Genomic DNA, 72,089 nt, shown 5'->3' on the forward strand with positions numbered 1-72,089 from the left:
TAGTCAGATCAATGGTCCCATTGAACTTTGCATTAGTCTGTAATCATTTGATATATTTGATCAATTTGGGGTGTAACATTTTAAAAAGGAGTTGTCGATGATGTTTAATTTATCAGTTTGTGTATCCGCAGTACTTCTTATATGTGCATGATATATGAGTTGTTTAATACCCGAATTAAAATCAGGTGATGACTATATAAATGCTGTAAAAGATGTAGAGGCTTGGAGGTTTAAAGAAATATATTAGTTTTTTCTTTATTGTTGTGTAACCGATTACTAAAAACTTAGAGGTGGGCCAGGATTCCAGGCAGGGCTTAATTTTGTTCTCTGCTCAGGGTCTTACCAGGCTGAAATCAAGTTATTGGCTGGGGCATATAACTACGGGAGTTAACATCTCATCAGAGTTTGCTATGTAATACGACCTAAGCAAGCGTTTGACTGCCTACATATGCACATGTTAAGTCCACGTTCAAAGATATATAGTTGTAAGTCCTATAAACAGGGAGTGAAAATCCTGAGAAACTTGGAGGCCGTCTTGGAATTCTGTCTACTGTAAGGACATTCACACACAAGCGCGTGTGTACACACACACACACACACACACACACGCACGACGGCAGCATCAAGGGAGAACCTTATTGAATTTTTTTTTTTCTGTTTTTTTTCACTGTTATCTCCTATGAGGAATTAAGGATAAAGAAGAGGATTAAACATTCTCGGCCAGTTGCAGTTCAGTTACCTGAAAATTGACTTGTTTGATGAAATAACAGCTAACATGTAGTGGATGCTTATTATGTGTCAGAAGCTCTTAAATTTTAGCTACATTAGCTCATTTAATACTACAAAAACTGTGTAGAAAAGGTAACATTTTTGTAACTTTTCATAGTTGAAAAAAGTGAGGCACAAAAATATTAAATTTTTTATCAGGTTCAGAATGCTGGTGAGTGGCAATGATAGGATAATAAGCCAAGTATTTATTATATGCTCAATCAATGTAGTTAGTAATTCAATTGATTATCATTTAGGATCATTAGAAAAGGAAATAGTATATGATAACCGAAAGGCCACATACATTTTGCTGCCTAGCACCGCTGGTCTTTTATATTAGAACTAGGTGGGGATTGTGGTCATCCTCATCCCAGAGAAGTACAAAACCAAATTTGAAAGAACTTCTAATTCAAAATCACATCTGTTTAGCAGTGTCCATGACCTCTGTTTAGAAATTGCAGCACTACCCACCCACCTTCTCAGTGTATTGAGTAAGGAAATGCAGGAAAAAAAGACAAAAACTTATAATGATCATAAAAATTAAAACAGAATGGCCAACCACAACCAGGTAGAATCTTCATTACATTTAAGGAAAAAGATAGATGATGAAAAGCATTTAGATCAGCTTTGATTTGGTGGCATAACCTGACTTCGACCTCATGGAATAAAGCTAACAAAAATAATGCGAGATGTGTTGTTTCTCTCAAAGCTTGATTTGGCTTTTCCAAAATAAACAGCCAAAGGACTATTTTTTTTTTTTTTCTTGACTTCAACCGTCTGTCCTCTGCCCTCAAATACTGATTGTATCAACATATGTTCATCTAAGCAGAGACAAGAAACAGGGTTTGGAATCGTAATCAGGGTTGCTCTAGGAGGTGAAGGTGGCTGTGGAAGGAGAAAAGAAGCTGCAGCAGGCAGAGGTGTAAGAAATTGAATGCCCAAGACCCAGTGCTTCAGGAGGAAGCCTGAGAGCAGAATAGCAGTTACAGTGTGGTTTTTCATACATTGCAGCAATTCAGATCAACAGAGAAGCATGCTCCTGTCCCCGAATTATTATTTTGTAGGACTCTTCATAAAATTTTAAGACACTCTTTTACATGCTCAATATGGCTTCAGAAAATCTGACTTTCTTTGTCAAGAAATGTAGCGAATTGCTACTTATTTTGATTTCAGGAGAGTAGGTTAGGTATCAGCTGAGACTGTAATTCTATGACACTTTGACTAAAATAATTTTATTTTAAGATAAAGAGGCCATGGATCAGCAGATGTCTGCCACGCTATTGTGAATAAGAATGAAATTTCAATCTTGTTCAAATAGATAAGCATGGGACATAGTCAGTAGAGAAATGTGTACTGGTTGCCAGAGTTAAAAAAATATTAGTTCTGCCACCATTGATGAGATGCAAAAAGATCGTGTAATTATAAAGTCAACTTGGAATTACGGGTTTAGTAGAACTGTTGCAACTGTGTTTGCAGTTGAAAAGTTGCACTGATAAATTTTCTGAAACCAATGAACATGTTAATTGTGTTGAGGTAATACAAAGGATTGTTTATTCTTAGTTTGCTGTTATTCCACAGAACTATGTCTTCACGTCTCTCAGGATGAGAGCATATTAGTTGACATCATCAAAGAAAAAGCTTGTTGTAATCATTGAGTCATTCCTTATAATAATTGCTTTTATAGCCCTGAGGTTGGCTTTAAAAGCTTGAATTATGAATCTTTCTTATTACATTATTTTCATATTCCATGTGCATAGCTCATGCAAATTAACTTTCTTATAGCTTCACACTGACCTTTACTTCATTGAAGGAAATTAAATTGTAAAATGAATCTGCTTAGGAAAATCTTTTTCAGGAAATATCCCTTCCTCTATTTTGTTAAGTTTTAAGAGAATCCTTTAGCATTCCAAGTTATTGATCTTATTGCATAATATAATGAAATAAAAATCTAGATAATTAATAAAAATTAATTTGAAATACTGATGTTAAAAATGTTAGAATTCAGCAGAAATGAAGTGTAGCTATTACAATTAGCTCTTAATGTTTTTAGGCTATGAGGGTAACTTTCACATCATATGCTGGCTTATTTGGCATTTTCCAGGCTGTTTGAAATATATAAAATATATATTTAGATATAGATATTCAATAAATATCTAAAAATCTTTTGTTTCTATGTTTGATAGTATATTTATGATGAAAAAATTAAAATATATCTTAAACACCTAGAAACAAAGCAGATACATTTTTTTACATGTGGTTATACACAATAACTATTTTTGTTTTGTCTGAGCATGGTTTTGAAGAACTTTTTACATCTCTGATGATTTCTGAGAGAAGAGTGAACATTGTGTATTTTCTGTTCGTAAAATCTCAACCACCTACTAAAATTCGCAAATGAAAACTTACAATGGCTGATGACACTGATGTCTTGTACACAAAAGAAGGAAAAAAATCTCTGGGCTTCCTGTGCATCATTTGTTTTAAATTCACATTGCATTTTATTTTCAAAACTCTAAAGTCATATTACATGGACATTACCTCCTTTATCTAAACATTATGATTCAATTTTCATATTAAAGTGTTTTTCAGTGTAACATCATGCATGGAATCAGCAATAGAGCTTTGGTGTTTATTCTTACACCAACGAATGGTTTTGTTTATAAGCCAGTTTTAAAGAGAATATATTTATAAAGAGGGATTTTATGGATTTTAGAATAATCTCAATAAACAATTACTTTAGGAAGATGAAGTCTGAGAGATAAAATAATCAAATCCGTAAAATCACGAGTATGAACACAGACTCATTCACTGAATCCAAAGTAAAACGAAGACTAACTAGTTCTTTCAGAAATTTTAGTTTTGAAAGAAGCAAAAGAAAGAATAATAACATCTGCGATAGTAAAACCATTAAGCCTGTTAACTTGAGGAGCTGTCAAACAAAAAGTATAAACGTATCTAATAATAGTTTAACACAGTCTATGATGTCATTTACGTAAAATGTATTGACACATACAAAATTCTTATTTGAACACGTTTCGTAGGGATTATGACTCACATTCAAATAGTATGCTGATTCTCTGGTTCTCCCAAAACCTCCCATCCCTACCCCGCCCCCACTTCAGTGTTCCTGACAAAGCTTAAATTTCCTTCTCTGTAGTTGTTATGCTATATTTTTATAATTCTTTATTTTATTTAGCACAATTTGAAGTTTAAAAAAGAATGCTTATAAAAACCTGTAAATGTGTGATCATGATTTTAAATTTGACCCTTTTCTGTTGTTGATGATGTCAAGTCTGTTCTAAATCATTACTTACCGTTTGAGGAAACTTGACCAAACAAACCACTCTATATCTTTGCCAAAGAGTCAGCCATATAATATGGAAGGAAAAAACCCCTGTCCTCAAAGTTACTGATATAATTTAAATGTTCGCCTTTTATACTGTTGATATTTTAACCAGTATTATCAATTCTAGTATTTATACTACAGATGAAGTAGAATCTTGGAAGCAAGGAAATACTAGGTACTTATTTCATGTAACACATTAAAGAGAAGCAATGGGGCATTTCACAAAACAAAAGAATAGATTAGCAGTGGATATTGTCATAAAATTATTTAACCTAATATTTACAAATAAAGGTAGCTTGTAGTTATAAATGAATGTAACATCCGTATGAATCTATGTCTTTGGCTTTTAAAGCCAAAGACAGAAATAACTTGGTATTTTGTAATTGTGTATTTATTCAATTAAATGTGTAATTTTAACATAAAACATATTATTAAGTACCTATCTGAAATTATATGCACAGGATTTATGTATATATATATATGACTAAAATTTTAATACTTTTATGTGTCATACATTATGTCTTACATTCAAATACTATGCTAATAAATATAATTAATTTACTTCATTTCTTTCATGAAATAAAATTCTCCCAATGGTCACTCTCCCAACAATTAACATTCACCTAAATAGTAGTGCCTTTAGCATTTTATAAATAAAGTTTAAAACTATTGATTTTTTTTTTTTTTTTTTTTTTTTTGAGACGGAGTTTCGCTCTCATTACCCAGGCTGGAGTGCAATGGCGCGATCTCGGCTCACCGCAACCTCCGCCTCCTGGGTTCAGGCAATTCTCCTGCCTCAGCCTCCTGAGTAGCTGGGATTACAGGCACGTGCCACCATGCCCAGTTAATTTTTTGTATTTTTAGTAGAGACGGGGTTTCACCTTGTTGACCAGGTATTGATTTTAATATAGCTTGCATTTCTTTCAACAATTGTGTATATGTATATTTACGAACACATCTAAGCATAACATTAGCAAAAATAAATTTCAAGGAAAAATGTAGTTTCATATTGACATTTGATTAATGTTTAATTTCCATTTAAGTAAATGAGATAACTCTTGTGGCTGGATTGTGAAAATACCTAGCATTATAAGAGAATCTCGCTATTTTGTAGGTACTAGTGAATTCGTGATTAACGAGAGGAGCACATAAATGATAACTGGTTGATAGCTGAGTGACATTTTAACTCAAATTCTTTATTAATATTTTAAAATTAGTCTGAAATGACTTCCTTCTTCTGCTCTACAAAATGTGAAGGTTTGTTGGGACATGCGCTCTAATTTCCTTCCAGCACTACTGTTTAATGATGAAATAAAAGTTTTTAAATCTGCGTAGTGCATAGCGTCTAATTCAGGCTCCCAGTAATGAAGTAGATTTCCCTTATCAGAACAGTGTCATGCTTTTAATAGACAATTTCAAATATTGCAAATCTTTTATTATTCAAAAACATACCACAATGTGCATTATTTGTAGTAAAACACTGCATTTTGGAGCTAAATAGTTCTATTACATATTATATGCATTGTTCTGTTCATATAAATATATACAGTATTTAGATAGTATATCAATATTGTCTGTCTGTTTTTGAACTCAATTTTTTCTCATTATTTATCTACACATGTTTTATAATCCAATTTTTTAATACACTCTAGGATTTACCTCAAACATATCATCACTTGTCAATTTTGAGATTTTGCTTTATTTTATTCTTAACTTCATTCTAGTTCTAGTTCATATTGATATCATACAATACATTTTTATAATTAAGCTATCTTTTCAAACATTAATATTGTCTTTAAAACTTGATTTTTATAATTGTGATTCTATGAAAATTGATATTCATATTCATAATCCATTATTTCAATGACAAAAATTTGTAGTAGATTTTTAAAAGATTAGAAGAGAATATAAATGTTAAAATGTTTAAATCTGGAATGAAAGATTGGAGGTCTTTTTTATTCAAATTAATCTCCTCACATATTGTTTTTATTAATCTTTAAGTGATATGTAGAATTAATCATGTTAACTCTTCAATAGGTACCCCTTTATAAAAACCATAGTGTGATATTAAAGTAATATTCTTTTTTCCAGAATATATACTTTGTTTTTATTGCCAATATATATGCCCTTGAACTGAAAGGACTTCCCCCATGTAACCTTTTTTGGTATGTTAAAGATAATTTAGACATATGTCAATCATTTGTTGAAAAATTAGCTTTAGTATATTATAATATGCTATGACAATTAACGATCTCTAGAAATGTGTTTGCTGACTCAGCCATTCAAGGAAATGGGACTTTGTATCTAAAATACTTTTAAGTTTCTAAAGGCATCAGAAATTCTGTATGAAAAAATGAGAAAAATAGTCATGAAATGCTCTCTCATTTTCCTCAGAAAGATAATGGTAGTTGCTGTAGTGAACTCCATCAATAATTCGCAATATTCAGTGATCAAAATAATGCTTATTTTTATGTGGCTTTTAAAAGCACTACAACTACTATTTTATTAACTTCTCTCCAATTACTATTATCAGTTATTTATAATCTCAGTTTTCTAGTAAGTCTTCTGAGTGATATAAATGCCATCTTCTTACATCACTCCAAACACTTCCCTAAAGACTTTCTTCAATGAGGAAGAAATATTGATATTTCACAGCAGAGAAAATACACTCTCCTCAATAGACTAAAAAGTGCTTATAATAATCATATATTCCCTTTTAAAAATCAAACTCTCTCTGTGTATGTGTGTGCTCCTGCTATTTGTCAAAATAGCTACCTGGAGAAAAGATAAAACAGATAAAAAACAACAGAAGAAAATACATGATGAGTTGGTTACTAAAGAAAAAATATTTAATGGGACCAAACTGCAAGATTAGTGTTCCCTTCATGATCATGTGAACTTTTTAGACAATGTGTTTATTATATTTTCCAATAGAAGTGTTTAAGAATAGCACAAATAAAAGAACTTCACGAGTTGGATCACGATTTTCCAATGAACTTATTTAGTTGTCTCAGTTATCATACATCTAAGATCTTTTGGTTGATATTCGTTTATCAGTATCTCTCAACGTTCTTCCACAATTCCACCAAAAATTTACTCCCAAAGCCTCTATGTTAAATAATTTTCTGTTAATATAACTTGAATATATTTCTGGGAGCTCACATTCTAAAGTAAGTGATAGCCGTTTATGAGATCAGTTCAGATTTCTAGAGATTGAGATTTTAAATCAGATTTCAGTGTGAATGAAACAATTGAATACCTAATCCCATACTATAAAATATAGTCACAGGTGTTGTGAAAACACCGTGACATGACTGCTGTTTACCTACATTGTATGAAATTGACTTGCTGTTTTTTTAGACATAAGGAAGTCAAGATATATTTTATGTGAATGTTTCACATGTCATAGTGAAATGACTGATTTATGTGTTTGCCTACATAGGAACACCATTCATTGTAATATTACAGTGATAGACTTTACATTATTTTGTCTTTGTATCTCTACTCTTCCGTATGGTGACTGGGGCACAGGTGAAGTAGGGCAAACATTTGTTGAACTATAGGACTCTATGATTAAATAAGAATAAATGAAGTATAAGATATTTCAAACTATGGGTTATTAAATAAATGTATTCCTGCTATCATTGATACTGGTTTGATCTCACTTGGGTTCATGTTTCAATATTTCTGTTTGTTTACACGTAACAACAGTTCAAAGTTGGAAAAATGATAGTTGGGTTTTACATGTTGATGGCAATCTTTCCAATTGTTTCTTATTCACTTTCTTGTTCTAGTAAATAGCATAGAATAAAAAGAATTTTGATATTTTTTAGTGGACCAAAATTCAACAACGATCTAGTCTTCATTTTTCCCACAATTATTCCCTGTTTGTTACAGATAACAAAATACAAAATAATAAGACTGTAGACAAACGATCTAAAATTTAATACTGTTATTTTTAGCAAATAGCTGATGTTTAAAATAGTTGCTTAGCTTATTACTTCTGAAAGGTTCATTTCTACTCTATAAAATTTAATTAGTAGGTAATAATCCAGGTAAATGTATATATTTACTATTAAATAATTATGTCCTTAAAAACTTAGCTCAATATGATTTTTAAAAAATTTTCCAGATGTAATATTTTACTACCTGTGCTGCTAAATTTGTATTGTTTTCTCAAGTGATTGAAGTTTTTAAATGTTTCTCCAAGTGTTGTGTGTTCATCTTCAAAGGGCCCTTCTATAATTGGTTGGTTTATAGGGCAAAACCAATATAATGGCCAAAAAACTCAAACCCATAATAAAATGTACTTACATGTGCGTCGGCTTTCAGTTCTGCTTTTTTTTTTTTTTTAAAGATGCACAAAGATATGCAAATTGGTGAATCTTTTATATTGTCCTTAAATACAGGAGGAAATTAGCTATTTAATGCCCAGCTTCAAAAGATAAGTGATCATCTCCACCATTGGCTGTAGAAAGATTTGCTATTTGGGATACATACGAAGAAAAGTTTGAAGCATGGCTTTTAGCGGCATATTGTAGAATGCAAACTTTATCTGAGAATGTACCATGAAGAGGGTTTTTCCTTCTCTCTGCTTCCCTGTCACTCCTACTATTAAATTCACTTTTGAATGCCCAGAAGCTAGCAGTAGCCATCAAATAAAAGTGTTCAATAAATACTTATTCATTCACTCAAGTTATAGAATATGGGTTTTGATATGTTGTGTGAACTTTTCATTGTTGAAAAGACTTCAGATGACAGCTGAACCAACATGGTTAAATTTGTGTTGGTATTTTTTTTTCTTTTTTAGACAAATGATAAAGAGCAAGGAAATTATATATAAGACTAGTCTGTATGGCACGGTGAAAATAAATTAATGTTTTAAAATTTAGTTAATGCCATAGCCAAGGCTTAGCATCTGACAGGGTGGGGTGGGGAGGGTATACATCTTCATGCTTTGTCTTTTTTGTTTCATCTTAAAGATTTGCACTGCGCATAACTAAAATGTTGGGGGTTTTTTTTAGATTTTTTTTTTAGAAAAAGTAATTAAGCTTAAAATGTTCCCATATTTTAATTTAGCTAAAATATTAATTTTTATGAGGTGGAAATTATAAAAGTTTTGATGAGAGCAATAGCCATCCCCATACTGTAGTCAAGAAAATCTCATTATTCTCAAAGATATTTTTTGATTTGTAAGCAAGACATTAGAAAAATTTATATTATAATTAAAATGTGATACTTAAATACAGGGAATAATTTCTAAAATCCATCCACACACTAAAGCCAATTAATACTATACTTGGCACTTTTCAAATATTTCAAAATTTAATCACCATAAGAACACTGAAAATTTTATGTCAATATTACAAATAACAATTGAAGTTCAATATAGTACGCTTGGTAGGTAGCAGAGATAAAATTTAAATAAAAATGTACCACATGTTAGAGGCTTTACTCCTTGCTGAAATATTACACTGCCTTCTTTATAATGCTTCCTTTTTATTTCACTTGACTTTGCAATCATTTACTGAGTTGTTATGTACATAACTTGACAGCCTAGGTATTTACTCTTGCTTATGGGCTTCAAAAATGCCCCAAATTATCTAATTTAACCCAACTTTATTTATCATCCAATACTTTAAAGATATTGTTATCATACATTTGACTGGTCAAAAAAAATTCATGCTCTATATCCTGTGGCTTCATTATTTTCATATATTTCTAGGTTTTCTATAATCTTGTGCGCAATTTTTAGACACACATCCCATGTTAATTTTTAGTCTTAAGTTTTTCATGATTATTTATACTTATTTGCCTCTTTTCCTTACTTGGATACAAGTCAGGTGTTGCTTTGGAGAATATCAAGTGAACAAATTAGAATTAGTGAGTGTGGAGACCATCAGGAACACTAGAAAGTAGAAATCCTGAGTCTTTTTATATTACAAAGAATGTGGATTAAATAAGAATAAAGAAAGAGTCCTTAGAAGCTATAGAAACTTCTGAGGACCCCACATTCAGTCAGGGAGCTTACACACTGAGGATTTCAAATCTAGCCTCAATTGGTGCATTTTCCCGTTTTTCAGCCGACACTCAGCGCTTTCTGTGCATTTATGCTTCTGTGCTTTTGGCTTCTTTCATTTCTCCAATTATTTATTTTGTTTTTGTATTTGTCCAAGTTGTCTTCTCCAGAGAGTGCAAACTTTTTGAAGTCAGGCATTAATTTTATGAAAGAGTCCTGGTATGTTTCTGAAGCCTCTTATTAAATATTTCATAATTTAACCAAGAGATTAGATGATTTTGAAGAGTATTCTATATGGAAAGGCTACATGATACATATTTGTGGTACCAGAACAAGGCTATTAAAATCAGCCCATGATTTTTCTGATGACATCACAAGTTTGTATCAAGTCTTAACTCTGTATATGAAACAATTAAATTCTATGAAAACAGATTGCCACAGAAAAAGAAAATATAAATTAACCAAGGAAAATGTAAAAATCACCTTTTTAGTTCATTTTTGAAATGCAAGACACTTTGTTTTTATATTCACAACAGTTTAAAGAACTGATATAGCATTAAGATCAGTGATGCAAAACCTCAATTAATGCTTTCTATCCCAATATTACCTGAGTAGTATTATTTGTACACTATATATTAAGCTTCCTTTGTAAAAAATCCAAACTAGATTTTTGTTTGAACTGTTGACAACTTTGCAAAGCTTAGCTTTTAATTAACTCTGCCATGTCTACTGCCTTTTAATTAAGAAATAACTTTTTTTCTGATTCTGAAAGGAATGACATCAAGTAGAGGATTTTACCAACTATATTGGCAGATCTAGTATGTATTTTGTTAGCAAAAAGTTTTGTTTTTACATTTTTAAAATCATTTCACATGATATATCTCAGTTTAAAAGATGGGACCAATTCTTAACATAAACATGCTATATCTTAGAAGCAGATGTCTAAGTTTATCTTAAAAATAAGCAAAATCAATTTTCTTTATAACCAAATGGCAACATCTGATTTTACGTCTTGGAATTCATTGCAGGTAAATGAGCGTGATCGTCTCCTAAGATTTGTTGGTCTCTTAGGTCTTCCTTCAATTAAGTCTAAATAGATGTCAGATTTCAAAAAACGTGTATAACTGTCTTGTTCCATGAGCTGGTACACTCTGCTTTGTGCAGCATCAAAACAGTGCAGGGTGGGTTGAGTGATGCTCTTTGTAATGACTTCTTTGGTGTGAAAATCAAGGTTAACCTGGATAAACAGGAAAAAAAAGGTATAATTATAGTTAATATGCTTATGTAAACAACTTTGAGAAACAGCACAGGACTAATGCAGTGTTGGAGTGGGCGTAGTGGGTTTGGGAGCTGATATGATTTGGATGTGCACACCCCGCCCTAATCTGTCGAATTGTACCCCCAGCATTGGAGGTGAAACCTGGTGGGAAGTTATTGGATATGGGGGTGGATTTCTCATGAATGGTTTAGCACCGTCCCCTTAGTGCTGTCCTTGCGATGGTGAGTGGCTTCTGGCAAGATCCGACTGTTTAAAAGTATGTGGCACCTCACTCTCTCTCTCTCGTTCCTCCTCCTGACATGTGAGGTAATTGCTCCCTTTCTGTGTTTGCCATGATTGGAAGCTTCCTGAGATCTTCTCAGAAGCAGATGCTGAGCTAATTAAAGTTCTTTCCTTACAAACCGCCTGGTCTTAGGTGTTTCTATTTTTACTAGCATATATCAGAAACTTTATTCTCTCTGGGGCTGAATATTCCATTCTATGGGTATGCTTCGTTTTGCTTATCCATTCATTTGGGACCATTGGGACGACTGAGTTGTTTCCACATTGTGGTTATTGTGAACATTGCTGTTGTGAACACTGGTGTTTATGGCAGTGCAAGCATGGCCTAATATGGATGTTCGGGTATTTTCCTCTATTCTGGACCAGGATTTCATCGGACTCATCTCTCCTGGCATTCCTGGTCCTTCTTAGTCTCCACTAATTTAGAATAGTGGAATATTACAATGCTAAGGATCATAGAAGTAACTAAAGCTTAACTTACTTTCAAATAAGGTAACTGAACCTCACAGAGGTTAAATTATTTGAGTCATGAGAAAGGATGAGAACGGTCATATTTGAGATTTTAATATGAGGCTCCTATTGATTCCGGTGCTCATTTCATTATGTTATGATGCTTTCTTCCAAGCAGACATGTGCTGCAGTATGAATGTCTTTTAAAGACATAAAATTCTTTAATGCTGTGGATTATAGCACTGCATATGTATCTGGTTCTAATGGTGGTGGGTTTTCAGGTAGGGCTTTCTTTCCCCTTGCTCATAACACAGTACAACTAGCTGCCTTTTTTAAGAAAAAAAATCTATGTAAAATATTGGTTTTTGGAGAAATGCTACTTATAAAACATACAATAGAAACATAGAAGTTCTATTTAAATAATATTTGAGGGCAGCCAAGTCATATTAGCTAGTCTTATAACCATTTTAGCAATTGTATCACAATTACTTCACACTGAGTTTGGAGGAAAGGAAATCTCAATTGTTTTCCACTTGAAAACTTGCCTAGTTAGGTTTACCTCATCTGTCTATTATAAACTTTTTCTTTAAACTTGTCTTTAAAGTAGCCCTGAAGCAAACAAAACTCTGTATAAATAGATGAGCCAAAATTAAAATGTGACATGATGCAAACTTCTTGATTTCTCTTGATTTCATCACTATAGAAAACTTTAGTTTCTATGAGAGGTTGCTTGTGCTAAAGTGATTAATAGGAAGAAGTGAATGAATCTAAATGTTGCAATTAATTCTATTGACTTTTAGTCTAGATTGAAAATAACTCTGAGGAGTGACTTTAATCATCCTTTTCCTTCTGTGAGAATATCTCACAATATATTCCACTTATATGGCTAACTCTATATTAATAATTATCTTTGCTCAAGCAACATCATGAACATTCTGGTAGAATATATGGGGGTACAAATTTGATAAAAGCAGATTATCGCAAAAGTTTAGCTCTGAATAGACGTTTCTTCAAAAAAGACATAAAATGTCATTTTAGACAAAATGCTCTACACCACTACCCATCAGGAATATGCAAGTAGAAACCGTAACGAGACATCAACTCACTGCAGTTTGAATGGCTATTATTGAAAAAGACAAAAAATAACAAATGTTGGTGAGGATGTGGAGAAAGGGAAACTCATGCATTGTTGGTGGGCATGTAAATTAGTCTAACCATGATAGAAAATAGTATGAGAGCTTCTCAAAAATTGAAAATGAAACTACCATATGATCCAGCCATTCTACTTACAGGTATATATCTAAAGGAATTGAAATCAGCAAGTTAAAGAAATATTTACATTCTTGTTTATTCTAGCACTATTCACAATATCCAAGAGATGAAATCGACCTAAATATCTATCAAAGGATACATGTATAAAGAAAATGTGGTCTATATGGAATATTATTGAGATATAAAAAAATGAAACTCTGTCATCTATGACAACATGAATGAACTCAGAGGACATTATATTAAGTGAAATAAGCCAGGCACACAAAGGTAAATACTACATGATGTGACTTGGATGTGGAATCTAATAAAGTTGATCACATACAAGTAGAGAGCAGAATAGTGGTTACCAAGGGCTAGGTAAGGTAGGAAGGATGGGAGAATGGGAAACGATTGATCGACAGGTACACAGACAGATAGGAAGAATAGGGTCTAGTGTTATATGACATAGTAGGGCGAGCATAGCAAATAATAATACACGGAATATTTCAGGATAGCTAGAAAAGAAGATATTGAATGTTATCACCACAAATGATAAATCTTTAATTTGATGAATATGCTAAGTCTGATTTTATCATTATTCAATGCATACATGTATTAAAACATCACACTGTATCCCATTAACATGTATAATTATTAAATGTCAATCATAAAATAAAAAGTTGGGAAAATATAATTCTCATATTTAAAAATAAAATTATCTTAAAAGTTTTGAAAGCAGTTATGCATTTTACAGTTATCTTTACTGTACCTCTTGTGAAGCATCAGTCTGTATAAATTTCTCATATATGGCTTTTGCTTTAAGGTGAATTTCTTGAGGTTCCGTGCTTTTCTTGAAATCTTCACAAGCTATCCAAAATTCAATATTTTCTTCACTAAATTCAGTTTTAAGAAATCTGGTGAAAGCCTCCAGTCCATCTATCAAGAAAATAAATGATATGACTATAAAATAATATTAATGTTGGAAACATTGACCGATTGACAATAAAGCATAGTTGCAAATATTAACAGAAAAGCTGCGTATTCCCTCTAGTGTAGCACCGTAGCACACGTCTGTCGCAACGTACATGAGAGACCTCACGTAGTTTTCACAACTATAAAAGGCAAGCATTATTCCTCTTGAAATAAGGCCAGTGTCTCCCTCAGGCTTAAGTTTGACGTTAGGCCTAAGCGTAAGAGGGACCCTCTACAATGGACCTCACTTGGTGTCTTTTTTTTTTTTTTAACAACCCCCCACCCCAGATTTATTTAGCTTAACATTTCCCCTGATCTAAAGAGAAAAATGTCAAAAGAATACCTAGGACATATACACAAGCACCCACCCCAGTGAACTCAGATAACCTAAAAGAAAAAAGGGCAAAGTTCTGTTCAACAGAGAAAATTATCTTGGCTTCTGGAAGATGTTCCCACCTCCCATTCCATGTCGTCTTCCTCTTGCGGCCACGTGGGCCTTGAGAATAGCAGCTCTTCCCCGGCCAGCCTCTGAGCCTTGGTTTTTATTTTTCATGCCCTCTACCATGGGTGCTTTCCTCAGCATGTCAGGCAAAATCAGAAAGGGAATTTTACTGCCGCGATGACTCTGTGTCTCTTTGATCCATTCCCCTCCCAGAGTGTGAAGGGTGATTTCACAGTGTCAAGACGCCATTACAGTTGGAACGAATCCTACCTACTTCTTCACCAGGACTCTGGTATTCAGGATCTTGGGATTCCCTGACTAAAAGCTCTGGGCTTCCAGCATTTGCACAGTCTTTTTTCCATGTCCGTCGACCAAAACCAAAAACACACAGACTCACTGGTATTCATACCTTAGGCCTGAGTATGAACAAGGCTTTAATTTGCAGCCTGGAGTGTGTACTCAAATGTGCAAAAAGCTGCTCACAGGAACCAAATAATGGGTGGAAAGGAAAAGATGGTAAGTTATGTTTATAGAGTAGACTGGTAAGTGTCTGAACATTTTCAATTCAAACATCATCTTCCAAGTGGCTTACAAAGTATATTTGTAATGCACGTATTTTAAACAGTTACACATAGAGCATGGGGCCTCTTTTTCACTTTTGATCTTGCCCCATAAATGTTAGGGGCAGGTATCAAGTCTTACGTGACACTGCTCGGGCTCAAATTCATGTTCGTTTAGTTACGATCCGGCCCTAAGCATTATTACCTTTTCTTTCTGTATCTTAGTTTTTTGAATGTTTAAAATTAAGATAATAATGATCCCTATCTGATAGGGCTGTTGAGAGAATTAAATGCGTTAAAATGCACAAAGTATTTTGAACAGTAAATGGGACATATTAAGAACTCCGTAAGGATTTTAGTAATGGTGGTTGCGATGGTGATGGTAATCTTGATAATTTTTATTTAAGGCTCACCAAGATGACATTTACATAACTAAAAAAGTGGCAGACTTTGGGTTCAACCCCAAGGCAATGTGACTTCAAAACTAGGGTTCTTTCAACTATTTTTTAACACTATGGTTATTTTTAAGCCTTTTAAAAATTAAAATTTTTTATTTAGAGAAAATTATAGATTTACATGAACTCATAGGAAGTTACAAGAGAGACCCCATGTACTCTTTATCCAGTTTTCACCAACGTAACAACTTTCAACTGCAGTGAAATATCACAGCCAGATAGTGACATTAATTAATATAATCAAGATACAGAAAATTATGAGTATAATTCATGTTGCCCTTTTGTAATCACACTTACATCTCCCCACACGTAACTCCTTTTAACCTCAGGGAACCACTAATCTGGTCTCCATTGCTATAATTTTGTCAATTCACGAATGTTACCTAAATTAAATCATACAGTATATGTTGTTTGAGATGTTTCTGTTTTCCACACAGCACGATTCTTTGGAGATTTATTCAGGCTGATGCATGTATCAATGGTTTGTTTCTTTTTGTTGCTGTATTATATTCCATGATACGAATATACTACCATTTGTCTAACCTTTCTACCGTTGAAGGAAACGTGAAGTTATTTTTGTTTTTTTGTTTTTTTGTTTTTTTTGGTTATTACAAATAAATCTGCTATAAACATTTATGTATAGTTTTAAAAAATGTACACAAGTCTTTACTTCTTTGGAATAAATTCCAAGAAGTGAAATTGCTTGGGTGTATGGTAGCTGCACTATAGCAATGTTGAGGGAAGGGAAATAGGTTCCTAATGGATTTTTCAGATAAACTTTCTCAGAGTAAATCGCATTTGAGTTGGATTTAAATGAGTTTTAGCAATCTTTCTTTAGATTCACTCTCACTCTCTAGTTATAGCCTGTTTCTCTTTCTGTTCTCCTTATGTAAGTTATTGCATAAGGAAATATCATGAGTCCCATCTGGACTTCCCACTGGCAGCATCTGATAATACTGACCCCTCCTTTTTCAAACCCGCTTCCACATAGGACCGGAGGGTGCCATGGCTCCTAGTTCCTACTGTCTGATTGTTTCTTGGTGTGTTGTCTGTTTAGGTTGGACTCCCTCTGTTTCTCCTAAATGTGATGTTTGCTAAAATGGTTTCCTTTATGAATGTAAAGGGAAGAGTTTTCCTCTTTTTTTCTTTCCTTCCTTCTTCTCCTTCTTCTTTCCTTTATCTTCCCCATTCTCCCATATTCTCTCTTGAGATTTGTCCTCAACTCCTTTTTTCTCACATCTGACTGTACTTTATGCATCTGGGTAACAACCGCAGACAAAATGAGGCATTACAAACAATTCTGAAGAACAAAGTTTTTTTTTGTTTGTTTGTTTTACATGTTGATATTATTAAAATATTTTAATCTTCTTACAAGAAATCATTTTTTAAAATCTTAACTTCCAGTATTCCTCTAGCTACTGACATATCTTTTCTCCCTACAAATATAAACTCTTTGATTACGTTTTCTACACTTAGTCTCTTAATCCCCTCTATCTCATTGACTTCCCGACACACAAAAACGTGGTTTCTATTCAACACTTTACTTAAATCATTTTTGCCAAATTGACTTAATGTTATAGTTAGTGAACATTTTTTTTTCAGTCCATATGTTATTTCATCTCTCTACAACAGCAGGCACGGTAGAGAAATCGCCTGCAGTTCTCTTCGACGGCAGCTAAGCTCCAGAGTTTCCTGTTACACCTCTGACTATTGCAACCCCAAATCCTTCTCAGTTTATCCTTCTTTATCTTTCCTTTAAATTCATTTCCTGAAAAATTACTTCAACACTCAAATTCAATCGATACGCAGATGATTCTTAGAGCTTATTTCAAGCCTCTTTCTTGAGTTCCAAGTTCATGTCAACCAACATGTGAAAAGCATATTGAATTGACCACTGAATTAGTCATATCAGTGGTGCATTCATCATCTTTACCCAAAACCTTCCCGGCATACATTTCCCCTTTAATGACACAGCCCGCTCAGGGCTGCAGACTGGAACGTGGCATTGACTCTCAGGGATGCTTCCTTTTCCTCTTACCTCACACATAGTTGACAATCAAATCTTGTAGAACATCCCCTTTCATATATCTGACATCTGTCTTTTTATTTTTGTACAATCTGTAATTACTTTTATTTAGACCAGAATTATCTCTCACACAAATTAGTATAAAAACCTCCTAACTGGTGACCTTGACTTTAGGATTTCCTTGGCTCTTCCTCCAGCCTCCCAGTGAATTATCCACATTCTAGTCAATAATATCTTCCTACAGTACAAATTTTATTATGATTCTTCATTGTTTAAAATTTCCCAATAGCATTCATGTCTTCCCGCTATATTTGTTTACATCGATTTAAGCTCCACTCACAGAGAAACATGTATAGTTCCATTCATGTGCCCTGTTCCTGAATCTCTTACGTTTAGCTCCTGATGAGAACACATTTCCCTTCCTATTCTAATTCCATAAAGCAATTTTATTAATCTAATCCATACAGTCTATATTCATTGAAGTTTAATTTACATTTCATCAAGTCTGGAAAGACTTCACCAATCTCTCAGGAATAAGCTGGGTGTCCTTCATATATGGCCTTCTAGTGTTCTGGGTAAACTTAAAATATTGTGCTATAGTTGCCTGTTAACTTTGCTTTCCAGGCCACACTGTAAGATACATAAGATGAAGACCCTTGTCTAATTTGCCGCCACATTTCCAGTACCTAACATGAAAAATAATCCAATAATTATTTAATAATAGTAAAATAAATTATTAGCAAATAATTGAACTGATGATAAAAATACAGGATTATTTTTAAAAAACATGAAACAGTTCTAGGAAATGTTTTATGTCTTGGAAATATCAGACCTAATATATTTACAAGAGACATGGGCAATCAGAGCTACTAACATTACAAAGCAAAAAATAAAACAAAAATCCACAAAATTTTGTCCTATTTTGAATATGGACACAAACACGTAATTAAAAATATACCAGTTTATTTAAAAAGTCAACTCTTAGCTGGATGACATTAAACATTTAATTAATGTTCTAGTTTCATGCTTGGCAGGCAAAATTTTTATTATAATTTGGCTGCTTCAGTCATATGAAAAGGTAGAGAAATGGCTATCAGTGACAGTTTTATTTCTGAATCTGTATTATTAGTTTGGAATTCAACCTCATGAGTTTTGCCAATGTGGGCCTTCTACTGAGAATTGGGTCCTTCCTGGCCTGCTAACAAGATGACAGCATCAATTCTGAGAACATGTGAGGCTGGAGTTTGTGGTAAATTCCGGTCTATATGACTTTGGACAAGCTGACAAACATTTCTGGAAGTACACTGCTCTCTCTTGACTGTCACTATGAGTTACTCAAACATAGCATATTTCTTACTTTGGTCAACCATTTTATGAAATATGTTTGTTTGCATCCTGAACAACTCATTAATTCATTGAAACAATATTGATCACGTGCTGTGTTCCAGGCATTCTGGTCTAGGTAGTAGAGACCAGCAATTTAAGAAGTGGACAAAGTCCTTGATTTGATAGTTAATCTATAGAGCCCTACCTTAAATAGAAGAACATGTTACTACTGAAGTATGAAGAAGAGGAGAGTCATTACACAGTAGAGGAACCAGAGTTGTCCTCCTATCACAAGTAAGTATAAAACTAGACAAAATATTGAGGCAGTAGTTTTCAAACAATACACCTGGCAGCAGGTGAGAAGAGAAACACACGAAGTGAGTGCTAGGTTTGCTCTGGCTTTCTACCTGGGGCATATTTAAGACTGAAACACATGAAAACGAGGCTAAGCAAAGTAAAAAGTCTTGCTGCATTGAAAAGACAGAGATAAGAGTTCACGCGTTATGATTATTTGGAATTTGGGGGTCAAGGTACCGGAAAGGGGAGAGGTGCAGAAGGTACAGGAGGGTTTTAGTGCCCTTGTACCGACTTGTTCGCTCTTTTTCTCACTTGTAGTTCTCAAGAATAAATGTACGATGTGCTGAAAATGCAGCATCCTGAGACAAGAAGAAATGAAAGGAATAACCCTGCTGTGTTCCTGTGTCACCAAAAAATAGGCTCTTCTTTGACACTTTAGCCCAGGGATACCTGTATTCCTCGGGGCATGCAACCCAGGACAGGCTGCTTTCTGAGATCCCTCAGCTGCAGTGCGGTTGGAACATCACTGACAAGATTTAATTCACTCTTAGGAGCTTTTCTGTGTTGGGGGAGCAGCTCATTATGAATACTAGGCTTCTCTGACCGCTTGCTGCCTATTTCTCAGTTCTAAAGTTGCTTTGCCTAACTAGTTGTATCCGTGCTCTATCATACTGCATTTGTGCAAGTAATCAAAATTGTAGCCCAAGATACAAGTGGCTTAAATAGTAACCAGTGCAAAGTGATTCTGCTTATAAAAGGACCCAGAAGCCTGCATGCAGTTTTCCTGCAGAGCCTTGACTGAGGGCTGAGCTGCACATGAGCAGAGCAAATTTTGTAAAGTCTCGATGAGGATAGCTGTTATGGGACTGAAGTAAATGGAGATATGAGAGTTTTGATAGGTCTGGATGACTTTGGATTTCTGGCTCTTGGGACAGATGCCAAAGAAAGGTCATGTTTCTGGTATAGTCTGTTTTTTCCTGGTGCTAAGAAAGGTCTTGGCCTAATACTAAAAATTCTGAGAGATACCAGCCTTAAAGTATCAAATTGGCCAGAAAAAAATCAAGAGGATACAATAGTGATTTAATTAATTTCCAGAAAGATGATTCGATACTCTTTAAAGGAAGACCACACAATCTACTCCTGTGTCTTCCTCCATGGTCACATACAGTTAAAAAAAATTAGTCGTGTAAGGATATTTTCAAAACTCATTTTCAATATTTTGTTTGATTACAAAATATCAATAAAAAGTAATTATGAGGTATCTAAATATTGAGAATAGCCAGCGAAAACTTTAAAAGAGCCCCTATAATTTTTTTTTTAAATGCAAAGGTTAAAAAAGACATAAGACAAAATTTAAATTATAAAAAATAATCACATTGAAATTCTGGAAATAGAATGTAAAATATTTGAAATAAAATTATTGGACGATCATGGCGACCGATTAAAAAGACTGCAGAAGGGATGGGTAGGCGAGCAGACAGATGGATCGAAGATAGATTTACTTAATCTAAATAAGGTAGGAAAGGAGGAAAAGAAAAACGACAACCACAACAACAAAATGAGGAAACAAATGGAAATAAATGGTAAGATGTTAGGTGCGATCCCATGTATATCAACGATGACGTAACATTTAAATGCGCTAAACATTCCCATTAAAAGTCAGAGATTATATGACTGGGTTAAAAGGTAAAAACAGACTGTATGTTGGCAAGAAGAGACACATTCAATAAAAAGTATCAGGAAGACGAAGAAAAGGGATAAAAATGTTACACAGTGCAGAGGTTAAGCATAAGAAATCTGAATAAAAAATCTTCACGTTTTGAAAAAGTGACTTCAAAATAAAGAGTATTTCTATTTTGTAATTTTAAGTGGCCAGTTTTTACTAGTGCATAACAATCCTAAGCATATATGAACTTAATTTAGAGCTTTAAAATACATGAATTAAACTAACAGAACTAATAGAAGTAGACAAAAACCTGCAATTTAGGTGTATATTTTAATTATGCTTACTCATTAATTCATAGAAAAAGCAGACAGAATATCAATGACAATATAGAAGCTTAAACATTGTTAACTAAATTGACTAAATTGACAATTACAAATGCTCTGCCCAACACATCTTTCCAAATGCACAAAGACAGACTATGTGTTAGACTCATAATATGAGGCTAAAAAAGTTTCAAAAAGCTTGATACCTTACAAACATGTCCTTTGCCCACAAGGGGTTTGAATTAATAATTGACATTAGTACATACATACAAACAAAACAAAAACAAATACTTGAAAGAAGCACACAATAACCAATATGTTTGTGATAAATAGGTGTTAAACACAATAACCTAAGTGTTAAAGAAATCATGAAAAAACAAACAAACCCATTCAAAAGTGGGTGAAGGATATGAACAGACACTTCTTAAAAGAAGGCATATATGAGGCCAACAAGCATATGAAATAATGCTCATCATCACTGGTCATTAGAGAAATGCAAATCAAAGCCACATTGAGATACCATCTCACACCAGTTAGAATGGCGAGCATTAAAAAATCTGGAGACAGCAGATGCTGGAGAGGATGTAGAGAAATATGAACACTCTTCCACTGTTGGTGGGAGTGTAAGTTAGTTCAACCGTTGTGGAAGACGGTGTGGTGATTTCTCAAGGACCTAGAAATAATAATTCCATTTGACCCAGCAATCCCATTACTGGGTATATACCCAAAGGATTATAAGTTGTTCTGTTATACAGACCCATGCACATGTATGTTCATTGCAGCACTGTTTACAATAGCAAAGACCTGGCACCATCTCAAACACCCATCAATGATAGACTGGATGAAGAAAATGTGGCACATATACACCATGGAATACTACGCAGCCATAAAAAATGATGAGTTTGCGTCTACTGTAGGGACTTGGATGAATCTGGAAACCATCATTCTCAGCAAACTGACACAAGAACAGAAAAACCAAACACCACATGTTCTCACTCATAGGTGGGTGTCGAACAATGAGAACACGTGGACTCAGGGAGAGGAGCATCACACACTGGGGTCAGTTGAGGGGGGCTCTTTTCCTAGAAAAGAGGAAAAATACATGTAATAGAAAAACTACAGAGAAGATTAACAGAGCCAAACCTGGTTCTGTTAAAACAGTAATAAAATAGAATCCCTGCCAAGAAGACTCTTTTGCATTAGGAAGCAAACCATAAATAATACTATAGATCTTACAGATACCACAAACAAGTGAATATTATGAATGGCTTAATGTCAGTAACTATAATTTATATGACATAGGCAAATTGTTTAAGAAAACAATAAACCTACCCAAACTGACGCGTGAAGAAGTGGAAGATCTGGTAGTCATGATTCAATTAATAGATTTTATAACAAAACACTTCTTTCCCCAAAAAAATACCTAGGCCCAAATTTAGTAAATTCCATCAAACATTTAAGAAAAATATGTATTTTAATCTTACACAATTGCTTCAAGAAAATTAAGAGAGGGTAAACACTTGCCATCTCACTTTATGAGATTAGGGTAACTCTAATACCAAAACTTGACACTCTCCTGCATAAAAAGCAAGTAAAGACTGAGAAAGAAGGAAAGAAAATATACAATACCTCTCATGATTATAGATGCGATGATTCTGCACAAAGTAGATTTTTAAAAATCCAGCTATTTATAAAGAAGGTGCAAATATTTTGGCATTATGACTGAAAAAAAGTTGAAATAAGTGTTGTAACTTTCTTTGTTCAACTCATTTTAACTTAGATTGCGACATTTTTTAAATGTTTATCGCTCTCTAGAACTATTCCTAATGGTCAATGACTATTACTAAGGTAAAAAGTTTCATATAAAATGAATCAAGTATAACGAATTTCTATTGGTAAAATTATGGCAATAACTAAGGTTTTGCATTGATAACATGGCTAGAGATTTTGAAGATTGTCACTTATATGCATCACCTCATTTAATTTTGATAACAGATCCATGGAATATGGCCTACATTCATTTTTATAGATAAGAAAACTGAGTTTCAGATTAGTTCAATCGACCCAGATTTCACTTTTATATATATGTATGTATATTTTCTCAGGAAGGCATTGTTTTCTTTGGTAGGCAGAAAAAGAACACTCCAAAGGTGTTCACGCCCTAATCTTCAAGACCTGTGTGAGAAAAGGATCTGAATATAGTTCAGTACCTTGAGATGGGGGAGATTATCAGGGTAGATCCAATCTAATCACAGGAGTCCTTAAAAGCAGAAGAGGCAAAAGAGTAGGTCAGAGAGATGTGACCTACGAAGGACCTGACTCTGCTGCTGCTTTGAATATGAAGAAGATGAGTCAGGAAACGCAGTGTATTCTAGAAGGTTGGTGTCTTAGTCTGTTTCGTGTTACTCTAAAGGAATACCTGAAGCTGGGTAGTTTACACAGAAGAAGGTTTATTTTACTCACGGTTCTAGAGGTGGAATAAGAGGGCTGCTGGCATATGCTGGGCTTCTGGTGAGGGTGTCGTGCTGGGTTAAGACATTGTGAAGATCAAAGAAGTGGGCAAGGGCACAGAGGAATCAAACCCAAGGGGCATCCTGACTTCGCAGCAACCTGCTCTCCAGGGAACGGCTCCATTCCCCTGAGAAATAATCCAGTCTTTCAAGAGTGAAAACTCGCTATTGCTGAAACTGCACAAAGCCGTTCCTGGGGACTCCTCCCATGACAGAAACACGTCCCCTAGGTGCCCGCTCCCAATACCACCACATAGAGAACCACATTTCGACGTGAGATTTGAGGTTGGGGAACCAACCATATCCAGACCATAGCAGCGGGAAGGACCCTCAGTTTGTAGCCAGCACAGGAAGGAAGTTGTTGGTCTCTAACTGCCAACAGATTAATTCTTCCAGCAATCCAAATGAGCAGGAAAGGGGTTCTTCTTTAAACCCTCCAAAAAAAGGACAGCCTGCTGACATCTTGATTTTATTTTGATCAAACCCATACTGAGCTTCTTACTTACACAACTGTAAGATAATAAAATTGTGCCATTTTAATCACTGCAGTTGTGGTAAGTTGACACAGCAGCAACAGGAAACTAATACCATCCTCAAGTTACGCTTTTTGTATCACCATTTATATTTCCTTTATATAGACCTTGTCCTCTTTATCATGAACCATCTGTTTTTAATGTTGTTAAGCAATCTTTTGAAACGTGTTAGAGTTCCAGGAACTCACTGTTTAGGAAATCAGTTGTTAGAGAAAGACGTGATAACCTCCAGAAATCCCTGAGCTTTATAGTATGGAATGATTCCAGCCACTACCACGAGAAAAGGAAAGCAGTCTCTTCCTCACCCCTGCATCTTCCATTGGGAGGTTTGCAATCAGACAAAGGGAGATGCTGCCATTTCTTTTCCTCAGTAAATTGACCAGAACTAACATGTTAGTAGTTACATGTTTGTTAAGAAACTAGAGAGACAGGGAAGGTTAGGGCTCAACAAGAATTTGAGGAGGCATTGGAAAACTGACAAGCAACTTACAAAACTTGTCTGCAATCCTAAGATGCTAGTAAGATAATTTCTAGTCAAACGCAACTGTACGATGAAGGGCTTTCTGCTAAGTGATTCCTGAATGAGTCAGCAAACCCTGACCACTGAGAAGCAGGAGTAATCAAGTTGCTCTTCTTTCTCTAGCTCAGTTAGTGTATTATTTTCCAGATTTATTTCTCACACTGAGCAATATTCTTTTCTTAGAATGTAAAAGGGACATATAAATGAACAATAGTTCTCTGAAGCAGTTTGATATGTTGTACATTTCTTCCAAATATCTAGAAATATATAGGTTCCAGACTATAGTTAATGGGCTAGCTACGAAAATAATTGCCAGAGTGAACAACAGGGTGTCAAATGTGCTGGTTTTACTGAGGCTTATTAATAAGCACATAAGCAACTATTGGGTTTATTGTTCCTTAGAATGTTCCCGTTTGATTTTCCTTCCCATAATTCCTTTCACAATCTGCATTTGAAAACTGGACTTACAAAAGCAGTTTGTGTCAGTGAATTGGCCAAGACTATCTTCCTTTAATTTTTGAAAACCGAATTGCAGTATTGTGGCAAAACTTCAAGTAAAACTGCAGCCTTAGACTGATGACTCCAGGAAATAAGCTGAATGAGTATCATTTGGCTGCTGGTTGGTAATTTGAGCAGCTTGAGAATTCCTTTCTTTTCCATTATGTAACTGCAGGAGTGGTATCATTTCTTAGTATCTGGTTTTATTGTCTTTTTGTTTGTTTGTTTGTTTTTAATTTTTCCCCCTCTGTCTTGTATAATGATCTGGAAGAAATAAGGAGCCTAAGACAAAACATGCTGACGTGCCATTAGTTCATTTTGCATTGCTCTCAAGGAACACCTGAGGCGGAGTAATTTATAAAGAAATGAGATTGATTTGGCTCATTGTTCTGCAGGCTTTACAGGCATGGCACCAGCATCAGCTCAGCTTCTGATGAGGCCTCAGGAAGCTTTTACTCATGGAAAAGGCAAAGGGGAAGCCAGTGGATCACAAGGCAGGGAGTGAGAAAAAGGCAGGTTTCAGGCTGTTGTAAACAACCAGCTCTCATGTCAACTACCAGAATGAGAACTTGCTTATCACTGGGAAGACAGTACAGAGTCATCCATGAGGGACTCACTCCACAACCCAAACGACTCCCATTAGGCTCAGCTTCAGCCTCAGTGGTCACATTTCCACATGACATTTGCATGGGACACACAACCCAGCAATATCACACGCCTTTCAAATTCTACATTGTAACTGAAGTACACTCTGAAATGTGGGGAAATGCCTAGGTCTGTAAAAGAAAACCACCACACAAAACAGTGGTCTACGCACTGACTGGCCTGAACTCAACCTTAGGCAGTGAGCTAAGTTAGCCTCTGCCCAGAACTACTTAAACAATATATTTTTGAGAACTCTTCCCTTCATAAATATTTAAGATAATGGAGGCCGGGCGCGGTGGCTCAAGCTTGTAATCCCAGCACTTTGGGAGGCCGAGGCGGGTGGATCACGAGGTCAAGAGATCGAGACCATTGTGGCCAATATGGTGAAACCCCGTCTCTACTAAAAATACAAAAAAATTAGCTGGGCATGGTGGCGCGTGCCTGTAATCCCAGCTACTCAGGAGGCTGAGGCAGGAGAATTGTCTGAACCCAGGAGGCGGAGGTTGCAGTGAGCCGAGATCGCGCCATTGCACTCCAGCCTGGGTAACAAGGGCGAAACTCCGTCTCAAAAAAAAAAAAAAAAGATAATGGAAACCAGCTACTTACTACCTATACTTACTTCATCTTTCAAATTGCTAAAATATTTGTCCTTTTTCTAAGTTTATATCCATTTTTTTTTATGAGACTTGATTCTAAAAAAGTTATGCCAATTGATCTCTGGTAACTATCTTAGGAACTGATGGATTCTGTTTTTTAAATAGAATTTTAAAATGTCTTATTTCTTATGGCAGGTCTGTATCTTAGTATGTTTTGCTTGATAGTTGTTATTAAGTAGATTTCTGAAGAAAATTTCTTGGCTAGATACTAAGAAACAATTAGAAGCAGGACAACACAATAATTGGGAGAGCATTTTCAGGCAATCCTAATTAAGAAGAAAACAAAAAGTAGCCATACGGAAATGTGCCCTCTGCTGATATTAAAAAGCATACCGTTGGGTGCTATTGATCTGATTGTTTGTGATATAGGTCCTGCCTGTCCAAATTTCACAATAAGAGGATTTTATCTTGTCCTTCCTTGTTCTTCAGTTCCTACTTAAATGGAAATTGAAGCGAAGTTGACAAAATAAAAAGCCCCTTACATTACAAGGAAAAATCAACCTGTTTCAAGGTCATATCTAGTTTCCAAAGAGGAAAGAAAGTATGTTTTATTTGGCATATAAAAAAAGTTGCACCGACCCAGTGAAAAGATAAACGTTTTTGTTTTTAATATAGTGCACTCTAGACAGGTCATGCATGAGCATGGACTGATCAATTTTTAAATATCGAATTATTCCTAAAGTGAGTTATTAAATAATTGTCACAATTTCTGAAGAATATGACCATTACTTCTCTAATTAACAGATCAGAATTATAATAAATTTTTTGTACTGACAGCTAAAATGCCCAAAAGCCAGATACCTGAAATTGTAATTTATTAAAATAACTTTTTAGCCTACATTTTAATTACTGATAAAAAGAAAAACAACTTAGTCTGAATCTGAGGATTGTGTTATACATTTAAACAGTATTTACAATAGTTAGGAATTTTGTGTGTTCATTAAGGTCTTAGCACATTGCTGTATGCCTTTTATTGGCACAATTCCATTTAATTTTCACATCAGCCCTATGGAGTAAGTTTTGTTATACTCATGTTTATAGATGAAGAAGTTAACGTTCAGAGAGTTAACTTCATTAAATCTTGGAGCTGGTAAAAGATAGTGCAAGTGCTTGAACCCAGGTTCATCTTATTTCAAATTACAGGACCTTTACAACTAAACCGCCATAAAGAGAGCAAAGTCCTTACTGTAGAGGAATATGGAGATGAATGAGCAAGACAGGCGTGTATGCACCAAGGACTGCGGAGGACAATTACAGGAGTGACTTATTCTGGTCAAAGCAGCAGAGGAAAATCAGCCTGCATAAAATTCAAATAGAAGTCTTCCAGAAAACAACGTAAACATTATTCCAAACAGAATCTTTCACTAATTCACAAGCATGAGTGTCGACTCTGTGCCATATTCTTTGCTTTGGAATGTAACACAAAAGCCCTTTGGTACCATGGTGAGTCTTGTGCTAGATACAGACGTTCGATATGAAGTCAGCATCGGAAAAGTGCTGTGTATACTCTGAGTGATCATGGTGCATTAACTAAAGTGAATGGATTTTGTTGGCATAATGTGAATGTAACAGTAAAGAAAAAATACTAATTCAAGAAATGACTGATGAATGAGAAAGAAGTTTATTAATTAAGATTTTAAGTAAATAACTTTTTAAAAGTAATGTGCAATGCTGTGCAAGATTACCCCAGCACATTACTTACTTCCTGTTTCGCTTACTCACTTTGGGCAGCTGCATTAAGTTAGTTCACAGTGGAACCATTTCTCACACAGAGGCAGTAACTCACTAACAGTCCTTAGAAGGCAGCGGTGGTGAACGCAGCTGCCAGAGTGCTTGATAGAACCTGGGGTTAGAATTCACACTGGAAAAAGCTGGCTCAATGTGTCATACAAATATGAAATGCTTGTAATTGCATGTTTCTAAATTGAAACTCTGGCATCTGTTGGAGTATTTGTCTGATGCCAAGAAACCAAATGAAACAAAAAGTCAAGAAAATCTGTAGATGGAAACCCAAGTACCATATAAGATGTACTAAGTACTAAGTTGCATTGTTTCTTTTGGTTTGTAGCTCTGATTTGCCATAGAATGTGATTTTGTTTGCAATAATGAATGATTTATGTGATCCATTAAAGTTAAGGCTGGGCTTTATTTATTTCTAAACTTTAGATAAATTAACAAGTTGAGTGTTGGCCCAGCATGGTGGCTCATGCCTGTGATCCCAGCACTTTGGGAGGCCGAGGTGGGCAGATCACTAGGTCAGGTGTTCAAGACCAGCCTGGCCAACATAGTGAAAACTCATCTCTACTAAAGATACAAAAAATTATCTGGGTGTGGTGGTGTGCACCTGTAATCCCAGCTACTCAGGAGGCTGAGGCAGGAGAATTGCTTGAACCTGGGAGGCAGAGGTTGCAGTGAGCTGAGACTGCACCATTGCACTCCAGCCTGGGCAACATGGCGAGACTCCAAAAACAAAAACAACAGAAAAGAAGAAAGAAAGTTTAGGTCTTGTTCTGGGTCGGCTTGAGTCAGAAATTTAAATTTTTAGAGCAGTGGATTTCTTTATCTTGCAGAAAATTGGTAACCAAAAATTAGGAACTGTAACTTGAAAAGCCACAAGGTGAAAAATATAAGAAGTACTCATTTCCTTCCCCAAAACTGAAGTATGTATTTCCTTGTAGTCCTTACTCAAACTTAGTTATAAGTATTTTCCTAAATACAGTCAGTTTGTGTTTTTAAATCCAGGCTGTGCAATGACTTACATCGTCTACTCCCATCTTACATGTTATGAATTGTTTTAAGAAATTAAATAGTTATTCATAAAAAGGTTAAAACTGTTGTAGTTATTAGCAATGGCTAGATAAAAAAAATGTACACAGGAAAAATGAACAGCTATGTAGTGGTAGGAAGATTTTCTAACTGATGGAAATTCCCCTCATGAGAAATAACATTCTCATTCAGATCATCAATTATCAACTATGTGAGCTGCTTAGAAAATCTTAACTATATAAGTCAGCCTTCCATATTCTAGGTGTGCACTTACAAAACCCTGCAAAACTTTTAATAAGGTTTACCACTGGCAAAAAATGTTCAAACTCTACCCTGTTCTCTTTTTGCAAATCTTGTTTATCCACATCTATTTCACATCTATTACAGGCATCATTATTTTCCTATTATAATGACAATAAAATCTAGGGACCTTTGGCTCATCCTTATTTTTTGTTTCCTGTTCCCTCATCTTCTCATTCTATGACACACATTCACACTGATTAAGTCACTAAGTTTATCCATTTTTTTTCCCAAAGTGCTCCTTACTTTGAATTTAGCTTTTATATGACAACTGTGTAGGTAGTCCATATGACATGCATAGAATTTTACCTTTCTAACCTTCAGCGTTAACTTTTTACACCGAAAGGCTTCCAAAGTTTGTTCTCAACTTAATTATACAATATGTTTGTTACTCTTTGCCTCAAAGGAAACTTACGCTTTTCCAGATCACGTCAAAATCTCTTATTATTCTAACCGTTTTCTTGCCTTTATCTCAGGAATTAGCTTTTCTTTTGCCTGTTGAATTCTGGCATACATCTGTTTAATCTCTTTTAGTGATCTTCTAAAGCACACATGATATATTGCAAGTGCTGCGTAAAATTTTTTAAAACTGTTTAGCAAGTTATTTTCAAAGTTATGTATTATACAGCAGTATCATTTTGCTTTCCAAGATGCCTTACACAGAGCCATATACATATATGTATACAAATAAAAACACACACGTGTGTATAATATACATCTGTATTTTACTGGCATCAATTGATTTTATAAGTTCAAATTGATATAATTAATGTATAAAGCCAATCAATGAGAAGACTGATAAAAACTAAATTGGAAATTTATGATTATAAATGACAGATATAGTTTGATATTTCATTTTTTATTTTCATTACTTTTAAAATGTAAATAGCCCTTATAAATTGCTTATTTATATATATGTAGTATTAAACTATACATTTTTATTATTTATTATGAAACTTCAGGCAAATTTGACAATAAATAGAAATAGCAGAAAAAAATTAGAGTAATAGCTCCATCAAACCAAACAAGAAACAAAATTTAAATTATTGGTGGATTTCATTGTGTGAAAATTTACTATATAACATGCTTGAGATCATTCTCTAAAATATTTCTTTCTACAATATATTTAGATTTACAGAACTATTTTGCAGAAGGTAGTATGGATTTAGAAGAAGGTCGTACACTCCCCATTTAATTTCCCCATTATCAACATCTTATTGGTATGGGACATTTGTTGCAATTACTAAACCAACATTGATACATAATTATTAACTAAAGTTCATACTTTATTCATTTTTTAATTTTAAAAGAGTTAAAGTGTGTGACCAAAATTTGAATAAAATAGAATGATCAGAACACCTCCCTGAATCATTTGATTTCTGTGGAATAGAGCAAAAATCAGTGACCTTTCTGTTTTGGTCTCATGGATATATTGTCTATCACACTAAGCCACCATCCCTTTTCAAATTATATTTTTCAATGAAGAGTTATTTTGTTTTTAATTTCCTAAGTGAATTGCATTATCACCCCATTTCTATACCGATTCTCTGCTTGAATAGTCTCTTTCTCTTATTTTTCAGTTAGTGAATTTTGATTACTCCCCTAAAATCTAGGGTGGAAACCATCTATCCTGTGGTTTCATTCCTAAAGCTGCTAATAATCAGTTTATGATGGTTTTAGTATTAACCATTTTTGTCAAACTGAATTCTCAAATTTCCATTGTATCTGGTTTGATTCATCACTTCATTGTGCATTTGACTAAATTGAATACAATTTTGTTTCCTTTTAATAAACATAGCATACAGATTTTGAGGAAAGTTCACATTTTATGAAATTTTATGAAGGAAAAATTTTACAAAAGGAAATTTTATAAAATTTGATAAAGCAAGGTCTTTCTTGGAGAGAGAGAGAGAGAGAGAGAGAGAGAGAGAGAGAGAGAGTGTGTGTGTGTAGTCTTTCCCTTTAAATATATATGTTCTTGCACAAACACACACACAGACACACGTTTTTATTCTGGGGTCAAATAAATAGAAATAAACGGAATTTAAGCATTGCAACCAAAAGGCTTGTTTTATGTAATTATTTTAAGCTTTATAATTTAATATTATTATAAGCATTGTAATTAAAAATTGGATGAGGGGATTGAGTAAAGTAATACTGGTAATATAAATTTTGTGAATTAAATATAATCTATTTAGCAATGTAATCATGAAAGGTGATAATATCCAATGGGTCAGTGCTGGTTATTTTAAATGTGTCGCTTCCTGACTTAAATTGCTGGTAGTTTAATGCTCTTTCATATTACCAGTAGAGAAAAGAGAGAGAGAGTAGTGGATTTGATTTTGTCTTTTTGCTTTTTACTACTTGTAAAGAAGAAAAGATTACAGAATGCTAGGTGAGGCTTTTCTGTAGGACTAATTACCCTGTTAAACCTTTCTGTGCTTTAAATGAGTAATGAAAGTATGATGAAATTATTGTATACCAATTTATTAAGTGATATAAATCCTGTCTCTATGTTATTGTCAATTGAAATTTTAACCCTCTAATTGATCTTCATCTAGTTGTGAGTAGACTTGAAACAGAAAAAGGATTATTAAACTGATTAGTAATTATTATTTTTTTATAATAGCAGCAATCATTGACGTTTGTGTAGTGTCTAAGATTTATTGGTTTCTAATTCATCATCTCATTTAATCGTGACAGAAATCTATTTCTGTTGCAACTAAAAACATTATCTTCATTTACAGTTGAGGAAGCTGAAAGTCAGAGTGATTGGGAAGCTTAACTAAGATTATACAACCATTTATGTTTCAGGAGAAAACTGAAACCCAAATTCCACCAGAACTCTGGACTAACTTCTGGAAACAAATTCAGTTATATTCTTTTTCAGGGGATGTCTGGGATTATGGGTCCACAGATGAAAAGACATATGGTTCCTTCTAGTAAATACTTCTATTGTAAGAACTGCATCCCAGTCCTCTTTTGCTTTTTCTCCTTCTCTGACTGGAGAGGAGGCTAAAGAGCAGTGTGGTACCAAAATGTTGGCTATAAGAGGAGATTTTAAAATAAACATATTTGGGGGACGTGAATTATGGAAGGAAGTTTTACACAAGTCATGGTAATTAATCTATGAAGGACATATCTGACACTGAACCAAGACAGTGTGAGCAAGAAAGTGAGTATGAGACAAGTTCGACATAGATTTGGCAAGAATTTTAACAATAGTTAAGAAACTGTTGTATACTGGGGCTGGGCACGATGGCTTCTGCCTGTAATCCCAGCACTTTGGGAGGCTGAGACAGTTGGATCATTTGACGTCAGCAGTTCAAGACCAGCATGCTAAAAATGCAGAAATTAGCCAGGTGTGGTGGCGTGTGCCTGTAATCCCAGCTACTCTGGAGGCTGAGGCAGGAGAATCCCTTGACCCAAGAGGCAGAGGTTGCCGTGAAGTGAGATCACGCCGCTGCACTCCAGTCTAGGATACAAAGCAAGACTCGGTCTCAAAAAAAAAAAAAAAAAAAAAAAAAAGAATTGAAGAATTGTTCTTTACTGGAAATAAAGAAAAGTGTGGAATACAAGGAATAAAAGTTACACTTTCTCAGCAGAAACTTTCTTATCACTCCTCTCCATTCTCATTGATGACATCCTTGCCTAAGTTTCAGCCTTGATATCTCTACCTATAAATACTACAAGTCAGAGGTAGACATCTGCTTTCATTGGGAGAGGGTAGGTTTGCAGGGATCATCTACAGAGGCAGAATTCTTCCATCAGTAAATTCAGGCGAACATTAAAAGGTCACCAAGGCATTATAAAGAGTTGGACAATTAAGGAGGGGAATACAACAAAAAGAAAAAGCATGTCAGAAAAGAAAAGCTGTCCTTACATCAAATAGAGCACAGTATTTGAGGCTAATTACGAATATTCCACTCCCAACTGTCCTGGCAACAGGAATCCTATCTTCCCGTGAACACCTTAAAATGTGAATGCCATGGGCAGTGCTACAAGGAGCACTTAGAGTAGTCTGGCTTGTGTCAACTTGGAGGGGTCTGGAAGAGCTGGGAAATGACTGTATTTCAGGCAGAGACGAAGGAAAGAAACTGGACAAGTTTGAGGTGCAAAAAAAAGCTGTGGGCTTGAAGTGGATGTTTGGTAATGATAAAGCATTGCTTTTCTGGGAGACTCTTGACAAGTTCAGGGTGGAGAATAATAAATCTTGTGATTGCCTAGCCCCATCACCTGCTTAGTTCGGTTTTTATATCTGCAAGAAAGCATAGAATGAGTAAAGATAACAGAGTTCACTCACTTGCTACCTTATGTAAATTGACCCTAAGGACTGGCAATCCAGGGAGCCTGCCTGCTAGGCCAGGCCACATCATCAAAGGGTTCCAGAGTCAAAGGCGGCCTTGAAGCTTGTCCTCAGCCTCCATCTCATAGACAAAGCTCCCCCCTAATTACATGCCTGATTCTCAACCTCTCTACAAAATGCTGCTTTAAAAATAGACAATTGATATGAAGTACAGAATGAATTTATAAAATATTTTTTGAAACTGTCTTTATGTGGGTTTCCTGAATGTCCATCAAAAAATTACTTTATCTTTTTAATCACTGAACAATGAAAATAACATGAATAATTTTGTTAATCATGAATTTAATAAAGCCAAAGGTTTTATTAAAAAATCAGAAAAATTTAAAAATTGAAACTAACTACAGTATAAATAATATTTCATCCATAGTAGGCAATACTAAACAAAATGAGAATTTTTAAAAAATTCCATGATTTGACTTTTCTATTATTTAGTGACTTCTGTTGGTCAGAAAATCAAATTACTGAAAATTACCGATCAGCAAAATTTTTGTCACTTCTCGTTTTGTATAATTACATGCATAGTGGGTGTGGTTTTCCATTAAGCAATAAAGTATTTGGTGAAAGTGCCACTGACCTCTATGGGAAAGCAGTTTTTCAAAGGATTCACCCCATTTCACTGCTTCTTCAGGGGAGACTCTGTACAAGAGACAAAATGTTTTACAATGGACGACGCAGAAAGTCTGTTTCTGGATCTGTTCTCACATATGCTGTTGTACTGCTCTTTTCAATCATATTTCACAGTTTCTCCTTTGATTATAATATAATGAAAGTTGTATTTACATTAGAAACTTTGAAAAGTTCAATTTTCTTTTGGAATTTGTCTGTTGAATAATGTGCTAAAACAACATTAATTTTTTCTCAGGGATATGTGAGTTGTTTTATTTTTTAATTGAAAATTAATCCTTTGTTAGGTTAAAAGGCACAGAGAACAAATATAAAGAAATCAGCTCAACTATCTTTTTAAATTCAGCAGTAGGAGAAACTAAATCGACAGTATCTTTCAGTTAAAAAAATAAAGATTATACTGCAATTTCCTTGAAGCTCTAACCACACTAGGCTGCAAAAAATTTTTTAAAGAGATACAGGAAGTTTGACTAATAAAGTTTCAAAGGGATAAGAAATGTAAGATATTTTAACACAAGGAATATTTTAGAGATATTGATAATGTGGAGAATTGAATATATTTTCTTGGATCTTTTTTAGATTATACTCAAATTTAGAAGAATTTGTATGAGACTAGTGTATAAGGCTTTTGCTTTTTTTGAATTAAATAAATGCTAAATATTAAAAGACATTTATTTACACTTTACTTGCTATAATGGGGTTTTTTTTTTTCAAACTACTGAGGAAAGAGGTGAATACTCTTCACTATGAAAATATTGCATTGTGAACATCTTAAATTAATGAGTGTTTTATCAGGTTATAAGGAGTAAAATATATCATTTAAAACTGACAAGTATGTAATTTTCAAAGAGCAGCTTTAAGTGTTCATAGTATTATTGAATTGAAGCGGTAATTCAAGTGGTTTAATTTTGTGAAATATTTCTAGTTTGTTCAAGTGAAATTTCTGACTTCCTTCATATTTCTGTGCAATTTTCAATAACGTAGAAATCCCTAATTGAACTTTTCTTAACTCTTTAATGATAGAATCAGCAAAATCTTCCTTAAAATACTGAAAATGTATTCACCTTCTTTCTTTGGCCAAGTGCCCAGATCTGCTGGCGTGGGCATCTTCATGAAACTCAAGTTTCTGCACAAGAAGACTTAGTCTATTTCTTTTTTCCTTAGCTCTGTAATAAAAAGGCCTCAGCGTCAGGAAAATTGAGATGACAGTTAAAATCGCTCCTGCTGACTACCGGGAAAGTTTGGAATTGGCAAACACCCATGCCCACCTATCCCCACCCCCACACACTCATGATCCCATTTAAGTACTATATTTATGGAGGAATTAGGGTAACATATGGAAGTGTTTCTCTTTTTGCTCCCCCAAAATCAACTATTTGAGGTTATATTTCAATAAAGATTGTACTGGTTCCTTCATGAAGCCAAAATTGTTACTTTTTTCTAAAATGAAAACACTTTAAACAGTTAGTTGTTTACTCCTAAGAAATAAAAAGGTATTTTCCCCCAATTATGACAATACAATCAATATATTTTCAACCCAATAGTTTAAAAACAAGTGGTAATGAATATTCAACCTCAATTATACTTTTAAAAATATAAGGCTAACTTAAAATTTTATAATTTTACCTGATTTTGGCTTCTTTGCTTGTTTCTTCTTTTCCTGAACCATGTAGTAACTTGAAAAAAGTTTTTTCCTTTGCTTCGCACATATTTGATTGAGAAAAGAAAAGCAATGTTGTTTCCATCTTCTTTCTAAAATGAAGAAATGTCTAATCTATTACATCCTTCTCTATTTCACTTGGTAATGCTATTCCATATGTATACATAGTAGAATTAAAAAGTTATCACGACTCTTTCAGTAATGTTTACAAAAAACAAGTTGAGAGCTGTGTTTCTTTCTGCCTCTGCAGAAATGCAGAACTGAGGAAATGAAGTACAATTTGGTCCTGAGTTGTTTAGGGAAATGATACCACAAATTTGCAAAATGGCTCTTGTCTCCAAGATAAATACTAGTATTACCACAGTGCAACTTCTCGTTGAAGTTTGTGCAACCAGAATGATGCTTTAATAGACCCAAATAACACTGTCATTTCCCACAGGAACTTTTCAAAAAGTTTTTAAATGTGTGACTGCGTGTTAAAATGGGTTATGGGAAAGTATTACATTCCCCAGTTCTTAAAAAAGTATTTTTCTTATGGTTATTATTACATAAGTAAATCACGTTTAACTGACATGAGATTATGCAATGTTAGTTATGTTGGCTTAACATATTGTAACAAAATAAGACGATAGATCAGAATTTATGGTTAAAAAAGATAGGAGAAAGCATTTAGTTCAGTAGTTTTAGGCTGGGCACAGTAACTCATGCCGGTAATCCTAGCACTTTGAGAGGCCAAGGTGGTCAGATTGCCTGAACTCAGGAGTTTAAGACCAGCCTGGGGAACATGGTGAGACCCCATCTCTACTAAAAATACAAAAAACTACCCAGGCATGGTGGTGTACACCTATAATCCCCTCAGGAGGCAGAGCCACGAGAGTCAGTTGAACCCGGGAGGCGTCGGTTGCAGTGAGCTGAGATCATGCCCGTTACTTTATTCCAGCCTGGGCGGCAGAGCATGACTCTGTCTCAAACAAGCAAGCAGGCAAACAAACAAACAAACAAATAAATAAAGTTTTAAGCAAAGATTCATATAATGATTTTAGACTTTTTTTTTGAATTTTTATCAGTCTGTGATGAAATGGAGAAAAATAATATGAAAAGATTTTTTTTCTTACAGCTTTAATTCTTTTGATATAAAGGACTTTGCTATTTTGAATTTGCTCTCCTGACTTGTTTGTTGTTAAAGTGTTCTTTGTAATGTAAAAATGTTCTTTATAATGAAATAGATTAAGTAGAGATGGTAGTTTTTATATTTTTTAATTCCCTTATTTAAAAAAAATAATGTGACAGCTCCAACATTTTCACCAGAAATAATTCTAGGTTGATTTTTCTTTTCTTTAGGACGTTGAAAGACGTTACATTTTTGTTTTCTGACCTCCATTGTTTCTGTGGAGAAATCGGTGCTCGTTTTCTGTATTTTAGTATGTCTTTCTTCTTCCGTGGCTACTTTTCAAATGTTTTTATATCTGTTTGTAAAACTTTGATTAAGATATAAATGGTGTTGGTTTTACTTGAAACTTGCTAAGCTTCCTGACCTTGTGGGCTTTCGGATTTATTGATGTTGCAAAATTTAAAGCACAGGTGCTCCCTTTTTTTTTCTCTTTCTCCTGTCTTCAGATATTCCCTAAAATATTTTTGACTCCTGAACACTGTTCCACTGGGCACTAAGCAACTGTTCCATTTTTTCAGCCCCTTTTCTGTCTCTTTCTCAGGTTAGACAGTTTCAATTCCTATGTCTTCAAGTTCATTAATCTTTTCTTCTCCAATCGCTAGTCTGCTGTTAAACTCATAGTAAAATATTCATTTCAGCTACATAAGTTCCATTTTTATAGCTTGCATTTCTGTCCTTATTATACTCTTGTTGGTTTCATATTCAAATGCTTAAATATATTTATAATAGCTGTTTTGAAGTCTGTTCTGAAAATTCGTCTTTAATTCTGGGCCTGCTCTTATTGAGCGATTTTTTTTTTTTTACTAATGATGGCATATTTTCCTGCTTCTTCAGATCTCTAGTAACTTTTTCTTGGATGCTAGGCATTTTGAATTTTATGATGTTAAATATCAGGATTACTTTAGTCTCCATTTAATGATGATGAAGTCGGTTGAACCAACAATCATTTGTGTATCATCTTTGTCTTAAAGACCTGTGTTTAAATTTGTTATACTGGATCTAGAGTAGTTTTAATTGCTAAGGTGTAATGATTCTTAAATCTCTAATGCATTCCCAGGGATTCGATAAGGCTTTTCTGCTCTGGATGCTGGGAACCTACAAGTGCCTGAACCCTGTATAAGCTCTGTAAATTACCCCACATCCCTGGCAGTAACCCTTTGTCAGTGCTCACGCAGTTTTATTTTTCATCAGAGCTGCTTGGTATTCTGCTAGACTCAAAAGGACTCTAATGTAGTATTTTTAGACTTTTAAAAAGTATTTTGCCTTGTAAATTTCAGGCCCCTCACTCTTCTTGAGTTTAGATAATTATGTCATCAACTTAAATTAGTGTTTTTGTCCTATTTAAAGAGTACCCCTTAAACTCAATTTCTAAATTCTAAATTTGAGATTTGTGTTCTCTCCCTGCACTGCAGTCTTTAAAGAAAGGTGGGGCTTACTTTGCCTGTCTGTCTTTTGTTACAGATCACAGTTCTCTATGCTGTTTATTTTCAGTAGCTAAAAACCAGTGTATTGTATATTTTTACAGTTTTCAAGCTGTTTATGGCAGAAAGGGATGCAGCAGTTAGTCATAATAATCAGGTCATCTTTAAACATATATAATATGCTTATACAGTTTTTGTATATGAATACTATACCCTGTTACCTGAATTCCATTATTACTGTTTTTGTTGAAAAATTTATTGTAGTTTTAAAATTAATTTTTAATATTTCTCAGTAGATAATTAAACTAGTAAGTATTATTAGTTTTAACAACCTTTCCAGTTAACATAACTTTATCTCGTAGTCTAATATCATTGGTTTACCACCTGAGTACAGTAAATTAATAGTTGGAATCCTTGTCTTCTTTTCCTTGGCATTAGGAGAAAGTAAGGCTAATTAAAATGAGGCTAGGCTTCAGATTTCTATTTTGTGTATGTGTGCATTTATATAGTTATGTTCCTTATTCTCTTATAACATTGCATAGAATTTGCCCTTTATACATTGCTATTATTTTCATGTGAAATTAGTTTTCCTGTACTTTTTAGAATACAGCATATTTCAAGAAACCCTTTTTAGCTTTAATTTATTTAAGTTTAGTAATCACAATGGTGGTAGTACTAGTAATCTAAAAATCATTTAAAAATGAATAATTCGTGGCAGTTCTGATTTATCATATTCTGTGTCCTTGAGAAAAAGAATTTTTAATATGGAATAAGGGACATGAAAATGCAAATGAAATAGAGAATAGTTTAGTTTAAAGCACTTTAGTCTTGGAAATTTGACTAAAAGTATCCATGTGAACAGAAAATTGCTACTGTGTGGGTCACTGTTTCTCATCTTTTATAGTGGAGAGATCTGGGCTATATATAATTCCTGCCTGGAAGTATTTTCTACTCTTTTCCAGTATAAATACCTAGAAACAATGACTAATGCAGCAGCAATATGACCTAGATTGTGGTCTTGAAATGTCACTTCTCACTCCCAGAAAACTAGATTTGCTGAAGACATCACTGATTCCAGGTCTCAGACAGGAAATAGGCAGGCGGAGCCTAGCAAATATTGTCATGTCGGTTAGCAAATAAGCTGTCAAAGACTGATTGATTTAAAACAGTCTTCAGGAATTTGGTGGGTTTTCCACTAACCAAAATGACAGCATTTGAACTTCAATAATTTTAATGATTGCAATGAATTGAACAGATCAAACTTATTTGTATCTATGAGTACATAATGATATCAAAAAATAATTGCCTGCTTTCAGATTATCAATAGAACCGAATCCATCATTATTAAAATTGTTTAGGAAAGGTGAAAAAATAAGCAGGTAGCCTGCATTTTCTATTAACTCTATATGCATAACAAAATACTGGATGAGAGAATTTTTTTAATAACAATATTCTAACAAACACAAAAAAATAAAATAATTGCATTAGAATCTCATAATTTTAACCGCTAACAAATGGTTAAACTTAGGTATTGGGATTTAATGGTTGTTAAGATCACATAAAGACATGGCAAAATTACGTGCTTTTTGTAGCCTTGCTATACCCTACTTACAGGTTTTTAAAGACCAAACTTAAGTATGATTCATTTTCTGGACCCAGCTGCCGGTGAGTAGAAATGACAGGACAGGAGACAGAAGAGCACGTTGAGCTTCACCATCAATATGCAGTCTGCAGAGTTCAGACCGTGGGGGCAGCTACAGCACAGTTCTTCAACAGATACATTTTGTAAGAACGAGAAGCAGATTAAAATAAGAGGAAAATAGAATTGTCTTGTGGATTAAGTGAAAAACGTAAACCTTTGAACCAAATAAATATAGCTTTACAAATAAAGGGCTAATTGCCTAATGAGTTCTTCCTGAAAGTGTGAATGTCTGTTTTTATGTAGGAAACATCCATGTTTTGATACCTATCAAGCAGTCAAAATCAGCATAAATATTTTACTAGATATTTTGAGAATAAGTTTGATAAAGAGCATGAGGTAAGGGAATATGAAAAAAATTTATATACCAGAAATCGACCAAGTTTTGTTTTTCACGATTATCCCCAAACTACTCTCAATCATAGTAATTTAATTATTATTTTTTTTTTAACACAGCAACACTGCAAATCCTGGATCACACTTGTCTTCCTAAATTTATAATACTCCAACAGTGTTTCACCATGTTGGTCAGGCTGGTCTCGAACTCCTGACCTCAAATGATCGGCCCACCATGGCCTACCAAAGTGCTGGGATTACAGGAGTGAGCCACCACACCCAGCCATATCTTTTTAAAATACCAATTGATCATGTGAAAATAAAAATACTGCTACTACTGAGGGTACTAGGAATGAATAAAAGATTACAAAAACCAAATTTATTGTCTTTCTGTAATGCAGAGGTGAAAAGGACACACACATTCCTCACATCGGACAGTGAAAGTGTTAAATATTATCTGTTAAGGGAGCTCACGGGCAGAGAAACAGCAAAGCACGTATTTTCTTTTACACTTGCATTATTCCACACAAAAACGTCGTCACGGGCATGAGTGTGCATGACACATCATAAAAGGCTGCAGGAGAGCGACCTCACCTCATCCACTCAAAATCTTTCTAAGGAAAGAAGGATAGATAGCATCTGTGTCACAATGGGAGTGTCGTGGACGAGGCAATGACTTATTAAGAGTTCACTATGAGGTTGGTGCGAAAGTCACTGTGATTTTTGTCATTACTTCCACACCAGCCTAAAACACTTTTCTGCTGAGCTATGTCACAAACTTCTTAGGCAAAATTCTTCCTAAACTCAGGAAAAAAAAAAAAAAAAAAAAAAAAAAAAAAGAGGAAATGATCTTCAGGGCCTTCCAGATTTGCCTCTTCTCATTCCCTGATGACAAACAAAACAGAAAGCTTCCGTCAGCTCCCTGATGCGGCCCCTAACCATCTTTTCAGCCTCTTTTCTCACCTCACCGCTTACCATCTTAACTCCAGATGTTCCGCATTCTTGTCCTTCTTAGGAAGGGTCGTGCTGTGTTGTGCCACCTGGCCTCTGGGACAGTGGTATTCCAGTAGAAACGAAGTTTAACCATTGGAGGGCCAGCCAAGAAGAAGGATGGGAGTTTATTCCTCAAATGAGCCTCCTGGAAAATTCAGAGGCTAGGGTTTCTCAAGGACAGTTTGGCAGGCGGAAGCCTAGGAGTGGAGAAGGGTGAAGTCCTAGGGAGTCAGAGCTGTCTTCTTGCACTGGGTCCTTTCCTGGGTGGGGTCACAGGACCAGTGAAGGGAGTTTCTTAGTATGGATTACGACTCCAGGTGGTACCGCCTGCTCCATCAGAATGCAGGGGCCGAAAAACACCCCAAACACAAATCTTAGGTTTTACGATAGTGATGTAATCTACAGGAGCAGCTGGGGAGATGAGGAATCTTGTGACCCCTGGCTTCAGAATTCCAGAACCATCATCTTAACCTTGTGGCAAATTGGGCTGGGTTTATGCAGGTGGTTTCAGTTCCTGAGTAAGGAGTGGATTCGTTTTGGAAAGGGGCTGTTATCATCTTGGTTTTAAACTATAAATTAAAGTCCTCCTGTAGTAAGCTTGGCCTACGTCCGGGAATAAACACGGGCAGCTTGGAGGTCAGAAGCAAGATGGAATTAAGTCATATTTCCTTCACATTCATAATTTTTGGAAAGTCAGTTTCCAACACAGCTGTGGACGGGCGTCATCCCACAGTTGAGAGAGTTAAAAATGAGAAAAATTCAATGATTTGCTCACTGTCAGCATATTATTGCCGTGGTTGAAAGTAGAATATTGTCGTAAGTCCTTTCCCAGGCATCTCTGCAAGTGACTAAAAGCTTTTGGAGAACATGTTTCAGCATCTCTCTCTTTGCTTGTGACGTTACTAGACCTCTTTGAGGTTCCTTTTCCTCTACGAATGGAGTTTTAATCTGCAGCTGGATAGAAGATCTGGACAGCCTGCCCTTCTCTTGGTTTCTGACAAATCTCCCATTCTCTGCGCCCTATATCACACAGTTTCACGGTGTTCCTCCCTATGTGCAGTCCTGTGAAGGATTTCTTTTCTGATACTCAATTGTTAATTTTGCGACACAAGTAATATATATATATATATATTTAAAACCCAAGTAATATGTATTTTTAAAGCCAATAAGAAGTTTATTTTATTTTGAATAAGTCTCCATTTTAGTCGGTTTGGGCTTCTATAGCAAGATACTGCAAACTGGGTGATTTGTCAACAACAAGTATTTGTTTCTGACTGTTCTGAGGCTTTGAAGTTCAAGATCAAGGTGGCAGAGGATTCAGTGTCTGATCAAGGCCCACCTCCTAGATAGTTGTCTTTCCACATGGCAGAAGGGATGAGGGAGTTCCCTGGAGTCCCTCTTACAAGGGTACTCATCCCATTCATGAGGGTTCTGCTCTCATGACCTGATCACTTACCAAAGGACCTACTTTCAAGCACCATCACGTTGAGGATAGGGTTTCCACATCTGAATTTAGGGAAACAAACATTCAGTTTATAGTAGCTTTTCTTATTTTGTAAAAACTATAGATTTACTGAAATGTTATAAAAATAGTTCAGAGTTCCCATACACTGGCTCTTCAGCCAGTTTCCAGCATTATTATCGTCTTAAATAATCATGGTACATTTGTCAAAACTAAGAAACCAGTATGGGTGTCTGGTTATTAATTAAACTACAGGTTATTCAGATGTCACCAGTTTCTTTCAGATCCAGGATCCAGTCCAGAATTCCACATTGCATTTAGTAGTCATGCCCCATTAGTTTTCTCTATCTGGAATAGTGTCTTAGTATTTTTTCATTTTTCATAACCTTGGCAACTTTGAGGGTTTGGGTCAGGTACTTTCTAGAGTATCTCCCTGATGTCTTTATCATGACTAGACCAGTGTTACGGGTTTTGGGGAAGAATACTACAGAAGTGAGGTACCCATTGCACCATAGAAAGGCATTCATACCATCAGCCTGCCTTATCGTTGGTGATGCTCACCTGGCTCACCCGGCTGCAATTGTGTTTATTAGGTTTCTCCCCTGAGAAGTTACTTTTCTGACTTTTACATACTATATTCATGGAGAGCAAGTCACCAAGTTTAGGCCACACTCAAAGGAGAAGAAGACAGAATTAAGGTTCACCTCTGAAGAATAGAGTATCTACACTAATTGTTTCTAATTTTTTTATAAAGTAGAGTTCTCTCTTTTCCTCTATCTATTCAATACTTTATTTTATCAGTAGAGGCTCATGTATGCGTATATTTTGAGTTATCATCCAGTACCACGTTACTTATTTTGATTTTCCAGCTTTGGACGTTGGTAGTCCATTCAGAGTGGCTCCTTGTTGCAGCAACTATTATACTATGGAAAGCAAAAAATTACTACATATCAATAGAACCTACAAAAATATTTAGACTGTGATGCATTTTGCTTATTTAAAAGAATAACTCGAGAAAAAAGTGATACAGTTTTTTTTAAGGCAGCATCTCCCTCTGTTGCTTAGGCTGGAGTGCAGTGGCACCATCTCTGTTCATTGCAACCTTCCCCTTCCAGGCTCAAAGGATCCTCCTACCTCAGCCTCCCAACTAGCTGGGACCTTAGGTGCATGCTACCACAACCAAATAACTTTTGTATTTTATTGTAGAGAGAGAATTTTGCCACATTGCCTAGGCTGGTCTCCAACTCCTGGGTTCAAGTAATCCACCTGCCTTGAGCTCCCAATGTGCTGAAATTATAGGCATGAACCACCATGCCCAGTCTGTGATGCAATTATCACTGCATTTTGAAAGTAGAGAGAACAGTATATTACATCTCCGTATAATTAACTCCTAGTTTTAAAATTAGCAATGTTTTATTATATATTTTATACTTTTTGATGAAATATTTCAAATTAAATCTAGACATTAATATTTATCTTTTAAAACTTTAATGTGTTTGTGAAAGATATTTATTAGATAATTACAATGCCATTCCAAAAACTATAATATTCTGACACCCAATCCATATTCAGATTCCTCTGATTACTCTTCATATAGCTTTACAGAGAATCTTAAAATACGTCCACACATTGCCGTTGTTATGCTCCTTAAACCATTTTAATATAGAACACGCTTTGTCCACTCACTCCCTTTTCTCTGTCAAGACATTAATCAGTTGAAATAACTGGCTGACATACAGATTTTTGTCCATCGCCTGGATTCACGTAAATTGAAAGTTAGAACAAAGACTTAATTGTGCTGTTTGCCCCTCTTTAGGTAAGAGTATTTCACAGATGGTGATGTTCGCCTCATAATGTATCACCTCAGGAGGAATGTACTGACTGGAGATCCTAAGCTAGTCAATTGATTTCAGGAGGAAATAGCATGGCTCCTTCATTATATCACGGCATTTGTTTCTCCAATGGTCAGCATGTAACACTTTGGCAGTATATGAATATTGTTATCCTTTGCCAATTACATTGATGGTCATTGCCCACATCTATTATTTAGATAGCAATCACAAAATCATCTTTTCTAATTCTGTATCTTTCATTTGATTTACATGGATTTTTGAAAATAACTTTTCCAAGCTGGGAGTGGTGGCTTGTACTTATTGTCTCAGCTACTCAGAAGGCTAAGGTGGGAGGATTCCTTGACATCGGGAGTTCAAGGTCAGTCTGGGAAACATAGTAAGACCTCCATCTCAGAAGAATAAAATAAAATAAAAAGAATAACTTCTTCATTAACCAGGACTTTTTGCTTAGTCTGACATACAGTTCATAAGAAGGACTCAACAAATAATTTGTCTCCTATAATTACTAATTTTTATGGTAGTGAGTTGTTTCTCTAGTACTTACAATATTTTTTGTCTATTTGCTTTTATTTGCTCTTTTGCTTTTTGAATATCATTATGACTTCACGGGCTTTTATATAGCCAATGTGTTAGGTATGAATTTCAGTTATTTATCTTCTTAATACTCAAATTGCCTTATCCTGACTGAGGCGAGCAATTTCAAGGTGGCACCTGGGTCATTAAGGAACTAACCTATTAGCTTTTGTATTGTTTCATTTATTTCTGGCACAAGCAGATGTTCAAGCTCATCTGTACATTTCTTGCCCCAGTCCTAAAATCAGTCATATTTCCAAGGAGCTCTAATCCATTTAACGTGGAAATACTATTTACAATCCAAAATGAAGGCACTATGGATGTTCTTTGTGGTGGGGTTGTTATCATTGCTTCTAGAATAAAATGTGTGTTTTAAAAAGAAGTAAAAAGTCTATACTTCCATTTTATGACTTTTTTTTACAAGGGAAATTATTTCCTCAAACCCTTATTATTTCATCTATTCTGTAATGTACATAAAATGATTTCGCATTATCAGTAACAATATTGCCACCAAAATAAGGCTGCTGAATAACATTTAAATTTTCTTTGTTTTTCCTTTTGTTCTTACAATATATTCCATCAAGGATATGTACTCAAAATACGAGGTTCTGATCTTTCCCCTATATCATTATGTGACTAGGTATTATTCAAACTATAAAACAGTATCAGGGAAATGTTACTTCTATCCACATCATCCTTCTCTTTTCATTCTCTTCATACATATATGTGCTCTCTCTCTCTCTCTCTCTCTATATATATATATATGTAAAATTCCTTCATACAGTTATATATGTATCACTTCACTCAGATATAGATACACATTTCTTCTATATCTAGATATATGTAAAACTCTACGGTTTATAAAAATAAACTAGAGAATAATAAGTATATGTATTTTTTAATTTTTTTAGTGTTTCTTTTTATAAATATAAACACACCCGCACATGAAATTTCCCACCTTACAATACAAGTGCAACGTATTGTCTGTATTCCTCACCTTACCATTCAAAATTTTCCATACACAAACTGTTCTGTAAACAGTTTTACTTACTTTGCTACCTTCACTTAACAAATATATGCAGGAGATTGTTGCATATCGGAAAATACGGCTCTCCCTGCTTTCTTTTTCCATTGAATTATATGAGTATTTTGTAGTCCAAGATGATGTGGGTTACTTTCAATCACTTGCCAGTATAAACAGGCTATAGTCAATAGCCCTTTGTTATGTCATTTAATTTTTGTGCCTGTGTATTTTGGGGATAGATGTGGGTGCGATGAATTTAATGCTAAATGCTAAATACTGTGCGGTAAAGGTATCTCCCTAAAGGTATCCTATTTTGTGTTCTCGCCTATAATGAAAGAGAGTGTTTGCTACCCCAGAGCTTCACCAACAAATTGCATTTTCAAGCTTTTGGATTTTTACCATGTAATAAATAGGAAGTGGTTCTTCATCATTTTGTTTTGTTTTATTACAGTGTTTTATGCTTGATTTTTGTTTTAAAAAATAATCTTTCATTTTGAAATGACTATACATAGAAAGAAAGGTTGAAAATACAATAAAGGGAATTTATATATACCTTTCACCTAGCAATCCATAAAGTTTGTATGTCAAATAATCATAGCACAATTATCAATACCAGGAAATTAACATTGGTAGAATACTATTCACTAAATTATAGGCTCTATTCATATTTCACCAGTATTTGCAAAAATTCATTTCCAATAATATCTCTGTATATTTAATTTCACCATCTCTTGTAACCGAGGGCGAGTTTAGTTTCTTTTATTTAAAGTCCATTGTACTGTTCTTCTGTGAACTCTGTTGTATAGCTTTTGCCCATTTGTCCCTGAAGTGTTGATCTTTCTCCTTTGATTTATAAGAACTCTTTAAGTGCTGAAAGTACTAGTACCTCCTACATGTTCTGTATTCTGTTTTTTTCACAGTTTGTCTTTTGGCTTTTGCTTATGGTTTTCTGGTGTATGTGTTAATAAAATTCTTTTTTAATATAGTCAAACTCATCATTTGTTTGAGTTTATTGTTTTTGGATTTTGAGTTATATCTAAGGAGATTTCTATCCTCTATGAGGTCTGAATGAAAGATGCCCATGGCTCCTGTTAGCACTTGTATAGTTTCATTTTTAATATTTAAATCTTTGGAGCATTTGGAATTTATTATCTTCTAAATGCAAGGTAAGAATCTAGATTAATCTTTTTTTAATGATTATTCATGTGTCACACAATAATTAATTTCAAAATTCCATCTTTCCCCACTGAGTTGAATTCAGTTTTCTTTTCTTAGATATCAAATTTATCTACATACTTGAATCTATTTCTAAACTTTTAATTTGTCTTATTGGTCTGTATAAATGCAGGAATGGTATGTTTTCACCTGTGGAGACTAATATGTTACATACTTAAAATCTCAGTCTTCTTCCTTTTGCGTCATGATTTTCATGGCTATACTTGCTTACTCTTTTTCTCATGTTATTGTTTAAGTCACTTGTCTCATACTGGATTCTATGGCAGGAGCCTGGCAAAGACATTGTATGTTTACTTACATTTTATTTATATTGTGTCTAATTTTATTTAACATTGAATTGTCCTATGTGTATTTCAGGTGTGTTTCAGTTTTTGACTCAGATGAATTTTATGTATTTTTGTCATTTTGTTACCCTTTCAAAGCGTGGAAAATAAGGATCTAGGATATTTTTCTTAAAAAATCAGTCTCTAAATAGGAACGTTGGAAATTGTATTACTGTAGTAATGCATGGATAAATATTGCACATAAAAGATGACTTGTGACTTCCAGTTTCAGCCCCAACAAATAAAATGCTTAGAAGTCATCATTTCCATTTTTATAGCAACAGTAAAATAACTGAACCATGATGCCTTGGACTCATCAGAGAACTGAGGTCACAGGGCAAACCACCACCCAAAAATCTTGAGAGACAGGTGCATCCAGAGAGAGCTAGCCACTGAAATCTTCTCACCTGGAACAAAAGCTCCTGGAACTATGAACTGCTGGAAATCGAGTGAAGACTAGTATAAGGATGAGAACCTCCTTGGGGTTACAGTCTTAGGGAGCCCCCATATTTCTGTGGGCTTTTATTCCAGGAATGCCACTACATTTTTATGATGAAGGTCCAAGAAATATCCCTTCTTGGCTCTGGCTAGGGGAAGGGAAAGGTAACCACTGTGACCATGCTCATAGCCTTCTCCGTAACAAATATTTATTTTCCAAAGAAAAGGATTTTGCCAGTTCTCAATTCTGAAACTATCTTAGCAGAAGGAAAAGTATAACGTTTATTGCTGAGGTAAAATGAGGAAACTGAGGCAAGTATAAGAAAATGAGAAGCTAATTTATTCAGCTCCCTGGTGAGGTTCTGTGGTCCAAGAAGGGGCCAAAGAAATCACCCCGGGCTGTTCAGGGCCTGGGGTTTTATGGGAAGGGAAGGCAATTAATTGGCTACTGGGGAAACAAAGCAAAGGCAATCTTATTGGCTGTTAAGAAGCAGGAAATACCTGGAGCTAGTTGCCATTGGTAGGCGGGTGGTACCTTGGGTAAGTGGGCCTGCTGGGGCGTACAGGGCAGACTGCTACAGGGCAGAGTTTTATGGAGCTTCTTTAAAAAATTTTCTGCAGGGTTTTTCAACAGTGGGCTGGGGTTGGATGCATAATTTAGTGTGAATGTGGGCTTGGGTCTGGTATGCAAAGGCGGGTGTGGGGAAGCCATGTGGCGAGGCCAGATAACGAGCTTGGGTGATGATGTAGTTATCAGTCGCGGAGAGATGGATGTGTCTGCTTAACCCTCTGCGAGGTAGCCGGCCTTACAAAAAGAACTTCCTTTTGCCTTCCTGTCTCAGCTCTAAGGGGTGGAAAAACATAAGCATCAAGAATGAAAGCTTCAGAGAAATAGATTGAGAATGGTGTAGCCAGAGAAAGGAGTGGGGGGGTGGGGGAGTGGTGATAAAGATAAAAACAAAACAAAAATAAATGAACAAACAAAACCTCTACCACTGAAGAAATGCTTGTTTTTATTTTATTTTATTTTTTGAGATAGGGTCTCACTCTGTCACCCAGGCTGGAGTGCAGTAGCACGACCGTGGCTCACTGCAGCTTAGACCTCTGGGGCTCAAGCTGTCAGTCCTCGTCAGTCTCCCAGGTAGCTGGGACCATGGATGCATACCACCACTTCTGGCTAATGTTTTGATTTTTTTTTTTTTTTTTTTTAAGAGAAGGAAGGTTTCAAAATGCTGCCCCATCTGGTCTCAAACTCCTGGGCTGAAGGAATCCTCCTGCCTCAGCCTCCCAAAATGCTGGGATTATGGGTACATGAGCCACAGTTCCCAGTCTCAGAAACACGTGTAACATTTGTGAAGGTCACAATCCCAAGACCACCTTAGTGTCACCTCAGCAGGGTATCATATAATCATAAAAATGAATTATTCCTGAAAGAGTTGCAGGACGCAGGCTCTTTGAACAAGAGTGCCAAGGGAAGCCCGAAGTCAAGTGAGAGACAAAAACAAGCACGGTAGAAGAACAAGAATTCAAAAATCTCTCATGTTGTCTCACCATGTGAGACGCTGGACATGAATTTCTCCTCCAGAGAATACAAGCTCTTCGTGGGCAGACACCATATTGTATCATCTTGGCATCTTCCGTTCTGAGAAAGAATAGGCTGTCAGCATAGATTTTTAAAGTGAGGATATGGATAAATAAAATACATATGATTTCATATTTTGAGAATTTATACAGGAATGATAGAAAACCCAGAGACTTAAAATCCTGATTCTAGCATATTTTTTATTTCATTCAAAATATCCATTTGTAAATGTTGATATTTCTTCCTGTACACATGGTTCACATTTACCATAGATGAGTGGGTAAATCAGAGGAGGCCAGGAATGGCTAAGTGTATATTGTAGCTGGCATCTCTGTTGGAAATTTTTGCATATTTTTGTTGTTATTTTTAATTTTACAAACATTTCACATAGAGTCCTGGAGTGTTTGATAATGAAATTTCCTCCCATCTCCACAGGCAGAAGTTTATTCACACCACTCTTTTTTTAAAGATAAAGATGGTTGCTGTTTTGGTGAGGTTTGTACATTTCCTTTGTGGTCTTGATTGAACACGCTGACATTTATCAGTAATTACCTATGACTCCAAGTTTCCTTCAGTGATGGGTTACTGATTATTCTTAGGAAGTGTGTGAGAGAAATGACTTCTGAGAAAAGTTAGTGAAAACCATCTTTGTTCACAGCTGTTACTCTTGGAACCTGGGAACTTTCATGCCTGTCTTCCTTAAATGATAGTCAAAAAGATTTTGTTTATTTGCTTTAAAAAATACTAGAATATACTTAGCTAAAAGGAAGAATATTTAAGTTATAGTGCTGATGCCAAAATTAGGAAGGTAACTATCAATAATCAAAATACATGTGTGTGTGTGTGTGTGTGTGTCTGTGTGTGTGTCTGTGTGTGTGTATGATAGAGAGAAACACAGAGAGAGAGCTTTTCTTCAGAAATGCTTTTGTTTAAAACATTGCTTATAAGTGGATTACTGACAAACACAGGAGATCATCTAATTCCATATAACTGAGTTTTATCCTTGGGACATAAATAACATTAAAATTAAAATATATAGCAAATATATTGTGTTTTTTGTATTTTAAACATTTTTTTCATAATTATATATTTAAATGTTTCAAATGAAGTTCATAAAATGATTTAAATACTGGAATTTGACATTTTCCTTTCAGTTTAGTGCAAAAAAATGAGAGAAATACTGTGTCAAGTGAAATTAGTGCTCAGCTCACTGGAGAGCTAGATGTAGATTTTGTCGACGCAGAGTTCATCAAGCATTTTCATGCTCTGGATAAAATATTTTTTGAGGCTGCTGTGATCTGAATGTCCCACCAAATTCACGTGTTAATTTTATTTTTTTTGTAGACAAGGTCTTGCTTTGTCACCCAGGCCGGAGTACAGTGGCGTGATTTCACTCACTGTAACCTCCTCCTCTCCAGCTCAAGAGATCTTCACATTTCAGCCTCAAGTAGCTAGGACAACAGGTGCGAACTACCACACCCAGTGAATTTTTTACTTTTTTGTTTATACTTTTATTTTAATTTCTGGGGTACATGTGCAGGTTTGTTACTTAGGTAACTGTGTGTCATGGGGGGTTTGTTGTGCACATTATTCTATCACCCAGGTATTAAGCCTAGTACCCGTTAGTTACTTCTCCTGATCTTCTCCCTCCTTCCACCTTCCACCCTCTGATAGGCCCCCGTGTGTGTTGTTACCCCTATGTGTCCACGTGTTTACATCACGTAGCTCTCACTTACAAGTGAGAACATGCACTATTTGGTTTCCTGTTTCTGTGTTAGTTTGCTAAGAATAATGCCTCCAGCTCCATCCGTGTCCTTGCAGAGGACATGATCCTGTTCTTTTTTATGTCTGCGTAATAGTCTATGGTGTATTTATACCACATTTGCTTTATCCAGTCTACCACTGACGGGCATTTAGGTTGATTCCATGTCTTTGCTATTGTAAATAGTGCTGCAAAGAACTTGCATGTGTCTTTATAATAGAATTATTTATATTACTTTGGGGATATACCCAATCACGGGATTGCTGAGTTGAATGGTATTTCTGTCTTTAGGTCTTTGAGGAACAGCCACCCAGTCTTCCACAGTGGTTGAACTAAGGTGCGCCCTCACCAAGAGTGTATAAGTGTTCCTTTTCCCTCACAACCTTGCCAACCTCTGTTATTTTTTGACTTTTTGGTAACAGCTGTTCTGACTGGTGTGAGACGGTAAATTTTTGTACTTTTTGTAGGGACTAGGTTTCTCCATGTTGTCCAGGCTGGTCTCAAACTCTTGAGCTCAAGGGGTTCTCCTGATGTACTGAGATTACAGGTGTGAGCCACCATGCAGTGCCCGTGTGTTAAAACTTAATCCCCCTGTGACGGTATTAAGAGGTGGGTCCTGTTGAAAAGTGGTAAGAGATAAGGGCTCTGCCCTCATGAATATCTCAGTGCTGTATAGAAAGGCTGAGGGTAACAGCTAAGGCCTTTTTCGCCCTTCCATTCTTGCCACCATTTAAAGACACCCAGATGGTGGCCATCTGCGAGAAACAGACCTCCACCAGACACCAAAGTTGCCAGTGCTTTGATTTTGGAATTCCCAGCCTTCAGAACTGTGAGAAATCAGTTTAAGTTGTTTATAATTAGCTAGTCTGTGGTATTTTGTTACAGCACACAGAGAGACTAAGACAACACCCCTCTAATTCTTTTGCTCTTTTTCTTTGCCCATTGAGCAAACAATCTTTCAGACAACCTCAGTTGCCATGATACTGAAAAGGATACACTCTTAGCAGAAGACCCAGGGAAGAGGTGCGTCTCGTTTTGAACACAGGAATTAGATTTCTGGTTTATCATCATTCTCTTTTCATTTGGTTGTAGAAATCAATCTTCCAGAGCCTAATCAACTGAGAGGGTACTGTCAAAATCCAGATCCTCACAAAATGTGTACCAGACCTGAGAATGACGTTACCCTGCCCGCTACAGGGGCCCTGTAAAAGCTGCCAACGAACATTCCTGGATGCCAGGGGTCCCAGGTTCCCAACCCCAGGCCACGCACCACTCCTGGGTCTCTGACCTGCTAAGACCCAGGCAGGAGGTGAGCGCTGAGCTGCCCTGTCACCTGAGCTCCGCCTCCTGTCAGCTCATCTGTGAACTGGAGTCTCGCAGGAGAGCAAACCCGACTGTGAACTGCGCACGCGAGGGATCTAGGCTGTGCACACCTTACCAGAATCTAATGCCTGATGAGGTGGAACAGTTTCATCCGGAAACCAATGCCTTGCCACCGTAGAAAATTGTCCTCCATGAAACCAATCCCTGGTGCCAAAATGGTTAGGACCTTTGCTCAGTGCTGCTCTATTCCGCTCTGTGCTCTCTTTTCAGGGAACAAGGATTTCTTTAATGTTTTTCCCCTCTTGATATTAATCCATTAAGACAGACAAATTTAAATAGAAATCAAATGACTGCCTTTTTTTACACTTGAATATATGGACTTTTTAATGACAAAATTATAGTTACTCAGAGCTTCTGCTGCCTTTCCCAGTGTAATTCATTGTTTTCTTTCTTTCTTTCTTTCTTTTAAAGATGGGGTTTCACCCTGACAGACAGGCATGTCTTGAACTCCTGACCTCAGGTGATCCACCCACCTTGGCCTCCCAAAGTTGTAGGATTACAGGCGTGAGCCACCGTGCCCGGCCTCATTGTTTTATTTCTAACTTTACTCCTTCACCAAGGATTTCTTCTCCCTCAGAGAGTCCCCGAATCCCTCACAGATCGCCCACACTTTCCTATAACCACGTGCTTTCTAGTCTGCCCATCTCTGTGCAGTCAGTGCTGTGATGACCAAGCCAAAGGCCAAGAGGTCCTGAAACGACCCTCAGTTGATCCCACTTGGTAAAGTGAGTGCTTTTCAACATCAGTTGTACACTTCTGCCTCATTTCTACTGGCTAGTTTTTTTCCCTGAAGAGAAGCAGGCATCTGTGCTTATTATTTGTATCCTGGTCAGCTCCATCATAAAAGTCATCCTGTTCAACAATTGTCTGGGGAAGGGTTAAGCTGATTTATGGTTTCACTTGTATTTATTCTATGTTCATGAAAATGTACATTTCTTTAATGCATATAACTTAGCCCACTGTATTAGTTTCCTGTTATACAGTGGCCCAAGGTATATTATACAGTGAGCTAAGGCACACACTGTAACAAATTACCACAGATTTCGTGTCTTTTGTGTTTGTTTGTTTTTGAGACAGAGTTGCACCTGTTGCCCAGACTGGGGTGCAGAGTGCAGTGGCATGATCTTGGCCCACTGCAACCTCCACCTCCCAGGCTCAAGCAATTCTCCTGCCTCAGCCTCCCATGTAGCTGAGACTACAGGCATGAGCCACCATGCCCAGATAATTTTTTTGTATTTTTAATGAAGTTGGGGTTTTACCATGTTGGCCAGGCTGGTCTCGAACTCCTGACGACAAGTGATCCTTCTGCCTCGGCTGCCCAAAGTGTGGGGATTACAGGTGTGAGCCAATGTGCCTGGGCAGATTTAGCTTCTTAAAGCAATTCAAATGTATTCTCCTACAGTTCTGGTCAAAGTATGAGACGTGCCTCATTGGGCTGTAATTAAAGTCTTATCAGGGCTTTTTTTTTTTTTTTTCCCCTGGATGTTCTAGGGAAGAATCTATTTTTCTTTATTATTATTAGTTTTTTGAGACCAGGTATCACACTGTAACCCAGGCTGGAGTGCAGTGGTACAGTCAATGCTCACTCTGGCCTCAACCTCCCAGGCTCAAGCAATCCACCTGCCTCAGCCTCTGGAGTAGCTGGACCCACAGGTGTAAGCCATCATGCTCAGCTGATGTTTTGCTTTTTATTTTTGTAGAGATGAGGTCTCACTCTGTTGTTCAGGGTGGTATCAAACTCCTGGGCTCAAGTGATCCTTCTGCCTCAGCCTCCCAAAATGCTGGGATTACAGTGTGAAGCACCATGCCTGGCCAAGGATGCGTTTTCTTGCTGTTACCAGCTTCTAGAGGCTGCCTGCATCCCTTGGCTCATGGCTCCCTCCCAAAGCCTACAATGGCTGTTTCAGTTTTCCTCCCATGGCATCCCTTTAATACTGACTTTTCTGCCTCTCTTTCCTTCTTTAAAGACACCTGTGACTACATTGATTCCACATGAATAAATCATGATACTTTCTCTCTTTGAAGGTTAACTAACTAGAAATCTTAATTTCATCCATTACCTTAATATATTACCTTTGCCATATAACTTAACATATCCCAAAATTTTGGAGATTGAGGCCTAGATGTCTTTGGAAGGTGATTCTTCTTCTTAGATATATTTATGGCAAAAAAAAAAATCCCCCAAACAGGGTGGGGGTAACATTAAATCATCTGATAGCTGAGATTTTGGTTGATGGCAGTGTGCCACATCTAAGGTGGAAGTTTGGAGTCTGCATGTATGACATTGTTCAGACAGATTTCTGCTATAGTCTCTCTGACTGATGCTTACATTTTAGAATCCAGATCTCTAATAAAAATGTAACTGTGGAAAGAAGAGGAATTTTTTTTTTTTTGGTCTTCACAGTTCATTTGTGTCCTTCGCCTCTTCACTCCTGGTACAAAGCGCTTCTTTTAATATAGTGAAATATTGAAGTTATCTCTGAGTCACAGATGAGTGATATATTCTCTGAAAAGGAAAATATGACTAATTTGCCTGTCAGCAACAGCCTTTCAGAGCAGTTTTTCCCAAGCATTTCAAACACAAATATGTTTTTATAGTATCAATATAATTTTACACCATGCTTGTTGTGATACTTGCAGCATTTGTTGATTGAGAAATACAGCGTGACAAAAAATTACAGTGATTTTGGTAATGCTTTTAAATAAGTATGTGCATTTTTCATCATGACATATATGTGTTCCAGACAATGGAATATATAAGTGCATGATGTAATACTCTATATTCATTTTACATCCATGGCTTGTATGCAAAAATATTCACCTTCACTTTGTAATCATTCTGCATTTCAGAAATCCATGGTATACCATGGATTATAAACTACTTCCTAGATGTCAAAACCGCTCAACTCTATCTTTCCAATCCTCATCAATAATTATGTTTTTGTTTAAAAATGCTATTGTCTCACTTTTGACATATAAACAGAAGAAGCAAGACCCTAAACCTACATGGAAAAAAGTGCTGAAAATTCTATAGAAGTAGGCAAGTAGATAGATTTTTCATTCTTGTCTCTAGTAGTTGTCTAGCAGAAAACAAAGATATAATTTTAAATTACTGCACAAAATTAAATAAGATATTCTTATTAAATTATACTTAATAGGTTAGCCCACCGGGCTCAGAACAAATCCTTAGAAACTGTTGAGCCAAATGCATATTCAAATTATTCACCTGACTGAAGCCTTCAAGAAACAGGAGGCTCCCTCTGAAAACTAAAATATATTGTTTCATGAGTTCCCTATGCTGAAGACATTGCTTTGGTTTATGGGAATGTAATTAGGAAATAACTTTTTAAAATAATGCATTTGATGAGACTCATAAATTCCTAGTTATAAATCAGCAAATATCCTAGTCAGTGCATTTTCATTGGCTTCTCATTTAATTTTTCTTTTTCTTATGCTTTTCATTTGCTGGTGAAACCACTATTTAAGAATATTTATTTGAAAAAAACCCAGAATATTTATTTATTGGGAAAAAACCCATAACATTGTTATGTTTACTCATTGAGATTCACTTAAAATAAATCTAGAGAGTAAATCATGTAACTAAATAATTGCTTAAATGAGATTGTTAAAAATTTAGGTTAGTAAAAAGTAAAGGTCAACATTAAATTATATGGTTTGGCTAAGAAAATAAATAACTTCAACTTGTCCCATTTATTTATTTTTTTTTTAAATAATGCCTTTAGAAGTATTATCTTTCCATTAAGATGAGGCCTGAAGTTTCTAGATATTTAAATGGTTCCCCAGGTTTACTGGATGATGCATTTAAAGATATTTTTACTTACATATATCTTGGAAGTAGACCATAGGCCTTTTCTGATCAGGGGACAGTGGTATTATTTTATTCTGAAAGAAGTCTGTCTGGATTTCAGAGTATTGTAGGCCTACCAATGCAGATATCATATTAAAAATTTATAACTTCATAATAGTTAAAATTTCCTGAAATCTGATGGAGAAAGTGAATTACACAACAGAAAGCTACTGGCATATTTCCATTGCTAGGGGCAAAAGGCCCAGAACATTTACAGATTAAATAGTGCGTAAATTTTGGTTTATGTGTCTGTTATAGCCACTGTCGACAGGATACAGGAAGCATACACTGTGAAACACGGCTCGCAATGCCACTGGAGGCTTGTTTTCTGAAACGCACTGAGTATACTGCCATTAACAGCACGTGTACTAGAAGCCTCACATTTTGGGTTTATTTACAAAGCTAAACAATGTATTGAGAGTTGATTATTGATCATGAATATGTTCATAATCAATCACTGAATTTTTTTCTCAAGTGAGTATCAATCACTAAAAACCAGTAACAGGTAAACAGAGCATCTTATGTCTCGGAGTGTCAGGTCAACTTTCTAAGTAAATTTCTGGTACAACAGATAATCTACATTAGTAACTTAAAAATCATATGATTTTTTAGGAATGCTGTGATAAACATATTTTATTACCAATGCTTTTATAAATAATATCATGTGATTTGAGAGTGAATTTTAGTTTCTTCCTTTGAAAGCTATGTAGAGACATGGAACTGAGTTAGCCCAGATTAAATACCAAAATGCTAAAAAATTATGTGGTCTACTGGTTAGATGCTATTGTTCAATATTTAACTCAAGAGAAGCAATGACAGGTAGCTTTGAGAGTAGATTCGAGCCTCAGCCTGTCTTTGACTCATAAATTGCTAGTTGAGTGCAGTGCAGGTCAGATAGCTTGACTATGCCTCAGTTTCTTTGCTGTTTTTACATGGTGATAATAATAGTAGTTACCTCAAAAACTTGTCATGAGGACGGAATGAGTTAATATAGGTAAAGCACTTAAAACTGCCCGACATCTTATAAATGCTTCTTGAAAAAAGATATTAACCTGTTTATTATTATCAGTGTCTGCTACGTGATAGAGAGTGTCCTACCCTGGAGTCCCAAAGCCAAAGGGTTGTGGCCCCTTTTCTCAAAGAACTTACAGTGCAGTCTAAAAACGTAGAAGACAGTGTGGGGATTCCTCAAGGACCTAGAAATGGAAATTCCATTTGACCCAGCAATCCCATTACTGGGTATATAGCCAAAGGATTATAAATCGTTCTGCTATAAGGACACATGCACACGAATGTTCATTGCAGCACCGTTTACATTAGCAAAGACCTGGAACCAACCCAAATGCCCATCAGTGATAGACTGGACAGGGAAAATGTGGCACATATACACCATGGAATTCTACGCAGCCATAAAAAACGATGAGGTTGTGTCCTTTGTAGGGACATGGATGAAACTGGAAACCATCATTCTCAGCAAACTGACACAAGAACAGAAAATCAAACACCGCATGTTCTCGCTCATAGGTGGATGTTGAACAATGAGAACACATGGACACAGGGAGGGGAGCACTACACACTGGGGTCTGTTGGGGGGAAATAGGGGCGGGACAGTGGGGGGTGGGGAGTTGGGGAGAGAGAGCATGGGGAGAAATGCCAGATACAGGTGATGGGGAGGAAGGCAGCAAATCACACAGCCATGTGTGTACCTATGCAGCAATCTTGCATGTTCTTCACAGGTACCCCAAAACCTAAAATGCAATTAAAATAATAGTAACTAAACCAGAAAAAAAAGTGCATCTTAATAGATCATCTCAGTATAATGTGTTAAGGATTATAACATAAAGTTCCTGCTGGTTGCTATGGGAGAAGCTTGACTCTGCTTTGGGAATAAGAGAAGGCTTTCCGGAACATAGTATCTGAGCTGCTTTTTTGAAGATAAGGACTTATCCGAGTGAAGAAGCGGAGGAAGAGCATCTCAATGAGAAAACAGCATAAGAGAAGACACAGAGGCATGTAATAATCTGACGTATGCAAGAAACTTCAGGCAATTCCACGTTGGAGAGTTTAATCATAGGGGCCTACACCTGGGTGTGATGGCACCCTCCCACCCCCTGCCCTGCCTCTTCCTTTGTCTGAGATAAATCAATGTTTTTATATTGGTCATGGATGCTCCCACTCAACTGGGTGTTTACCACTCATGTGAGGTTAAGTAAACCCAGGAACAAAGAGTTAGGGGCAAATACTTTACTTTGGACATGATCCAGGAACCAAAAGTTAAAAAAAAAAAAATGCTGAAAAAGTAACAGTAAGGAAGAAAAGGACACAGGTGCGTTAATAAATAAGAGTCTGTTTTGGGCATTGGGGCTCAGGTCTGTTACGGCCTTATGGGGACCACGTAGGACATACTTACATGTTGTTCCCCAGGAAAGATGGAGAGGCTAGGCTCTTTCACAGCTTCCAGCCTCCCACCTCCTTTCTCTGACACACACACCATGGGTTGGATGTTGTGCCTGGAAGCAGTTACTCCTCCAAACTTCAGCTGCATAGCCGGCAAGCTTTCACAGGACTGGAATTTGCTCTCATGCAGACAAGGAGAGAGATGCGGCATTGAGAGCAAGATGCTATCAGCATGGCCTCTACTGTTTCTCCAGCTGCAGATGAATTCAGAGGTGGACCTAAGAGTTAGGGTTGTAAGGAATGACTGTGGGCACACATTTCAGTGAACTCTCAGACGTCTAAAGACCTTGGCTCCGTGGACCATGCAATAAAACAGGACACAGAGACTGCAAAACTGAGATACAGGTGGATAAGTAAGGAGAGGAGAGATCACTGAGCATTTCACAGATCATACAATGCTTGCAATTGATATTGCATCCTGAAGAAAGGCTTTTAAAATGATTTCAACAGAATGCAAAATGTTTCAATTTGCATTTTGGATCATTTTCTTAGGTTGTAAACATCATGCTTAACTAGAAAAATCACATAAATTTAGTTATTTGGTTGAATATGATTTAAAAATGGGCCTTGGCCCACATATGAAGATCTTGATTTAGCGAAAGAAAAAATACTTAAATTCTGAATTATAATTTCTATAGAACTAAACTACTTTTCAACATATTTTAAATAAGTTTAAAGACTAAGTAAACTATAATGTTTTTAAAAGCATGGAATCACATTCACATATTATAGAATTTCATCAGTCTCAATCATGATGTCATATACTGAATAAAAATGCAAAAATGCACTGTCCATATTAATGAATGAGTGCATTAGGAGCCATGTGTTATCATTATACCTGATGAATGAAAGCAATCTACCTTTTTAATTTTTACTATAACCATATGCAATTTTGCATACAAGAATTAGCATAAGATAGTTTTGTAATATTATTTTTTGGTGTATTCTAATTAGTCTTCAGTCAGTGGAGACACTCCAGAGAAATGACTGTGAGATAAAACATAAATTACTTATTTCTAGACAATCTAGCATCAGTTATAGGATTTAATATTGATTTTATGCCAACAATTTTGTAGGTTAAATGAAGGAGTAATTGCTTTAAAAATGATTTTTAAACAAAGGAATAGTGATTTGTAACCAGTGTGACCAAGTGACTTGAAGTAAGGATTTTGAATCTCTGTTGACAATCCCTTTAATAGAGCTGCTCGTTTTCTGAGTATTTTATACAAGTTCTGTTTATTACCTTTTAATATTAAATGCAAATGCTTTGACAGAAGAAAAAATCACTCTGTGACTTTCCCATTGACAGTTTTTAATATGCACGTTAATCACATTAAATAACTTTTTAAGGTGGAGATAATTTAAATGGGGAATTCATACAGAAATCAATCAGAATAAGGCTGAACATATTCACTAAAATATATTCACTTATATCAGACCAGTTATATATTAGTTTACATTATATTTAAAACTTAAAATAGTTGAGTTCTTAGCAAAAAACGTTATTTCACTTAAATGTTCATGAGTGTATCGTGTGTATATGTGTCTTAGAGTGTGCATTAATGTGTGTATTATATGTGCATCTATAGAGAGATGCAAACTATTACTATTTGGGAAGATAATTTGCTTTTGGGCTATTTTTATGGTACTTTAAAAATTCTAAGTGGATATTGTTTTCATTGACTAATTGTTGAGAGCCATGTAAATACTAGACTTCGACCATGAAAGAAATACACTTCCTAAATTCCCATACGTGTAAGACGATGTAGCCGTCTGCGTGTCTAACTTATTAATGGCACTGCATGTTGCTAAGATGCAAATTGGGGAGCTACCCAAATGGGAGACAAGTAGCTTCTCATGGTCTTCAGTGTAGTGTCTGACAAAACAAAATGTGCTCCTTTATAAAAATGATTCTTCCGGACAATTAACCACCTAAGCAAAGTTCGAGTGTGGGTTCTCTCTATAAAGCACATAAGGCCTCTGTTACATAAACGTTACGCAAGCACAAACGCACAGTGCAATGGCAGGGCATCGCATGACGTCACAGATCAGCTGACTCAGCTCTAGCACTTCTCAGGCAGGTCATCAATGATCTCAACTAGGCTGCTGTGATGGCAAAGCATACAGACCCGTCTTAAATTGTTCAAGGAACTGTCAACACAATGGCATTGCTTATCTTTGTTTGTCATTGCTGGATAAATGAAAATTTCATACGGAACAGAACTGGTCTGAAATACTTCTCTTAGTGTTGACATGCTTAGATTCAGAGAGTCAAACTACTGCAGAGCACTGATTCCTTACCACTGCCATTTTCTCTGATTCATTCGGGCTACCTCAGTCATTTCTGTAAGAGACTCTATTGCTTTTGGTCTACTGTTCTAATGAAGGTAATGAAGGTAATGAAGGTAATGAAGGTAATGAAGGAGAGTTTGGGATGCCGTAAGGATGGACTCGTGTGAAACACGTGTCTACTTTCACTCAGACCAGTGTTTATACAGCTTGCTTTGACTTACTCGTCTTTCTACAGTAAAACCATCCATATCCCTCAGAAAAGTCCATTTCTTTATTAAATGTTCAAGATGTATCTCACCGACTAATTTGTTATATGAAATAAACTCTGTATTTATAAATGCACTTTTATCAATGTGTGTTTCCAGGATTCCTGACACTAAGACTGTTCTCTCAGAGCAGGCACTGCCGCATTACCTGACAGCCATGGCCTGTCACTCTGGAAGTACAGACGGGAACATCTGGGACAGTTAAAAAAGGAAAACAGCGACTCTTCTTAGCATATTGGCATGCCAAAGTTAATGCTGAGTGGCAGACAATCTTAGTTCTAATGAGAGATGTTCGCCTTGGAGTAATTGCATTTTAAGTTTGGACTGGGAAGATATATATGTTTTTTTTCTCTTTCCACCTTAGCTAACCTAGGCCAGAGCCTCAGAAAAGTCAAAACCTGGGGCGGGGGGTGTTGGAGTTCAGAGATTTAAAAAGTACCTTGAGGGGAGCACAGAGGAGAAAGAGTGGTACCCTCGCTTCGCTTTTATGCAAGTTGAGTAGGCAGGCATAAAGGAGAGGTGAATATTGACACACGTGACGGTATGTATCTATTATTTTACTAAATAAAAATAAATACAAGATCAAGTTGAGAGGTGGCATCTGCTGTGCATATACACATGGCAACCATTTTGCATATTTTTTTATGCAGTCTTCAAGCATCACTGAAAGAAAAGTGCTACAGCCAGCCCCAGTCTGCAGATGAAGATTGGGATGCAGGGAGGTTATGTAACATGCTGTAAGTAGGCAAATGAGGAAAGCGGTAAGGATTCCCACACTGGTCTCGCCACTAATTGCTTGAATTCAAATCTTTCAAAAACAATTTTTTGAGGAGATAAACTTATACAAAGTTTCTTAAGTTATAAAGTGTGTTTTCCTAAAGGCAATAATTTTAATTTTCTTTCTTTTCCCCAAATCCCATACCGTTCAGTTCTATTTCATTTGTACCAACGAAATTACCAGTATGATTTTGCTAAGCTAGCATGTTTAAATGCAAGTTAAATGACTTGGAATTAAAAGATATTCATAAACATTTCCTGAGGTATTTTAAAATTGCATAAACTTTCAGTTCTTTATGGATTTGTGAGAGGGTATCATATTTACTAAGCTAGGTTCTATTCTTATTAGCAAAACAAAATCTTTTCTCTTTCACCTGCTTTTTGTATTAAAAAAGAAAGTGCTCTACTTAAAGACTACCATTGTTAGCCCACGTCCTGTCTTTCCAAAGGCTTTGTAAAAAATGCTGAAGCAGCAGAAATAATACCTGGGTAAATCCTGTATGTAATGAGTAAGTGTAAAACTGTTCAGTTGCTTTTTACTGCTCTCTGACATCCAGGAGCTACCTGTAATAGCCAGTTTTTGATGCTCACAAACCCTGACATACACAAAGTCTACTCAAATAACTCATCCAATTTTAGAAATTCTACTTTATTTCTTGATTATGCTAACTTCAGTTCTTCAAAAAGGTTTTTTTTTTAATATCAGGGAATTATTGAAGCAATCTTCAGAATGCTTCAGAATTTAATCATAAATGTAAGCACTGGTTTGATACCCTGCTGTGTACAAATCTTAAGGAATAATATTTACTTTACTAAGCATACAACATTTTAAAAACTACATTTCTCAATATCTTTCAAAGAAATATTCACTATAGCCAACACTCAAATAGGCACTGGCTCTATTTCTAACACCTATATATGTGACTCAGGTTGATGACCTTTCTTACCTTGTTCTAGAACATTGTTGATCACAAGTTTGCATCATACTGTAAGCAAGATTGGCGATGTAATTTATGGATCCCAATGCAAAATAAAAATGCAGAACTTCTTGTTAAAATCATTAAAAAGTTCAAGATGGTGACCTCAGAGCATTAAACCAAACGCTGCTGCTTCTAAGCACTGGGCCCTTTGCAGCTGTATAAACCCCATGCCCAGGAAGCCGCTCTGCTTATAACATTCCAGCTATTTGATTAGTTACCATGTTTCTTCTTGCTTATAATCTCTATCCCAGCTATTCTATAAAAAAAGCTGCTTATAATAATATGTGTGTGTGTGTCTTAGCTTTTGAGAGCACCCATGAAATAGACACATGGTAAGAAAACTTTCTCTCTATTATACTTAGTAGTATCAAGAACTGAAGCAAATGTTATGATCTATCAAACTTATTTTGAGCCTTAACACATGAAAAGATGGCTGGGTGCCAAATATCTTTAGCAAAATGTCCTTTTTGTTGTCACTGTGCTAGTGAATGTCTCCGGCATGCTCTACAAAATGAATGTGTCATTTTCTCATATTTCAGGCTGACCATCAGAATGTTATTTTCTATTAGAGTATTCCTGATACAAACCGTAAGGAGTATGACTCCTGATATTTATTTGCTCTTCTCATCTAGTGTGTCTCAATGTATATTTTTCATATGTGAGGATGCGAGGTTACATATGAGTGATTTCAATTAGTTATTCCAGACTAGCAATTGTTGGGGTGTGATTACTTTTTTTTTTTTCTGAGACAGTGTCTTCCTCTGTCTCCCAGGCTGGAGTGAAATGGCATAATCATGGCTCACTGCAGCCTTGACCTCCTGGGCTCAAGCAATCTTCTCACCTCAGGGTCCTGAGTAGCTGGGACCACAGACATGCACCACCAGTCCCAGCTGATTTTTAAATTTTTCTCTAGTGATGAGATCTCACTATGTTGCCCAGGCTGGTATTGAACTCCTGGTCTCAAATGGTTCTCCCACCTTGGCCTCCCAAAGTACTGGGATTACAGGTGTAAGCCACCACACCCAGTCTGAGTACTTCTTATTACATAATTAGTATATTTAGTTTGAAACAGATGAGAAAATTCAAGCATAATTAAGATTAAATTACCCATTTTTTGTCCTTCTGACTTACCAGGTTTTAATATGGAGACATGTTCCTCTATTTTCCCCTGGCATTTCTTTAAACTCTTTTCTGTTAACAATATATCGAGGACATCTTCCTAAATCAATAAGTTTTATATCATTATTATCATTTTTAATGTTGCATTTCACTCCGTTACGTGGTAGCAGTGGCATTTACACAGCTCGCTTTCTGTTGCTAGAGAACTGGGACCTTCCTTACCAACCTCTCCCCACCCTTTTTTTTCTCAAACTCTCTCTCTAACCAAAGCACTCTTACGTCTTATCTTTCAGCGGCAGCCTTCCCTTTGCAATCATCACTACATTTGTAAGAAAGGCACTGCAGGGTTTTAAAATATCAGTTCCTTACCGAATGCTCTCTCGGTTAGTTCTTCGATATGTTTCATCAACTGTGACTCAGTCCTGCCTGGCCTCCGGGCCCTCTTCACCACCTGTGGTGGCGGTTTCCAATCTGATGTATGCTGACTTCAAAAGGGACCTTGTTTTCTAAGGGGTCACCTTGTTGCACATATTAGTATTTACAGGAAAATATAAATTCCTAATGATTTTTAAAATGTAGTGCTAGCTACCCTTTGATCCTCTGGCCCATCATTAGCCAACATTGTACACTCCCTTACCCATGGAGTTCCACACAGGTTGGCCATGTGGAGAGTTAAATTCACACTGATGCTTGCAATTAGGAGAATCTGCTTCTGTGCTTTTAGATTTGGAGCTTGTACTTGAAATCGCTACTGGCTTTCTTTGTCCACAACTGCTGAATATGTCCAGCCCGTCTTCCTCAGCCAGCCACTACGAAAGCCTCTCCTCCTGACTCTGAGTCAGCGGCTTGAGATGATACCTGCCTCTTTATCTTCAGAGCCCTAGTTACCCATCTAGTGACTTGCGGGTGTGCTACATAACTTGTATTTCATAGCATTCTATACGAGCATACCCTCCAATTTGAAGAAAATCCATCCTCAGTGTAGTCTTTACATGGCAGGGGACTGCCTGTCAACTTCCTGTCACTTTGAGGTATTTCTCATGTCTGCAAAATAAATTTTGTCTATGCTACATAAATTATACTCTTCAAAATATACTTATATTGATGAAAATCCAAATGGAAATTTATGTAATACAAGTAAAAATTTCTATGTTGGTAAATATATTTTTCATTAAATAAATACCTTCCATGCAATGATTTAATTTTTAAGTTATCTTAACATTATTAAGAATTTTATCATAAAAGATGTATCAATTTTGCTATAATGTGTCAGAAAGCTGTGCCTCCTCTTATTCACCTCATCCATTCAAATCTACTTTATTATTTTGTTATTTTGAGACAGAGTCTTGCTCTGTCGCCCAGGCTGGAGTGCAATGGCATGATCTCGGCTCACTGCAACCTCTGCCTCCCAGGTTCAAGTGATTCTCCTGCCTCAGCCTCCTGAGTAGCTTGAACTATAGGCACGTGCCACCATGCTAGGCTAATTTTTGTATTTTTAGTCTCTAGACGGGGTTTCACCATGTTGGCCAGGAGGGTCTCGATCTCTTGACCTCGTGATTCACCAGGCTCGGCCTCACAAAGTGTTGGGATTTCAGACATGAGCCACCACACCCAGCCAAATCCACTTTATTGATTAATTCATTGAATAACTTTCTACCAGGCAGTTATTCTATGGATATATTTAATAATCCACACAATAATGCATTTGTTTTGATAAATATTTAGTTTCCTCTTATGAGACACTATTCTTGGCTTTTGGTATACTGCAGGGTACAAAAAAATGACATAAAAAACTCTTACTTCATAGGAGGCAAATGGGAAATAAACATATAAATAATTTCAGATACCAAACACTGTTGTGAATAACTTTGATCAGGCAAATGAGTCACTTTACCTCAGGCTGGTATGGAATGCCTTTCTTAGGAGGTGATATTTGTGCTCAAAAAAAAAAAAAAAAAACAGCCATGCACATATCTGGCAAAAAGCAGGAAGAATATCAAGTGCAAAGGCCCAGAGAGCTCACAGGGCCATCGGCAATGTGACAGTTGGGAAGCAGTAATGTGACATTTAAACCATCACTGGACAAAGCTTGAGAAACAAACTCATGCTATGAATCAAGACAGGGATGTGGATGGCTGGATGAGGTCAAGTAGAAAAAAAATGTAGATTTTTGGAGTTGGTGAGGCTAAGAAACTGAGAAGCGAGGATGTTAAGTAAATTGTCTGCACAGATATTGAAGTCTCCAAGAATAATGATGAAGATATTGGTAGAGAGGAGCATCAGAATTAGATCTGGCTTCTAACCCAGAGACCTGAAGGCTTTCACTTATATATTTCACCTGCAGGACAGAGTCAGCTTGCTGCAGCATAGAATAAAATCAAATCTCTTACTAATACGTGAGGGGAGCACAGATGCTAGTGAGGTGAGTGAGGTAAGGGTAAGTCCCTGGCCCATTGTCTTTACTATGAAGTATGAAACTTCAGAAAAGCCTTCTACACAGGTATCAATAAGTTTGATGAAAACATTTAAAGTACTGATTTGGGTGTGATATTGTTTTATCTCTACTTCAAATTTAAATCCTGAAACATGGGTGATCAATATCTATTTATAAATAAAAGAGTTGATGAAAAATGGTGGAATGGTCATTACTTATCGAACTTAAAAACATCTCTGCTTCAAATTTCCAGTAGTCTGACAATTCACATGACAGTATTTTTATACCATCCGCATACACAGCAGTTGCTCAGTGCAGTGGATAGAGCATGAACAAGGGAGATCAAATGCTAGCTCTGCTGCTGATAGCCAGTATGATGGAAGACAAGTCATTTTACCTCAAAAAACTTGAGTTTTCTTCTCCTCTGTGATCATGACCTGTACAACACACCTGGAGCAATGTAATGGAAGGTAAATAAAAGTGCTAAAATACTGCATTCTCTCATCACTGGTTTGGAAGCTGTGTTATCTATATTTAAAAGACATGGGTCCTTTAAATTAGACAGTTAATACACATTTTTCTAGTTGTAGGCTATGTGGAAGTCATTCATGAAAGGACAGATAGTCTCACGAATATGTCAGGATGGCAATTTATGGCCTCCTATGGTTTGGTGTAGCGATGAGATGAGTTACAGCCAGTGGGTTGTGAGAAGTCAGTTCTGGGCTGGACGTTGAGTGTGAGGGCAAAACATTTCAAAGTGCTCATGTTTCTTTTCCTAATGCATGGCAGGCAGAAATCTACGACCCATTCCCCTAAGATTCCTCTTGCTTGTGTAATTTCCATAGATCTTCCCGTCCCTGTGAAGTAGCAAGATCTGAGAACATGGTGGGATATCATTCCCATGGTAGGTTTATCATGTCACAAAATTGATGGGATTTTGTAAATGTAGTTGAGGTCTCTAATCAGTTGGCTTTGTATTAATGGAAATTATTCTAGGTGAGTTTGATCTCATCAAGTTATCATTTAAGATATATATTCTCCTGGTGGCATTATCTTAATGCAATGAGCAGCAGTTTTGTCTATGAGAGAGACGTGATAAAAACTGTGAGTGACGCTTAGGATCTAAAAACATCCTGCGTTTAGCAGTCAGCAATCCAAATGGGGCCTCAGTACTAGATCCATAAGGAATTGAATTCTTCCAACAACCATATGAGTTTGAAAGAGGCCCACGGCTCCGTAAGGAATGCCAGTCAGCTGACACCATGACTGATACATCATGAGACCCTGAGCAAAGGATGCGATTGTCCTCAGTTCTTGACCCACACACACTGTGAAGCAATAGATGTGCATTGTTTTAAGCTATTGAATTTGTGGTAGTATGTTATAAAGCATCAGAAAACTGATAAATAATATGAAAAACAATTTTTAAGAGATTGCCATGGCAGGCACACTACCTCAATGAAGATTATGTGTACAACACTTGCCAAACTACAGTGTACCTCCAAGAAGGGGAAAAAGACAAAAGCATTCTTTTAAAATATTGAGATACAGAATTTGTTTTCCTTTTTTTTTTGACTTAAAAAGCAGAAATTTATTTCTTCACACATCTAGAGGCTGAAAGTTTAAGATCAGTGTTTCATATTGGCATTTAGCATGAAGGGGTGTTGAATTTGATCAAAGGCCTTTTCTGCATCTATTGAGATAATCATGTGGGTTTTGTCATTAGTTCTGTTTATGTGATGGATTACATTTATTGATTTGCATATGTTGAACCAGCCTTGCATCCCAGTTATAAAGCCAACTTGATTGTGGTAGATAAGCTTTTTGATGTGCTGCTGGATTCGGTTTGCCAGTATTTTTTTTTTTAATTGCACTTTAGGTTCTGGGGTACACGTGAAGAACATGGAGGATTGTTGCATAGGTACATACATGACAATGTGGTTTGCCGCCTCCATCCCCATCACCTATATCTGGCATTTCTCCCCATGTTATCTCTCCCCAACTCCCCACCCCCTGCTGTCCCTCTTCTAGGCTCCCCACAACAGAACCCAGTGTGTGATGCTCCCCTCCCTGTGCCAATGTGTTCTCATTGTTCAACACTCGCCTATGAGTGAAAACATGAGGTGTTTGGTTTTCTGTTGTGTATCAGTTTGCTGAGAATAATGGTTTCCAGGTTCATCCATGTCCCTACAAAGGACATGAACTCATCGTTTTTGATGGCTGCATGGTATTTCATGGTGTATATGTTGTTTTTCTTTTCTTTAACCTGTAGCCTAAAGTAGCTTACTCTAACTGATACAAACTTGGCACCACAGGCAAGAGACTATAATAACAAAATCACGTATTTTACCTTGCTTTAAGTGATTTGCTTAGGTGGTGAGAAAGCTGTTATTAGTGACTAGAAAGACATGTCTTTATGTTGTGTAGTGGAGAAATACATGACAAAACTGTCAAATATGATAATTTGCAATGTAGACAATTTATCTTCTGACCCTGTAACTATAGGAAAAGTATATGCATAATAGAATGTTAGAAATGTATGTTGGTTTCTGTCGGCTGCATTTGGGTAGGTAACACAAGAAAGAGATGGATTCAGAAAGTAACTGGGCTTGTTTGTAGGCTGGAGCGAGAGTGTAGAGAGAGTCCAACAATGTGAGAAATTGTAAGATTGGAAAAAGCAATTACTTCTCAATTCTGGCCAGTAAAAATTAATATAGAAAAATTCCTTGAATAAAAAAAGTTTGATGACAACAGCTATGCAGCAAGAATGCAATCAAGGGTTTTGGGTCATTGTTGTAATCTCTTCATGGATTAAGATGATGGGAAGTGTATCCATTTGAATGGACAAATGGTTTAGCCAAAAGACTAAGGGTAGGACTATCTCACCAAGCTGGAAAGGCTCAAAGTACCTACAGTTAAATTGAGAGAGAGAGGCATATTTTGAAATTGAGTCTGGCTGTAGCTCATGGCATATAGAACTGGCTAACATCAAGTGGATTTGAAGATAACTTTTTGAGAGTGTTACACTATCAAAGAAACTCTGATCCTAGGCTAAAAACATTTGTGACTATTTACAACTTAACTCTTGGGTCCCCAACTTTCTGCAGAAGTAGGTTACAAAAGCTGATTAGCCCCTAAGGAAGTCAGATTTCTCAATGCCCCTTTCAGATGTCGTGAGATAACGAAACAGCAAAGGTATCTTCAGAGAGCCAAAGAACAAGGAGGCCACAGACCAGAACTTCCCAAGACCAGAACCAAGGCCTAACTGAGAGATATTGACCACAACACGTGAAGGGTCTTCTCATGAATTTTGCCCATTGAATTTCAGAATTGATGTCGACTAAGAGCATCTGTGTATTTTCTTTCTTCCCATTTGTGAATGGCAGTGGTTTTTTTGACCAACCATTGCGTATTTCTTTGGAGGAAAGCTATAAAGTTGTATAACACATGTTCAGCTAAAGGTTCAGAGGGCATATCTCAAACTAAGTAAGTGACTACTGCTAATTAGAAACGTGGACTTGAGGTTTGAACCTTCACTTTATGAGACTTTGATGTAATCTTCCTTTGAGAGGCAGTAGGTATATTTTGCCTTGGAAGGAAAAATGAGTCAAATACATGGCCATACTGTGCACTATCCAGCAATTAATACTGTTCACACACTATTTCTATCTCTGGTATTCCAGGCTTACAGCAGGATGATGTTTTCTGGGTCACTGTTGTCTGGTGTATTCATGTGACCATTTATGTCCAATGTGCTATGGGCAGAAGTGGCGTATCACTCTATGGATGAGCATTTGATTTACCATGTAACAAACTTCAGGACTTATTGTATCTTGCTGGATTTAGATAGAAATGTAGCCTATTGCTATTCTCAATAATGACTGGAAACTTCCAAAAGAAGAGATAATAAATAACTCCAAAAAATTGTAAATCAGGTATGATGGAGCTATAGGGTTAGAGACAGGAAGAGAGATTGGGAATCATTAGGAAGAAGAAAGAAAATTAAACAAAAATTTTGAAGATACGATATAATGCATCTGCGGAAGAGGGCAGTTAGCTGAGCAGTGGTGCGGCGTTGTTACCAGACAGAAAGAGTCACT

At 36.0% G+C, this 72,089-nt stretch overlaps 1 protein-coding gene across 1 annotated transcript; it reads right to left on the reverse strand.

Annotated features, from left to right (window-relative positions):
* Nucleotides 1–9,417: 9,417 nt before the first annotated feature.
* Nucleotides 9,418–36,875, reverse strand: RGS18 (regulator of G protein signaling 18). The gene is made up of 5 exons (XM_003938157.4): nt 36,507–36,875; nt 35,945–36,046; nt 34,831–34,892; nt 14,165–14,331; nt 9,418–11,370 (listed from the first exon to the last, which is right to left on the reverse strand). The coding sequence occupies exons 1-5, from the start codon at nt 36,623–36,625 to the stop codon at nt 11,113–11,115; spliced, it is 708 nt and encodes a 235-aa protein (XP_003938206.1). The 5' UTR covers nt 36,626–36,875; the 3' UTR covers nt 9,418–11,112.
* Nucleotides 36,876–72,089: the final 35,214 nt, after the last annotated feature.

This window comes from Saimiri boliviensis, chromosome 19 (genome assembly GCF_048565385.1).
Source record: "Saimiri boliviensis isolate mSaiBol1 chromosome 19, mSaiBol1.pri, whole genome shotgun sequence".
In the NCBI taxonomy this organism is placed as follows: domain Eukaryota; kingdom Metazoa; phylum Chordata; class Mammalia; order Primates; family Cebidae; genus Saimiri; species Saimiri boliviensis.

Coding starts and splice junctions, on each gene's coding strand:
- RGS18 (XM_003938157.4), bottom strand. CDS start 36,625: ATGGAAACAACATTGCTTTTCTTTTCTCAATCAAATATGTGCGAAGCA. Junction 36,047..36,506: donor AGCAAAGAAGCCAAAATCAG/GTAAAATTATAA, acceptor TTTTTATTACAG/AGCTAAGGAAAAAAGAAATA. Junction 14,332..34,830: donor AAAACTGCTTTCCCATAGAG/GTCAGTGGCACT, acceptor TTTTCTTGATAG/ATGGACTGGAGGCTTTCACC.